Below are 72,089 nucleotides of genomic sequence, written 5' to 3' on the forward strand. Positions count from 1 at the left end.
TTTGAGTTAGGAGACCTTAGGAAGCCCTTTGATAGCCTTAGAGCATCTCCAGCAATATAGCTAAAAGGAAGATATTAGCTACATTTAGCAATTTTTGTCCTTTTTTTAGCTCCAACAGAATAGCTTCTATTAGTTATTATACCTTAACTGCTACAGTGAATAGCTTCATATTGCTATTCACTGTTGCACACTAAATTGTTGAATATAATATTATGAGTAGTGCTATGGACCATCTTTTTATCCTCTTTTCATCCTCACTAGATTGTTGAATATAATATTATAAGTAGTGCTATGGACCATCCTTTTATCCTCTTTTCATCCTCATAAAGCTAATGAGGCTTTCAAAATCACCATTTGATCAAAATTCAAGTATGATTCATCTAAAATTTAATGGTGATTTTAAAAGTCACTTCAACTTTAGGAGGATAAAAAGATGGCTCCTAGCATTATTCTAATATTATTTCCACATTATTTTCTCTCTCTTCTCTCTCTCCCTCAACGTTTCTCTCTATTCTCTCTTCTCTCCCTCCCTCAACGTTTCTCTCTCTTCTCTCTTCTCTGTTCATGAATTTATGATACAAATTCAAGTCTTTTGAATCACTAAAAACTCTCCCAAAAAAATTGAATAACATGCGTATAATTGACAAACTAAAAATGGAAAAATAAAAATAACACACAGGTATGCTGCGTGAATCAATTCTATTGCAATTTACAAGATGATGCAAAAGCAGTCGTGGATAAAAAAAAAAAAAGATTTAAAAATAATATTTAATAAAATAAAGAATGAAATAAAGAATCTGTTGGAGTTGGTATTTAAAAATGAGTAGTTAAAATAGAGAATTGTGCTTTTTGACTAGGTAGAATACCTATTACTGCTGGAGATGCTCTTAGAATTTGGTTCTGGAGAATAGGAGGACAAGTGGACAAAATGGGGTTCTCCCGAAAAACCTCAAAGCGAACGTATGGTCCCGATCCTGAACGTACGGCCAGGAGTGTGACAGGGGACTTTATTTTAACCAGCCGTCTGATAGCTCCTATTTTCTTGTTTTAGAGTTATTTTGATAGAAATATGACTAATAGAAGGATTTTCACAGATTTGGAGAATCCAGATCATTTGGAATACTTGGAGACGTTATACGACCTAGGTGAATTTTAACTCACATAATGCTCATTGTTATTTTTCATGCACTGCACGACTATTTTGTGTACCAAAAACATGCATATTTACAACTCTCACAATTTATACTTGTTATACATGAACTCTAGCATTTTGAGAAAAACGTTGTGCTGAATATGTTAAGAAAGTGAGATTTGTAAAAGCATGCATGTAAAATACAGACAAGATAATTCGTATCGTATGACATGGTGTACCTGTACATGCGGTATAATGGCCATGGGCTTACTATACATGTTAGCTTTATGGTCAAATGTATGCGTGTTATGTGGGCTTTGGATCCAATGGTTTTGTGACTTGGTGCAGCCATTCCCAAATGGCTAGGTTACTACAGGACGGACATCATTAGTGGTGTGGGCCACCTGAGGTCGGACTCGGTCGTGTCGCTAGTGTTATGTACAGTAGCGTACAATGGCTGAGGCACCAGTATTATATTATAGGTTCCTCGGGACAGCATCAACCCTGCTGAGAAGGGGTAATATCTCGGGTAGACCATACTGTTGAATTATGATTGTCACTCTATATCATATGCATGTATCATATATCTATACCACATTCGTGATAAAAACTGTCATATGGAACTGTTTCTTGTTTTATGAAAATGGAGTTCATTAATAAACTAGCATGGACATTATTTGCGTTAACATTCACTAAGTCTTAGACTTATTCCCCTTTTTGTTTATGTTTTCCACTATTATTACAAATATCTGTGCGATTTAGCTATTCTAGAAGAAGATGCTATCGGAGTTGACTTGGGTCATTTTTGAGGACTTGAACCCGGTTTGGTTGAAGTCTATGTGGAAGGATGGAGGAACTGCCCATGATGATATGATCGAGATTTTAATCTCGTTAGCCCTGCTTAAGCTTAGATCTAAGATTTGATCTGTTGATCTTTTGTTTGAACAATGTTATGACTTTATGTTATGGTTTGTAATCCTATTTTGATGATGGTCTGATGACTGATACCGTTGATGGTTATCTTTATATTATGAGGATTTATATTTACTCTGGTGCATGTTGTGTGGATGTTAAATTTACTGCTCTCTATTTCCTATAGTTTTCGAAAGTCTTCCACTGAGATTTTCTCGTTTAGACGAGAAAAGTTGAAATCCCTGAGTCTTGTTCTGCAAGGGATAGGGTTGCGAGACGAACCATGGGATCAATTACTAGTTAATTGATTTGCCCATCGGGGTCATTTCACGAGGGCCCTTATTGTAGATCCAGTTATTGCAGAGGGTGTGGGTGCGTGGCAGTCCGTCGAGCTGTGCCACCAAATGGGTTTCCATTGTATTGTGCTGGAAGGGGACTTTCTCGAAATTGTTTAAGCCTTGTGTAAAGAAGGGAAGTGTCGGAGTTCGTCTGGACAGTCAAAATCTAGGGCGATAAATGGTTGGACTATCCAGTCCGACCGAGATGCTATTCAAACCCCGGTCCGAGGCCTTGATCGAGATGCGACTGTGAGTGCCCTGATTGATGAAGACACAAACTGGTGGAATAGAAGCCTTGTTGAAGAAATTTTCGTGGCAAATGAAGCGGAAAGAATATGCGGGATGGCAATCAACCCTAATAAACAAGCAGACCAAGTGACCAACTAGTGTGGGTGGGGAATAAGAACGGGGAATTCTCGATGAAGAATATGTATCATCTAGCAAGGGGCAGGCTGGAGATGGAAAGTGGCACTACAAAAAAATTGTTTTTTCTTCACCAACATTTCTTGATATAAAATCTGAACGAATTAGTCACATTAAGAACTTTTTATTTTTGGATGCATTAATTAAAAGTTTTAAGTTTAAGGGAATAATTAATGCAAAAGTACTGAAAATTTAGAGAGATTAAGTTAAATTTCTCCTCATTATTATTATATGCTTGTCAACACTCATAATATTGCAAATATTCATGATCTTTCCAACCATCTTATTTTTCCAACGCTAACAGTTATATTTTCGAAATGGTCATATTTTTCCAATGCGGGTGTTGAAAAGAGAAACATTAAAATAACCAAAAGTCTTCTTGAGATTTTATAAAATGAAGTAACATTTTGCTATATATAGTAATTATTAGTTACAAGTCTAGAATCGAAGTCCCCAAAGATAACTTTGTACAAAAATTTACGACATTTGCCCTAAAAATTCAATTTAATCTCTCGATCTATATACAATAAGTTATTTAATTAATTCTAACCCTAAACGACAATGATATATATAGTTATATACACATATATAGGGTATACCAATTATTCTTAATTACCTAATATCCTTTTTTCAAACACATAATAAATACAAGGAGAAACTTCACTAAGGACCCCCAAACTTCCACCCGTTTTGAAATACCCCCCTTAAACTTCAAAATCTCTCAATTTAGTTACCTGAACTTTCAATTGCTCTCAATTTGGACCCTTCTGTTAATTTTAGCCGTTAAAAATTCAAAAAAAGACCAAAATATCCCTGATTTTTGTTTTTAAATAAAAAAACGTTTTAGAAGTTGAAATTTTATACAAAAGTCAGGGGTATAAACGTTATGTGGCGTTTAAAATCTGACGGAAGGATCCAAATTGAAAGCAATTGAAAGTTTAGGGGACTAAATTGAGAGATTTTGAAGTTCAGGGGGGATATTTCAAAATGGGTGGAAGTTTGGGGGTCCTTAGTGAAGTTTCCCCTAAATATAAATTAACAAGATTATAATTAATCCCTCTTAATTAATAATTATAATTTACAATATTGTAAATTGTATAGGTATAATCACTGACGTGTAAAAATAGCATGTTAATAAATATTGACGTATTAAAATGTCATGTCAATATTTATTGACCTACCATTATGGCACGTCAATAATTAACACATCAATAAATATTGACGTGTTAAAATGACATGTCAATATTTATTGACCTACCATTATGGCACGTCAATAATTATTGACGTGTCATAACTCGCAACGTAAGTAATTTAATATAATTTTTTAAAAAAAAATGAATCTAAATTTAGTAACATTTTAAAATTGGACACGTCAGTAATTACTAACATTTGTACTTTGCCACATTAATAATTATTGACCTTGCAACTTTAACGCGTCAATAAATTATATACTGACGTGTGGATTTTGACAGTTCAGTATTTACTGACATGTCAAAAATTCTACTATTGTAGCCACATGAAAAAAACACTATTTTTTTGTAGTGTGGGTGGAGCTCTAAGCCACCAGGGGATGCTTCCCTCTAGAAGGCAATCTGAAAACTAAAAGCAACTAGGGCTGTGATCGTTTTTATTTGGAAAGCTTGCAATAATATCTTACCCACAAAAGAGAATTTGTTCAAAATAGGTATCACTAAAGACTCCAAGTGCCCAATCTGTGGACATGCACCAGAAACTGTGGGACATGCCCTGTGGACATGCCCAGTTGTGAAGGATGTGTGGACAAACCATGTGAGGGGGATTCAAAAGTGCCCAAGCTACGATGATGCATTCATCAAGGTTTTTGAGATGCTACTGGGGCGCTTGAGTGAAGAAGAAATCCAACGCGTAGTCTTTGTTGCGCGACAGGTGTGGTTCAGACGTAACAAGTTGGTCTTTGGCGAAGAACTGTATTCTCCTGCAATTGTCAATCGCATTGCTTCGGAACAGGTAGAACTCTTTACTTCAACTAAGCAACGTCCAACCAGAAGTGGCACAATTCATGGGGTTCCCGAGGTTTCAAGGTGGGAGAAACCACCCACAGGCCGGATCAAAATTAATTGGGACGCGTCCCTTGATAAGCGTGGGAGGAGGATGGGGGTGGGGATCTTGGTGCGTGACCATGAAGGAGTAGTGAGGATGGCGAAGTGCAGGACGAGGTGTAGTGACTCAAATAATTAACTAAACTTAGATAGCTTAGTTAGGGGGTTAAATTGGGCTTTGGGTCACTAAATACACTAGAAGGGTAATTTAGACTTTCGGACCCGATGTACGCTTCTATTTGTAGTTCGGACGTATGTGGGAGGACCACTGTATGTAAGCTTTGCAAATAATACACGGACATACGCAGGACCACACAGACATACGCTACATTTTGGAATACCCTTTGGATAATACCTGGATGCACGAGGCAGCCTTTGGACTGCTGTGGAAATAGTACTAGATGTACGCTAGGATTGGCGAATGTCTACTACTTTTCTAGAGAGTTGGTAGAGCCCCACATCTATAAATACCCCCTACCCCCTTCAGTTTTTCAAACCTCTCTCTCGACCTTAGGTTCCCAGAGTTTTGTGAGTGTTTTGTGAGATTGTGAGCGTTTGATGCTAACGGAAGGGAAGTTCTTGAAGTTTCGCTTCAAGGAGGTAACACTCTTAAGCTTAGCTCGTTTTTACATCGTTATGCTGCTTAAACATTGTCTCAGTTGTTGTTGGAGTTGTTAGTTTAGCTTTAGTTATGCTTTAAATCTTGTTAGAATAGCGTTGTCTTGATTTAACATGATTTCGTTTGCTTGAAGACGTTGTTTTGAGTTAAGAAACCTTAGGAAGCCCTTTGATAGCCTTAGAATTTGGTTCTAGAGAATAGGAGGACGAGTGGACAAAATGAGGTTCTCCCTGAAAACCTCGAAGCGGACGTACGGTCCGAGATATCACAGAGGACGTACAACCCGGAGTGTGACAGGGGACTTTATTTTAATCAGCTGTTCGATAGCTCATATTTTCTTGTTTTAAAGTTGTTTTGATAGAAATATAACTAATAGAAGGATTTCCATAGATTTGGAGAACCTGGATCATTTGGAATACTCGGAGACGTTATAGGACCTAGGTGAGTTTTAACTCACATAATGCTCATTGTTATTTTTCATGCACTGCACGACTATTTTGTGTACAAAAAACATGCATATTTGCAACTCTCACGATTTATACTTGTTGTACATGAACTCTAGCATTTTGAGAAAACATTGTACTGAATATGTTAAGAAAGTTAAGAAAGTGAGACTTGTAAAAGCATGCATGTAAAATACAAACAAGATAATTCGCATTGTATGACATGGTACACCAGTACGTGCACCATGTCACCCCCATGGCATCAAGGGGTGGCCGAGCCACCCCCAAGGGCCTTGGGGGTGGTTTTGGCCACCCCATTTTTGACCCTTGGGAGTGGTTCGGCCACCACCATAGAATTTTCAATTTTTTTTTTTAGGTTTATTATTTTATTATTATTTTTAGGACACGTGTCGTGATATAAGAGCAGATGACATGGATTGTCGTTAATTGGGATGGATGAAAATTAACGGAGGTGGTGATTCGCTCTTTTCCAAAATTTGAGGTACTAGATTTGTCATGTTTTAAAACCTAGGGGGAGAAAATAAAAACATTAAAACCAAGGTGCCAAAAAAGTTATTAACCCTAAAATTTATGATTTTTGGTTTTTGTTTTATTTTCTTAAAATAAAAATATTAACAAACTATCCAAACACAAAATATTCATAAAATTACAAAAAACAATTTTTTACTTTTGTTAATATATAATGAAGAAGAGAGAAAGGAAGAGAGAAGAGAAGAGAGCAGAAGCATGGAGACGCAATGGATTACATATTGTATATTGAATTGTCATAAATAATATTACAATAGTCTCTATAAATAGAGAACTTAGGAGTGGTGACCAAGAAATCCTATAAGGGTAATAAACCTAAAACTGAAACATAATAACATAAAATATAAAATATTCTAACATCACCCCTCAAAGTCAAGGTTTAAGCTATTCATTTCCTTGTTCCGCTTCTGTGAGTGCCATTATAGATACTTTATTTCTTCTTGGCTCCTCTCCTGTGAGTGTCGTTCCTCTGTTGTGAGTGCGCTAAATTAAAACAAGCAGTCAAGTAAATAAGAAAGTCTAACTACGTTAAATTACATCAACTTGGTGAGGGACTTGAAGGAAAAAATAAAACTAGCTCCAAGTAGTCCTGACTTTCTCATGTCATTATTCAATTACAATTGATTCAACTAAAGAATTGTAATTGCACTCTAGTTTATATTTTTTTTATTAAAACACTTAATCTCTTTGACTTATTTAATATTGACTTTTGATTCCTCCATAAAATCTTCCATACCAAAATTAAGGTCAAATACATTGTTACTTAATTCTCTACCTCTTTATCCTTGAGTCATTGATTTTATTATTATTATTCTTGTACTTGTGAAAGCCTTATCACATGTGCATTATGTCGGTATGCCAATAAAAATGCTTGGGCTAGAAACAGAGAATAATTTAATCTATGAAATCTAACTTAGGGGAAAATTTCTTATTCATTTTTAAGATAATGACTTGGATTCATTCTTATGAAATGCTTTCTCACAATGTAAAATGTAATTACTCAACACACCAAGAATGTTGACCATAGTAGACATGGCTTTGTGTCATAGGCTACGAGTATATGGGCAAGACCCTATGGTCTAATTTAGTTATGACTTGTCATTGTATCCAAGAGGCTAGCTAAGTGACCATGTGCAACCATGTACACATGGTGGTCACAACATACAACATTGTTAGTTGTGTGGGCCACCCAGGGTCAAACCCGGTTCGGCTATGTGATGATGACCACTAGTTTGTGCATACCGGGGCATTGATGTTGTACTAGAGGCTTTTTCGAGAACACACAAATTCTATTGAGAAGGGGTAAGGGCCCGAATAGACCATATATAGTTGAATTATGATGGTATGATCATAATTATTATGTATTTATATATCAATATTGCATTGCATACTCTCTTACTGATATCAACTGCCTTACACGATGATATATTTTAATGTGAAAGAAACATTTTCACTAAACTATGAGTTCACAAATTATATAATTGTTTTCATGTGATTTTATTTCGCTAAGTTGTGGACTTACACTTGACCTTTTTCCACTCATGGAACACAATTATGTTTCAGAGATAGTCAACAGCTAGATGACGATGTCGTTGAGACAATTTGTAGTTGTGGAGGATATAGTTCGGATCCTTTTTGGGGTTCTAGATGCCTAGTGCCTACATGATATGTGGGAGTGTAGTGACGAGGATGCTCGATGTGAGTTGATCTATGTTATTTATCTGTATATTGTTAAGATCGGATATTGATAGTGATGTTTTTGAGACTATATCCATGATTGAAGTTTTCTTTCAGTTTTAATGCTTTGAGGATATTTGAGACTGTACCATTTTGACTTTAAGTTAATTCGTTTGGAAGATTTAGTTCTTGCTCTGGATAATTATTGAATAATTGATTTATTTAAATGTGCTATCTTAATTTAAGTTGAGAAGTCTTCTGTTGTGATTGTTAGTTAGATCCCTTAGGACTTATTTATTTAGTGAATGAGTCTTGAAAGGCGCTCTGAGTTGACTACAATTAGTTAATTGAGCAGGGGCATTATAACAGCTGCTGGAAGTTTGCAAGATGACTAGTAATGGCCGGAATAAGGTCATATGAGGTGGCAGACAGCTGCCAAAAGTGGTGTTGGTTCTGTTGTTGATCTACAATGACGAAGCAAGTTCAGAGTCTTGCTCTCAAACCAGACGAGCAATTTTTTTTTTTTTTTTTTTTTTTTTTTTTTTTTTCTGGTCTTAACAAACATAAAATCAACAAGAACAAAAACAAATGGGGTTTTGTGACTGTAATTGAAAAAAAAAAAAAAAGTGAAATAAAAGATAAGGAACAAAACAAACACTGCAATCCATGATAAATAAAAATAATAAAAAATAAAAATAAAATAAAAAAGACAAGAGATTTTACTTAGTTCGGTGTATGATGCCCTAATGATAAAGCCCTAATGCTACATTTTACTTTTATTCACTTTATACTTTTACAATGCAAAACACTCATATTTATAAAAAATTAGTATAGCTAAGTATGATAATCAAATCAATCAGATTTAATTACCATCAAATGTGAGTACAAGCAATCCTATAAAAGATAAGTATCCTACGATATCATATATTCTCCTGCCATTCTAACATTCAATCACACAATGAATGTAGAATAATTTTAATGTTGGAAATATATTCTAACAATAACCACGCTATATTCATTAAGTAGTTCTTCAAATCCTCAAATATGTGGAGACACTTTTTCATGGCACTCACTTACCCTCTCATCCTGATTGGATTTATGGGTTTATTCTAATACAGATTGAACATCCCATCTACTATCGTTCTACCATTGACAACTATTTCTTGATTTCTAGCACAACAAGAAATAGTTCGAGGTTGATAGATCAAACACTGATATCGAATATTGTGCTCTTGGTTGACACCACGTCTGAACTTGTTTGGCTACATTGGCTCTTACAAGACATGGGCGTCACTCAAGCCATTAGTCCACTCATCTACTATGACAATCGGAATGCTAAACAGATAACCCACAATGATGTCTTTCATGAGCGTACTAACATATTGAGATTGATTACCATTTCGTATGACATCATCTACAATAGGGCACTCTTCACCTATGTCTAGTTGCTTCAACAAATAATTTGCCCACATATTCACTAAAACACACCCTTGTGGTCACTTCTGTGCTCTTATTTCCAAACTCAAGATGTTCTTTGCATTATCACCTTGAGTTTACCGAGCATGTCAAAATCCTTAGGATATATCGTGTAACACTATGGGTGTCAACCCGGTTCCAGTTCCCGATTATTGGCCAAAACTAGGAATTGAAACCAGAGTACCCAGGTTATTAATTTTGGAAAACCGGAACTGGGTAACCGATTCCTGGTTAACCGGTTATACAATAACCGGCCAGTTCCGGTTGGTATCCAGTTATCTGGACTGAGTAACCAATTTTTAAAAAAATTTGTATTTTGGGCTTATTTTAGGGCGTAAGCCGGAGGATACCCCTGCTGAGGATATCCCTGCTTGAGAGGGTATCCCGTCGGTAGATATCTCTGCGTGGGATATCCCGATGGCGGATATGCGTCCTTGGGATATCCGTCTGGCAAATAACCTTTTCGCATAAAACCCACAAAGAAGCAAAGATCCCAATCAGAGTCAGATCCAACAAACAAAATCAAAAACACACAAAACCCACCAATCCATATCGACACAAATGCAGAATTTACAAAGATTTGATCGGAGGGGTGACCTTGCGGGGGAGGAACACCGACATGGAGCTGTTGCTGGTTGTAGTAACTCATTCTTTTTCTTCTTGAAAGCCTGCAATCCGAGATCTGGTTCTGATATTAATAAAGGAGGATAAAAAGTGGGGTTTCTTGTTTTTATAAGGTGCAAAAAAACAAGAAGAAGATTGGGTAGTGGACTCTAGAAGACGAGTGAAAGAAAGAGAGAGAGAGGCGGAAGTGAAGAGTGAAGAAGATGTGAACCCTAAACCTAAAGTAAAAATAAAAGCAAAAAAACATAATAATATATATATATATATATATATATATATATGAACCCGGTTACCCGGTTATAACCGGGTGCCAAAAACCGGAACCGGAACTAAGGTACCAGGTTACCGACTTTTTCCAACCGGTTTCAAAACCGTTTCCCCGGTTTTCCGGTATTTTTTGACACCCCTATGTAACACCCGAGTCTCATATTGGAAAGAGATGAGTAACCCACATAAGAGTGAGTAATTTATAAGAGATGGTCATGAATGATAAGTCCCACATTGCCTAGTTACTAAGTGAAACTGAAAAATATATTGAATTTTAGGAAAGATCCAAATTAACTAGTCTTTTTGGGGTGATAGCACAAATATGACTAGCGTTTTTTCCTAGATCATTACAACTGTAACACCCGCTCCATGTAATATGATATTTTTCGCTTTGGGCCTGAGCCTACACAATTTTATTATTGGGTTTGTCCCAAAAGATCTCATACCATTTAAGACCATTTAAAGAGAGTGTATTCCATATAAACACATCATCTTTTTCATACCCAGGCAATGTGGGATTATAACTCCCTAAAACGAGCATTGGCCAGCCTAGTAGGGTTACTAGCAATTACCCCAGCTTAACCAACTGGTGGGTAAATGGGAAATCGCCCTTCTAAGCCATTTCTAGAGTAAATGCATAGGAATGTGAAATACATCTGAAAAATCTATAAATCATTACAGGGCAAGTACAATCCTCAAGATTTAAGACATGGAGCAACTAATAATAATAACAATAAGCAAACCTAATAACATCGTGGAGGTCTTATAGCAAAGTTTATAGTGATAGCCGTACCACTCTTGGGTTCTAGAAACAAGTTTCCTATAAGAGTAATAACTGCGTAAGTCTAATGACTTAGTAAATAAACATCACAAATTGGTATGACATGAGCTCATTATTATTAAGCGAAAATAAATGTGCAGTTTTGATAAACATTGAAAAGAGGTGTTGTCTCTATTACTACATCTTGAAAATATCTTTTGGTTTGATAAACGCTCGTGTACACCTAGCGGCAATTGCTTAAGTGTTTTAATGCAGAAAACTAATGCTTTATAGGTCGTAACTATCATATATGGTTTACCCGAGATATTACATCTTCTCAGCAGGGTTGGCGTTGTCCCGAAGGACTTGTAATACAATGCTGGTGCCCCGACCATTGTACGCTACCATCCATTACACTAGCAACCCGACTGAGTTCAACCTCGGGTGGCCCACGCTACTAATGATATATGTCTTGTAGTGACCACCCATTAAGGCATCGCCGGACATGAAACAACCATTGGATTTAGGCCCATATAACAACGCACACCTTTGACCATAAAATCAAGTTTATATAGTAAGCCCATGGTCATTATACCCCATATACGTGTACCATGTCATATAATGCATCTTATCAACAAGTTATTAATGCAGTTACCAAGTTATTACAAAAAGTAGACAGCTGACATATCACACATTTTTAAGAAAAGTGTTCGTAAGTATTTACTTAACTCGTTCACTTGCTCGATTTCTCCGACATCACAAAACCCTAATATAATGAAATATGACACATCATTATATGCGGTACTAGAGGACTTCTACAAGTATGGTACTAAGTCCTACCTTTGACCATAAAATCAAGTTTATATAGTAAGCCCATGGTCATTATACCCCATATACGTGTACCATGTCATATAATGCATCTTATCAACAAGTTATTAATGCAGTTACCAAGTTATTACAAAAAGTAGACAGCTGACATATCACACATTTTTAAGAAAAGTGTTCGTAAGTATTTACTTAACTCGTTCACTTGCTCGATTTCTCCGACATCACAAAACCCTAATATAATGAAATATGACACATCATTATATGCGGTACTAGAGGACTTCTACAAGTATGGTACTAAGTCCTATCTAACAAAAAGGATTGCTGGACCTAATATTTCACAAGTGGAACTAAGGGCAAACGCCTGGCTCCCTGGTCGTGTGTACGGTCTCGAGAGCGTACGTTCAGCCAGTTAGTTAGGTATTTTGGCCAACAACTCCAAACTGTGTTTTGAGGCTTCTATGAAATCTATCAGCTACTATATCTCTTTCTAACCTATTAAGCATACACATGCACGGTAAACATCATGCCATCATACAACTCAAAGCAATAAAAGAAGGTAAACTCTTTCAAAATATACTTGGCTCTTGTAAAGAAATGGGTGTGAGGGCTTTACCAAAACATCTTTTTAAACATGCAACATCATAGTGACAATAAAAGACCATGGAATGGTAAGAAGATTACTTTAGAAGGTGGCAAGAACACCAAACTTTCTTCCTCCTTCTTCTCTAATCACCTCTCACACTAGGGTTAGGGTTTTCTGGGTTTAGGGTTGGCTGAGGGTCGAAGGGAGGGGTTCTTATAGGGGTGGAGGCATGCCATGCTCTGAAAATGTGGAGAATGGGTTAAAATTGCTTTTCAGGGTGTCAGCATACGTACGAGTACTATTGGGTGTACGTACGGGTATTATTACACGTTGAGTAAAAAGGTTCAAGCATACGTTATGGGGTATTGCCCACTGGGTCAAAGACTGGTCAATGTACGCACGGGTGGTCCCTTGGGCGTACGTCCTCACTGAAGACAGGTGTGTACGTACGGGTGGTCCCCTGGGTGTACATCCTCACTGAAGACAGGTGCGTATGTACGGGCGGCCCTTTTGTTTTAAAACTATGTTTTAGGAAATCATTAACCGTTTTCGTAATGAGTCATTAATCTTTTAATAAAAATGGTTGTTTTTATCTGGATATTACAAGGACATCAAAGAAATAGTCATGAGTGCTAACACTACAAAAAAATATGAGTTTTTTGACGTGGCAAACAGTAAATTATGTTTGCCACGTCAAAAACTTTTGACGTGTCTATGTAAGCACGTCAAAAAAAATTTTGTTGACGTGTCTTTTTCTACACGTCAAAAGTTTTTTGACGTGTGAAATCGACACGTCAAAAACTTTTGACGTGTCAATTTGACACGTCAAAAACTTTTGACGTGTCAATTCCACACGTCAAAAACTTTTGACGTGTCAATTCCACACGTCAAAAAACTTTTTTTAATATAAAAAAAATTAACAATAATTTTGATATAAACAAATATGCATTAACAAACTATTAATGTTAATTGGCATAAAAAATTAATATTTATTGTCATTAGTATAAATTATAGTTCATTATCATTAGTATATATGTATGCATGCGTAAATTGATCAGTCTATTAATATTAATATGATAGCTACACATATTATTTTTCTAAAAATATATAAAACATACTCGAAGCATTTATTTTATAAGACCTGCAAAACTCATATGAACTCGACAAACACAATATATGCGGCCGGTTAGTTGATACATTTAATTATATATCTGTACATCTAGAATATATGGGTTTTTTTTTTTATATTCTCTAATTAATTTTAATTGGAGAGAATATATATATATATATATATATATATATATATATATATATATATATATATATGATAGAGTAAATACTATTTTAATAACATTTAAATAAATAAAATTTTATGAAAATAGCTTAAATAAGATAATATATAAAAACTTATATAAATATATATATATATATATATATATTTTATATAAGTTTTTGACGTGCCATGTTTGGCACGTCAAAAACCTTTTGACGTGTCATGCATGGCACGTCAAAAACTATTGACGTGTCAAGCATGACACGTCAAAAAATTATATTAATAATTTTAATTATATAATTAATAATTTTAATTATATCAAACATAATTTTAATTATGATATAAAAAAATATGTAATAAACAACACTTAATGTTAATTGGCATAGAAAATTAATTTTGATTGGATAGGAAAATTATATATAGTTTATCATATTAGTATAAATGAAGTTGGTATATATATATATTGTATGCTTAAATTGATCAGTCTATTAATATTAATATGATATATATATATATTGTATGCTTAAATTGATCAGTCTATTAATATTAATATGATAGCTACACATATTATTTTTCTAAAAATATATAAAACATACTCGATGCATTTATTTTATAAGACCCGCAAACCTCACATGAACTCGATCGGCCAACGCAACATATGTTGTCGGTCAGTTCATACGTCTAATTATCTATACGTCTAGAATACTAATTTATTTTTTCTCTAATTATTTGTAATTGGATAGAGTAAATATATGATAGAGTTAATATAATTTTAATATAATTAAATTGTGAATATCATTTATAATGATTTAAATAAGATAATATATATAATTATTAATTGTAGGTTTTTGACGTGTCATGTGTGGCACGTCAAAAACTTTTGACGTGCCATGCATGGCACGTCAAAAAGTTTTGACGTGTCATGCATGACACGTCAAAAAACTATAAATTTCAATTTAAATTTTATATTTTATATATATATATATATATATATATATATATATATATACCAAAACTCTATTTTTTATTTTGATATTAAAAAATATGTATTAAAAAATAAATTAATGTTAATTGGCCAAAAAAATTAAATTTTGATTCGATAGGCAAATTATAGTTTATCATATTGGTATAAATTACTTAGTATATATGTATGCTTATATATTACTTAGTATATATGTATGCTTATATATATATATATATATATATATATGTATCATGTATGCATAAATCGATCAGTCTAGTAATATTAATATGATAGCTACCCATATTATTTATAAACAATAATATATAAAAAATACTCGATACATTTATTTTATAAGACCCGCAAACCTCACATGAACTCGATCGGCCAACGCAACATATGTTGTCGGTCAGTTCATACGTCTAGAATACTAATTTATTTTTTCTCTAATTATTTGTAATTGGATAGAGTAAATATATGATAGAGTTAATATAATTTTAATATAATTAAATTGTGAATATCATTTATAATGATTTAAATAAGATAATATATATAATTATTAATTATAGGTTTTTGACGTGTCATGTGTGACACGTCAAAAACTTTTGACGTGCCATGCATGGCACGTCAAAAAGTTTTGACGTGTCATGCATGACACGTCAAAAACCTATAAATTTCAATTTAAATTTTATATTTTATATATATATATATATATATATATATATATATACCAAAACTCTATTTTTTATTTTGATATTAAAAAATATGTATTAAAAAATAAATTAATGTTAATTGGCCAAAAAAATTAAATTTTGATTCGATAGGCAAATTATAGTTTATCATATTGGTATAAATTACTTAGTATATATGTATGCTTATATATATATATATATATATATATATATATATATATATATGTATCATGCATGCATAAATCGATCAGTCTAGTAAGATTAATATGATAGCTACCCATATTATTTATAAACAATAATATATAAAAAAATACTCGATACATTTATTTTATAAGACCCGCAAACCTCACATGAACTCGATCGGCCAACGCAACATATGTTGTCGGTCAGTTCATACGTCTAATTATCTATACGTCTAGAATACTAATTTATTTTTTCTCTAATTATTTGTAATTGGATAGAGTAAATATATGATAGAGTTAATATAATTTTAATATAATTAAATTGTGAATATCATTTATAATGATTTAAATAAGATAATATATATAATTATTAATTATAGGTTTTTGACGTGTCATGTGTGACACGTCAAAAACTTTTGACGTTCCATGCATGGCACGTCAAAAAGTTTTGACGTGTCATGCATGACATGTCAAAAACCTATAAATTTCAATTTAAATTTTATATTTTATATATATATATATATATATATATATACCAAAACTCTATTTTTTATTTTGATATTAAAAAATATGTATTAAAAAATAAATTAATGTTAATTGGCCAAAAAAATTAAATTTTGATTCGATAGGCAAATTATAGTTTATCATATTGGTATATATTACTTAGTATATATGTATGCTTATATATATATATATATATATATATATGTATCATGCATGCATAAATCGATCAGTCTAGTAATATTAATATGATAGCTACCCATATTATTTATAAACAATAATATATAAAAAAATACTCGATACATTTATTTTATAAGACCCGCAAACCTCACATGAACTCGATCGGCCAACGCAACATATGTTGTCGGTCAGTTCATACGTCTAATTATCTATATGTCTAATTATCTATACGTCTAATTATCCCATACGTCATTTGATAGAAGTTATATGATATAGTACAAATAATTTTAATAAAATTAAAATAAATATAATTGTAAATTTTGTGTCTAATTAACAAAAAAAAAAAAACTTTATTGCATATAGTTCTGACGTGCCATGTGGCACGTCAAAAAGGTTCTTGACGTGCCACATGGCACGTCAAAAACCTTCTTGATGTGGCACGTCAAGAACCTTTTTGACGTGCCACATGGCACGTCAAGAGTTGCCCTCGGGAAGGCGCGAGCGCAGCTGGCTGCGCCTTCCCCTACCTGCAGCCTATTTTTTTTTTTTTTTTTCTTTTCTTTTTCTTTCTGCTTTTTCCTTCCCTGCACGTTTCTTCCCTCCCATTTCTTTCTCTCCCCCGCCCAAACGCTTCCTTGGACCTGCAACATCTTCCGCCATTTTTGTTTTCTCCATCAACCGGGCGTCACCTTCGCAGCATTTCTCTCACCCGCGCCCTCTCAGCTAGCCCGGTGGTTCTCTCTGTCGGTGGTTCTCTCTCTCGGTGGTTCTCTCTCTCGCCGGCGCACGTCACCGCCGTTGCTCCCTCCGGCGACCACGACTTCAAGCTCCGAAGGCTCTCTCACGCTCTAACTCGTTCTCCGACTCGAAAATCAGGTATATATATATATATATTCCTGATTTAATCTATATATATATATATATATATATATATATATATATATATATATATATTACGAAATTTATGTAATCTGTATATATATATATATATATATAGATGTATATATATTGCATGTATGTGAGTAATTTATTCATTTATTTATTTATTATATAATTAAATAAATGATATAAAAATGTAATATACAATGTATATTATTAAATATTTTTGATGTAATTATATTAGCAATTTAATTTTATAGGTTAAGTAACTAATTTATTTGCTTATGATATATGTTTTGTAATATATTTGAATAGTTTGACATGCTTGGTTTGTATATGGTGAGAATATTGTTTAATGTATTTGCATGCATGCATGTACAATTACGTACCCTGGTAGTTTGAACTATAATGTTTTTGTGGAGAATTTTGCATTTGGATGTAAACCCATATTTTGTGTAGGTTTTGATTAATGACGGCATATCTATTTTTACCGATTCGTATGTGAATGTTTACATTTTCAAAATTTAGAATAATTAAGACACGTAGATCCTAATATGCCTACGTATAAAGTACAAAACAACTAACATTGGGATTCAAGCTGGATATTGGAATTTATCTACACTTTCCATACAAATGCATAAATGGTATAGTAAACGGAAAAAAGAAAACCAACATTTAACCTAACTAGCTATATGTACTTTATTTAGGGTGCCCATATGTAATTTACTTAGGTTTTGCATATTAAGATTATGTATATGTTTCTTAATTAAAAGTCAATGTATGTGTTTGTTTATTAAAAGTGAAAATAAAAAATTTGAAACGATGTAGTTAAAGAACCACAAAAAATAAAAGAACATCTAAGTAACTAACTTAGATTTATTTTATTCAGTTAGGGTCCAAGTAGCTAAAGCAATGGACAAGAGTTGGATGACACAGTCTAGGGGTACGAGGGAATACAGAGACGGGTGTAGATCATTCGTGGACTTTGCAGTTAGGAACTGCACAATCCCTGATGGAAAAATTCACTGCCCCTGTAAGGTGTGTCGTAATAAGCAGCGCCACCCGCCGGATTTGGTATTTGACCATTTGACAAGGGGTAAGGGAATAATGATTGCATACAGAACCTGGTATTATCACGGGGAGAGGCCTGTTCGGGATCCTGTTGCAGTCTCTACGTCGTCTACCACGAACACGGATCAGGGTTTAGGCGCAGCACAGGGTGAAAACATGCGGTCAATGTTGCGTGATCTATTCGGCATGCACGATGTCATGGAAGACAATTGTGAGCCTGAAGTTGCGGTGCAGGGGAATGAAAAAATTGTGAATGAAGAAGCCGACGACAGTGACAGAGTAAAGTACAGTAACTTGCTTAAGAAGGCAGAGAAGCCACTTCATGATGGGACCAAACATAGCAAGCTTAGTGCTACTGTACATTTGTACAATTTAAAGTGTGTTGGCGGACTTAGTAACACAATATTTTCATCTTTTCTTGAGTTCATCAATCAGTTGTTGCCTCCTAGTGATGAAGCTTTGCCGGTTAATACATATGAGGCAAAAAAGTTTCTAAGGGACATGGGCCTCGGGTATGAGAAGATACCGGCGTGTCCTAATAATTGTATGATATTTTGGAAGAACAATAAGGATTTGGATACATGTGCTGTTTGTGGAGTATCTAAGTGGAAGGATGAAATTCAGTTGGATGAGGATGGGCAACCCATATCATCGAGTAAGAAACGCCCGGTGAAGGTGTTGCGGTGGTTTCCACTTATACCATGACTACAGAGATTGTTTATGTCAGAGCACACTGCTCCTTACATGAGGTGGCATGCAGAAGGCCGGACTAAGGACGGTGTATTGAGGCATCCGGCCGATGGTGAAGCGTGGAGGGCGTTTGATAATTTGCATCCAGACTTCTCGGCGGACAGCAGGAACGTCAGGCTCGGACTAACCTCGGATGGATTTAATCCATTCGGAAACATGAGCACATCCCACAGCACTTGGCCTGTAATGCTTGTACCGTACAACTTGCCTCCTTGGACGTGCATGAAACAAACTTCATTTATACTATCGCTGATAATCCCGGGCCCAAAGTCACCTGGAATGGATCTAGATGTCTACCTACAACCCTTAATTGAGGAGTTATAAGAATTATGGACTGTAGGTATACGCACATTTGACGTGTCCAAAAAAAAGAATTTTGTGCTACGAGCCCAGTTGATGTGGACAATTAATGACTTCCCGGCATACGCAGATTTGTCTGGGTGGCCTAACAGGGGTGAGAAGGCATGTCCCTGCTGTATGTACTCGACGAGATCCAGGCGGTTAAAACACGGCAGGAAATTTTGTTATATGGGGCACAGGCGATACTTGCCTATTGATCATCCGTGGAGGAGAAATAGAACAACATTTGACGGCAAACAAGAATTTGAATGTGCCCCAGATGTGCCAAGTGGAGATGAAATTCTTAGCCAATTGCAAGATATGGCATATGGAGATGAGAATGCCGGTAAGGCAAGGGCGGATAAGAAGAAAAAAGACAAGAAACGGAAGAAGAGTGGGGCGACAGAAAGAGAAGGCGATACTCCTAACGTGTTGTGGAAGAAGAAAAGTGTTTTCTTTAGGTTGCCGTATTGGAAAGATAATCTATTACGGCACAATCTTGATGTCATGCACATTGAGAAAAATGTGATGGACAACATTCTTGGTACAATACTAGACATTCCAAAGAAAACAAAGGACAACATCCAAGCCCGCACAGACTTGCAAGAAATGGGGTTGAGACATACACTTCATCCGTACACAGGCGAGGATGGTAAAACATATATGCCCGCAGCTTGTCACACGATGTCTAAGGAAGAGAAAACTTAGTTTTTGAAAGTGCTTCGAAATGTAAGGGTGCCGGACGGATATGCCTCTAATATTTGTCGATGTGTACGACTTAGTGATTGTACGATATTCGGGTTGAAAAGCCATGATAGTCACGTAATTATGCAACAACTTCTCCCTATTGCATTGCGTGGATCATTGCCAGGAAACGTGGTAAGACCACTTGTCGGAATTTCTGCATTCTTCAGGGGCATATGTTCAACGTCATTGACACGAGATGATATGGACCGATTAGAGGGTGACATTTATATTACTTTGTGCCAGATGGAAAGGGTCTTTCCCCCAAGCTTTTTTACTGTGATGGTTCACTTGGTCGTGCATCTTGTCCGTGAATGTCGACTAGGTGGACCGGTACAATATAGGTGGATGTATCCGGCAGAGAGGTAAAATAGCTTTACTAATATTCATATTTATGAATTTTTATTTTATATTAAATCGTCACTAATTATAATGAATGAATTATGATCATATGTAGAAGTCTTGGGGTGTTCAAATCTAATGTCCGCAATAAAGCGGCTCCTGAGGGATGCATTGCGGAGGGCTACATAGCAACGGAGTTGGTTGCGTTCTGCTCAAGGTATCTAGACCACGCACCAACATTTCACAATAGGACTGTAAGAAACCCAGATGGTTCAAAGGGGGCGGGAACACGAGTTATCCTCGACCGTGTCACATTGACACAAATTCACCGATACATTATTTTTAACTCGGATGAGTTCCTTCAACTACGGACGTAAGTCGTGTTAGTAGTGTATACAAGTTCAATATGACCTTGAACCCTTAGTTGTGAATTATAATATAATTGAAACGTTGTATTGTAGGGTGCACATGGATACACTTAGGCGTTCATGCAGTAGGGGGCGAACGACGGAGGATCAGTTTGAAACCCAACATCATGCGTTATTCTCCGATTGGTACCGTGACTACGTAAGAATACCGTGACGTTTAACTGTTACCTGCTCCTTATATTTACTTATTGATTCATAACAACTAAAAAAAATTTCTTATGGTCAAATTTTACGTATGTGCTTACAGGTCGATCGATTGGACGATCGACAAAGGAAGGAATTAGGTGACAAACTGGTAATGCATTGTAGAGGGCCGAAGGCCACAGCGACTAGATATAACAGATATGTGATTAATGGAAAGCTGTTTCGCACTATTGCATGCGATGCTGGAAAAAGGACCCAGAATAGCGGGGTGTGCGTGCCAATAGTTGATGGTGAAATGTACTATGGGAAGTTGACGGAAATAATTGAGGTGGAGTACTTCGACAGGACTAGGTATGTTTTGTTCAAGTGCGATTGGGCGGATAACACGAGGGATAGGGGGTACAAAGTTGACGAGTATGGCATACTGCTTGTCAGCTTCAAAAACCTTGTCCACCGGGGCCAGGAAATTACTGATGAGCCGTATGTGCTAACGTCACAAGTTGACCAAGTCTTTTACGTCCAAGATGAAAGGGACCCTGATTGGGCTTGTGTTGTAAGAACTAAACCTAGGAACGTATACGACGTTGGACAAGGTGAAGGTTCTGATGATGAAAGTGTCAGCTACCACGAGTGTGAGCCGCTCCTATTGACCAGCGGTAATGAAGTGGATCCCCAGGATGACATTGACTACATCCGACAAGACTTAGATCCGTATGTGATTTAAAAAAATTTAAAACTTTAATAATATTATATCGTTCACATTTATTTTGACGTATTTAATGTTATTTCTTTCTACATTGATTGGTTATATTGGTGACTTTTTTATCTATTATATACATAATTAATTGAGTATAATATTATGTGTTTTGCAGGTTGACATGAGTACGCGGGGGAAGGGTAGACGACGACGGTCCCCACAGATAGACGACCAGGGGTATAGACCATTACTCCCTGAGCATGGGGAAGGGTCTCAGCCGGTTCCATATGATCTTGGTACTCCATATCCCACCATGAGCGAGCTGGGTGTATGTGCACATGGTGAGGTACAGAGGATGTTTCCCCCCGAGTTGAACACGGGCATCCCATACAGTGAGCCATTGCAGCCAGATGACAGTGAGACACAATATTATGGGGAGCATGCGGATGATGGCTCAGGTGACTTGGAGGACGATGATCCTCCAGAAGTGTTGAGCGTTCGACAACTCCGGACAATAAGTAAGTATATATGTTTAAAAAACTCATTTTGAATATGTATAAAATTTATGTAGTTAGTATTAAATTTCAAATAAATATAATTGGCAATTATTAATGTGTTAGGTACCAGGGGAGACGGGAGCACCCAATTTCAGGTGGTGGACATCCCACCATCGAACAAGAAGTGGGCGGTCCCCCTTGGCCAAAAAATCGTCTGCGAGTACAATAAAGCATGGCAGCCCGTAGGATTTAGCGGGATGAAATTCAGAAGGGAGGCCGGGAACATCATAAGGGCAGGGACTTATGTTAAGCTCCGGGATGAATGGGAGCATGTACATCCTCGTGCGAAGGAAGATATATGGGACACCCTTATGGTATGGTTACATTTTTCTTCATATTTTAGCATATGTATTTCAATATTTTAAACATTAAAGTGTGCAATTATACGCCTAATTTGTTCGATTTATATATGCAGACTCAGTTCTACATGCCGCCTGAGTACAATATTGAGGCGATTAAAAGGGACGCCTTCAAAGATATGGGCACAAAGCTGAAGAGTTGGAGACACTCTGTAAAAAAATCATTAAAAATTCAAGCGGGCGATACTCCAGACTCAGTGAAGGCGAGAATGGGTGAAGATGCCGTTAGGAGATACGACCCAGTGGACTTGAATGTCTTGTTGGCGAGATGGTGCGACCCGAAAAATCAGGTACGTCAGGAGTGTTTTAAGACTTAGTGGAATTAATTGTAGATGTTTAGTTTCATTAATTCTAATTGGGTTAGACCTGACATTTTTTGACTTATATACATGTAGGAGTATGCTGCCAAGATGAAAGAATTGCAAGCAAAAAACAACACGCCTCACTGCACTGGGTCGATGAGCTATGCTAGAGTGGCACATCAAGAGGTACTTATATATATATATATATATATATATATATATATATATATATATATATATATATATATATATAATCGGTTGTTTAAGTCAAAAACACGTCTTATTTTTTTTTTGTATGCAGACCGTAGACGCGGGGGGCACTCCTCCAACTCGAGCGGAAAGTTACATCAAGACTCACACATACAAGGAAGGTGGCTATCCGAATGACGTGGTCAGAGAAAGATGTGTAAGTACTCAAGCATATATATTTTGATAAATTATTTATGATTAACGTTCCTTATACGAGATACTAACTTGTTTTTTAATGTACAGGAGAGGATGCAGGAATTGGCGGCCACTGACCCGGCAAATACTGATACCGTGACGGAAGGGACGGTATGGTGGACACCTAATGACGCGTATGCTCAGGCGCATGGAAATAAGCCGGAGTATGCTGGTAGGGTCCACCAGCTGGGTCCGAATGTGCTGCCGGTGCGGGGCAGCATACATTCATACTATACACCGTCCTAGACACGGTCTCAAAATTCTTGGAGCTCCTCGTTCTCACAGATGACAGATAGAATCAGAGAACTTGAAGAGGAGCGGGCAGCACAAAAAAGTGCAATGGATGAGATGGCGAGGCAGATTGAAGCACAAAAAGCCCAGATAGCAGAGAAAGATGACATTTTTTAGGCTCGTTTCCGCCAGCTCGAGGCAATGTTCGGGTCGACGTCTGGGTCTGCGCCCCCGAGAGGTAATTCTATATTTTATTTTGTTTTTCTAACAATTGTTCACTGTTAGAATAACTGTTACAAACCCCTAGTTACAGCGGTCCATTTTAAAACTTACGTATATTTGCATCGTATTATATAATAATTTCTAATTTTTGTATTGATTATTATTGGTTCACAATTAATTCGCAAGCAATGCAAATTAAGAGTTGGAGGATGATTGTGTTGAGTAGAGCGCCATAGGGCTGGTCAACACTGTTTGTTGTTTTGTATATTGTTAGATCTCACTATATGCTTGTTGAGACTAATTGAAACTAATTTCTAGTAGATACTCCAGAAATGTTTTATTGTATATTTGTTTTGCCTTGTGTTAGAACGTTTTTTCATTTATATATATGTTTTGTTATGTGTTGTGTTGAAATGTAGTATGTGTGTTGAAATTTTGTTTGTTGGATATTGGATACATATTATTAATGAAGTTGTGTTGTGTTGGATATATATATTGGATATAGAATTTTGTTTAATGAAGTTGTGTTGTCTTGGATATATATATTGGATATTGAATTTTGTTTAATGAAGTTGTGTTGTGTTGGATATATATATATTGGAAATAGAATTTTGTTTAATTAAGTTGTGTTGTGTTGGATATATATATTGGAAATAGAATTTGGTTTAATGAAGTTGTGTTGTATTGTGTTGGATATATATATTGGAAATTGAATTTTGTCTAATGAGGTTGTGTTGTGTTGGATATATATATTGGATATATTATCTTGTTTAATGAAGTTGTGTTGGATATATATATTATTGGAAATTGATTATGGATTGGATTAGATTGGATTATAGATGGTAGATTATATATGTCGATTATATATATGGTAGATTATGGATTATGTAGATGGATTGTGGATTATGGATTATGTAGGTGGATTGTATTATGAATGTGTATTATGTATTGGATTGTGGATTATGTAGGTGGATTATATTATGGATGTGTATTATAGATTGGATTGTGGATTATGTAAGTGGATTGGATATTGAATTTTGTTTAATGATATATATATTGGATGTTGGATATATATTGGTTGTGTTGTGTTGGATATATATTGGTTGTGTTGTGTTGGATATATATTGGTTGTGTTGTGTTGTGTTGTGTTGGATATATATTGGTTGTGTTGTGTTGGATATATATTGGTTGTGTTGGATATATATTGGTTGTGTTGTGTTTGATATATATTGGTTGTGTTGTGTTGTGTTGGATATATATTGGTTGTGTTGTGTTGGATACATATTGGTTGTGTTGTGTTGTGTTGGATATATATTGGTTGTGTTGTGTTGGATATATATTGGTTGTGTTGTGTTGGATATTGGACGTTGGATATATATTGGTTGTGTTGTGTTGGATATTGGACGTTGGATATATATTGGATGTTGGATATATATTGGATGTTGGATATTGGTTATATATTGGTTGTGTTGTGTTGGATATATATTGGATGTTGGATATATGTTGGATGTTGGATATTGAATATTGGATACGGATTATATAAGTGGATTATTGGATACGGATATTGGATGTAGATTATATATCGGATTACAAATATTTGAATATTGTAATTGGAATTGAAATATCAGGAAATATCAGGAATTGAAATATCAGGAATTATCAAGAATTGAAATATCAGGAATTGTAATTGGATTATTGGAATTATTTTAAAAAAAAAAAAAAAAAAAAATTTGACGTGTCAAACTGTCTGACACGTCAAAAACCTCACGTACAATTTTTTGACGTGTCATATTGACACGTCAAAAAGTTTTTGACGTGTCAAAATGGCACGTCAAAAATATTTTTGACGTGTCAAAATGACACGTCACAAATATTTGTGACGTGTAAAAATGACACGCACAAATATTTTTGACACGTCAAAAATATTTTTGACGTGTCATTTTGACACGTCAAAAACGTTTCTGACGTGTCATTTTGACACGTCAAAAACTTTTCTGACGTGTGATTTTGACACGTCAAAAAAGTTTTGACGTGTCATTTCGGCACGTCAAAAATATTTTTTTGACGTGCCATTTTCGACGCGTCAAAATTTTTTTGACGTGTCACTGTAGACACGTCAAAAACCCCAGTTTTTTGACACCTACCCTTTTCACGGTCGATGAACGTCAAAAACGACGCGTCAAGAGAGGTTTTTGACGTGTCAATACCATTGACACGTCAAAAACCCCCAGTCAAAAAAAAAATTAATTTTTGTAGTGTAAGTCTCACATTGCATAATTATTAGATGAAACTGAGCTTTATAATAAATATTAAAAAAACTCAAAATTAACTAGTCTTTTTGGAGTGATAGCGCAAATGTAACTAGCATTTTTTTCTGAGTCGTTACATGTTGCCTTATTGAGTCCTATTATTTACTGATATCATGAGAATCTCTTACATTACATGCACTGATCGATATATGACTGTATTAGACTATGATATTTTACCTTGCACATGATAAATAGATATAGAATAATATACAAACAAATAAGCTTGTTCACTTTTTTTTTTTATTTTTTTTTTTATATATATATATTTCCACTTCTTTCTTTACTGGGATGTGGGGATGGATCGGTCTATGGATAGATTTGGGATGGGAATGGTGGTACGTGATTCGGATGGTAAGTTTGTTGCGGCTTGCACAGTCGCACGAAGTGGATGTATTGATCAACTCCATGTGAAGCTTTAGCTTCTTTGTATGCAGTGAAGTTTTGCAAGGAATTGGGTCTGTCGTATATTATCTTAGGAGGAGATGCGCAGGCTATTGTGCAAGGAGTAAATTCATCTGAGAGGAATTAGAGTAACTTTGGACACATAATTGAGGATATAAGGATGGTGTTACAGACTATACCAAGCCGGAGGTGTCAACATGTGAAGCGTACAACGAACATGCCAACTCATACGTTGGCAAAATTGGCAGCTAACGCTTTCATAGATAGGACTTGGGTGGGTGATACTCGCAGCTATATATGTGATATTATTGAGAGGGACTACAAATCCCCTCACTTTGATTTTTCTGGAATGAGAATTTAGTAAGTTTATTTCAAAAAAAAAAAAAAAAAAGATAACTATTATTCCTTTCCGTTTTGGAAATAATTAACAAATATATATAAAACTACAAAAGCATCAACTATGGTATAGACAAAAATTTTCTACAAACTGGTTTGTAGCCAAGTCATATAAACTCATCTAATAAAGTGACATGTGTCCCTTAACATGTGAGAAGTACATGTTTCTTTAATAGTAATATGACACATGTCAGTTTATTAGATGAGTTTGTATGAATTAGTTACAAACCAGTTTGTAGCAAATTTTTGTCTAGTACAATCCCTTGGAGTCGTGTCCTTGTTTTTAGAACCTCTGTAGCGGGTTTGCCGTTCAAAGTTACCCAAACAATCTTCTATGCTGGGATTTATCTAAGCGCTGAGGTTGTAGTTAAATTTCATTGATCTTAATAGTAATACTTCAACTAAACTGGTAATTTGTGGTGTTTAAATCGTGTCGAGATATAGATATAAGATAATATAGGTAAACCATAATTCGACCCATTTAATTAAACCAGTTAAACATTTTAACTCTAACATGCTAATTTTGTGTTAAGTTCTTGTTGGGTTTAGATCGTATCGAAATATGAGTATAAGAATATATAATTTTACCATTAAATTTGTCTCGAGTTTGTGTATCGCCTCAACAATTAGAAGCCTTAACATGGACGTGTTCAGCCTTTAGAGTGTTACTGGCCGGTCCCACAACAGTGCAATTTTGCAATGGTTTTAATCATGCAGGGGTACCTGAAATGGGAGCCACGTAGGAGCCAGGTGGCACCAATTAAAGCCTGTACAACCTTATCCAAGATCAAAAATCCAATCTTCTCATCATCCACTTCCCCAATCCAATATCCATAAGCAGCCATTTTCATTCACACATCACAAACCGACATTGATCTAATCCATTTCCCCAGCTAGCTCATCACATCACCCACCACACAACCCTACATTCTATACTACTGCTAATTCACCAAGAATTTGCAAGAGTGAGCGAGGGAAAAATGGCCTCCACTGCATGTTTCTTGCACCACCATGCACTCACCACAGCCACTAGATCCTCATCACAGCGCCAGGTGGCCAACATCAAGACCGCCCAACTAGTCTGCCGGGCACAGAAGCAGGAAGTCCATGAAGATGGTGCCAACGCCGTCTCTCGCCGGTTGGCTCTGACTGTGCTCATTGGTGCTGCAGCCATTGGCTCCAAGGTTTCACCTGCTGATGCAGCCTACGGTGAAGCTGGTAATTTTTCTTTCTTTCTTTAATCTATGCTTTCTGTCTACCCATAAAGCATATATATATATATATATATATATATATATATCAAAAAGCAATTTATTGCCAATGGTATTTATTTTCTTCCCCCCTTGCTTTTCTCCCCCACCCCAAATGATAGAAGCTGCTAGGAGGAGTGTTTGAAATAAGAAATTAAATTTGAGACCATGATTATTGAATTTTGATTTACCGGTAATTTTAAAAACAATATCACATTTTGGAGGACTCAAGAAGAACTCTAATTATTCTTGTAATATTGTTAAAGTAATGATTAAGTAATTAAATTTAGTAGTATAATCCGAGCCAAAAAGGTCCTGGATCGAACCTTGATTTTTTCAATTCATCCCATTTAAATTAAATATTTCACGTATTAAGCCTTAATTATTAAAAAGAAATTTTGAGCCCACATGTGAGGAGAATGTTAAAGCAATGATTAAGTAATTAAATTTATTTCTTCTTATAACCTTAAGCTTTTAGGATAACCGATAGTTTAACATGTATTACTCCTCAAACTTTTCTACACTAAATTTGGTTTAACACGTAAAATATTTAATTGAAATGAGAAATAAATTGTGAGAATCAGGATTCGATCCCAAAAGTTTAAGCGGATAGAAAAGAGAATAAATTCAATCATTGAATTACTAATTTCATTTTTTGAAGAATGAAAGAGATCAAACTGTCTGCAACAACTAACATATATTCATGGTTAATTGCAGCCAATGTATTCGGAAAGCCAAAATCAAACACAGACTTCTTGCCATATGATGGAGATGGATTCAAGCTGTCGATCCCGGCAAAGTGGAACCCCAGCAAAGAAAGAGAATTCCCAGGGCAGGTTCTCAGGTATGAAGACAACTTCGACTCCAACAGCAACGTCTCAGTCATAATCATCCCCACTGACAAGAAATCAATCACCGATTATGGTTCTCCTGAGGAGTTCCTCTCCCAGGTACAACTTTTCTTTCCTTTAAACTTCAGCATTTTTGCAGAGATGTTGGCAAGAAATGTTACCTAACAAATAAGCTCTTCTCTGGAGCCTTGTAGGTGGACTTTTTGCTCGGGAAACAAACCTACGCTGGCAAAACTGCTTCTGAGGTACTGCCATAACTAAGCATTTTACGCTTGCTTGTTTAACACAGCTATTTAGTAGACTTTTATATGCTTTCATACAACTGGAATAACGTAACACTAAAAATTAGTACTTCATTTTTATTTTTTTTATAAGTACTAATTCCAGAGCTGATTTTTGGCAGTTGTACGTATGGTAGTCGCACAATAGTCTACTAAATAGCTAACAATTCTTATATTTTTTTTAGTAATGTTATGTAGTAGACTGCTATACCAATATCATACAACTGAGATGACATGACAATGAAAATCTGTATTTGGATCAATAAGGGTTTGTAAAAGGAAAAAAATCAATGGTTGATTTTCACTAGCACGTCATCTTACTCGTATAACAGTGGTATAACAGACTACTAAGAGCCTCTTTAGAATTGTATTTGAAAAATAGAGCTTTTAAGTCAAAAGACGTTTTTTTGGCAAAAACTTCAAAATAAAGCTTTTGTCAAAATTTTTGACAATTTTTTAGATTTTTAAACCCTTAAAAGCGGTTTTAAATTTTTTTACCAAATAGATACTTTTTTCTTCAAACGGATTTTTTGAGTGTTAAACGTACTTTTAAACCCTTTAAACACACATCAAAACATTTTCTCATATTTAGATATCTTCCCCAAGTAACTTTTTCTTCTTTTTTTTTTCCTTACAAAAACCATTATCCTAACGAAATGTGAAATGGGATTGGTCAGGGTGGGTTTGACCCTGACGCAGTGGCAACTGCAAACATATTGGAGAGTGGAAAGCCTGTGGTGGGTGGGAAACAGTATTACTTCGTGTCTGTGCTGACAAGGACTGCTGATGGAGATGAAGGTGGCAAGCACCAACTAATTACAGCCTCTGTTAAAGATGGCAAGCTTTATATTTGCAAAGCCCAAGCAGGAGACAAGAGGTGGTTTAAGGGAGCAAGAAAGTTTGTGGAGAGCGCTGCTAGTTCTTTCAGTGTTGCCTAAGCCAACTTTAAATGAGGGTTTGTATATGTATATCACCTTAAGATTATGGTGTTTGTTTTAAGTTTTCTAGCCCTTTTTTTTTTCCAAAGATTCAGAGCAGGTTATTTGAGGGAGTTGGTTGGAGAAAGCTTGTGGATATATATTTCAATATTTGACTGCAGATCAAGAACCATCTTTTAATGAATTTCAAACCATCTCCCTCTCTCTCTCGCTGACTTTTCTTCTGTTTTTTTTTTTTCAAACATAAACCCCTTCGATTGTGTTGAGCGTAGACTCGTAAATGTAGAAAGGTTCATGGCAAGGGCACAAATGAGAGTCTTTGGAGTAGAAACAAAAGTGCATGGCGTGAAAAAACTTACATAGCACATAAGTGATAAAAAGCTTCTGTTCGAGGAGGAATGTAGCAATGTGGATAGACACACGTGAGGGGAAGACTATTGAAATGTAGCAATGTGAATGGACACACGTGAGGGGAAGACTATTGAGTATACACTTGTGAGTGTAAAAAAGGCTTGAATTCCACATTAAAAAGATGTGATAAGTGTGAGTGATTAATTCCCTTTTATTAACTATTGTAGCATTTCTTCATCTTCATGGTCTTGAGCTGAAGATGGTAATTAACTGCAACTTTGGTACCAAACACTCTTTTGCCACCTGCAACTATAATTATGGGGAAGAGTTTCATACTTCTCTAGCTATTATCTGATAGATTAATTAGACTTAGCACTAACTTAAGGCTCGTTTGAGAGTATAGTTTTTTTTTATACTAAATATAACTTCTTCTTCTTTTTTGATTGTGAATATCGAGGTGAAAAAAAAAAATTGAGATTATGTTTAGATGGTGATTGAGAAAATTAATGAAAAAGTAGAAAAAAAATATAATTAAAAAACAAAAAAAATATATATATTACAAACAAAATTAGGGGTAATTCTAAGGGTGACTGAGCCACCACCGATCCATCCCCAAAATTGATAGCCACCCCTAACAATAATTTTGATCAAATGTTAATTTTAGAAATTAGTTTATTTTTAAAGTGACACAAGAGAAATTACTCATAACATATCATATATTCGATGAATGCAACCCAAGCCAAGCCAACCTTTGCTTGTCTCTTTGCTTCGATTTATTAATTACAACAATATATATATATATATATATATATATATATATATATATATCTTTCTTTTCTTTCTTCGGTGTGTGTGGGTCCAACTTTTTTCAATTTCATTGCCTCCTCCTACACCTTTTACCAATTTATTATTCATCAATCAATCTCACTAAATTGTCTCCTGAAAATAGAATAATACCAAACAGCTCGGACCCACTAGGGTTGTAGCAAATATAATAAATAAATATTAATGCCTAACGGTAGGTACCCCCTTTCATCTTCATCGCAGTTATCTCAATTCTCATCACTTAATTACCTCTTTCTCTCCCTTTCCATCGGTTATGTGCTTTAAGTACTTGTAAGAGATACAGAGTGTGTGTGAGAGAGAGATCTCCTCATATATAATCACTTCCTCAACCTCCTATATTCTCTTCATGAAATCAATAAGAACGACGACATGTTCTGTGGAATCTGCAGTAACAAAGTCAATAAAGATTATGCAACTTACTGTTGTCAACAATGTAGATATATTTTTCACGCAAAATGCCTAACAGATTTGATGGGTATTTACAAGAATTTGCTTACAACTAGTGAGTCGGTGTCTGCAACTCATTTGAGTAAGGCCTTCAATCAAATAGAGGCACGCTAGGGAGATCAAACATTTTAGCCATCAACATGAGTTAATCCTTTATGATGATGAGGTCAAGGAAGGTAAGCTTTGTGAGGGGTGTATGGAATTAATAATTTCAGCCCCTTTCTACAGTTGTGTGCAATGCAACTTCTTTATCCACACTCAATGTACTAAACTTCCCACAAGGATTGAGCAACACCCACTTAGTGACTTTTACATGCTCACACTCCTCCGACGGGCACTTACCAAGAGTGGTGTGTTCTTTTGTGATATTTGTTCTCGTCATCATTGTGGCTTCACCTACAATTGTCCTAAATTTAGCTTGCTTTGCATTCTTTGACATTCAATGCGGTACAATTCCGAAAACGCTCAAACATGAAGGTCATAAGCATCTCTTTTACCTTTCTCTAGATTCAAAGATGAGAAAATGCAAAGCTTGTCCAGAGGACAACGAGAAGTATGTATTCCTATGCATCAGTTGCGATTTCATATTAGGAATTAGATGTGCAAATCTTCTACTAGTAGTGAAGCATAAATATGATATACATCTTGTCAAGCTCACCTATGCTGTTAAAGACGATTCTAGAGAACAATATTGTTTAATTTGCGAAGAAGAAAGAGACCAAAAGCATTTGATCTATTATTGTGTAGAATGCAACTTTCCCACTCATCCCGAATGTGTTCTTGGGAATTATCCATGCATCACAATTGGAAGCACTTACAAAAGTGAATATCATGAGCAATCTCTCACTTTTGTCCATAAGACTAAAGACTCGCCCAAATGTGATGGTTGTAACGGTGATTTTGATGATGTGGCCCTAGAATGTACTCAATGCAAATTTAATGTCCATCAAAAAATGACGGACATTATGACGGTCTCCCTCTTTGTACTACTTGTCCATCCAAAAATGAAAAAACTAAAGTCTGCAGAATAATTTTATTTATGTAATGAAAGCATTACCCCTTTTTTTTTCTTTTGAAATGCATGATTGGTTATTAATTTACAACCAAAGCATATTGTTTTTTCTGCTCGACTGAGGACTCAAAAGCTGAGTATGAGAAAATTGCAACCCCGAAGAGGAAAGAAAAAGGGCACCGTACGTGCAAATTAATTAAGTACAGAACCATTTTTTGTTAAATCGCAATTATAACAAAAAATTAAGTTAATAGGAGATGATAAATTTAATTATTTAATTAATATTATATATAACACTCTTTTTTACATGTGAGTTAAAAATTTTCTTCAATAAACAATGCCCAAAGAAAGTAAATTACAAAAGATAGAGATCGAACTCGTGATTTTTTTTTTTTTTTTTATAATACCATGTTAAAGTACTGGTTAACCCAAAAATTTAAGTTAATTAGAAAATATGGTATGGACTATATAGAGAGAAAGGGAAAACTATAAGTTCATAATTTCAGTTCCACATAGCAATAGAAGCTCCACAAAACCTGCAATGAACATCTGCAACATATTTTCCTCTTGGAATTAACTTGGATAAATTATACAATTAAAGAACAATCAATTACATGATAAATGTTAAATTATATAATAGGAGTAATGTTATACACCACATTTTTTATCTCATAGCTATCTCACAAATGCTCTTATGACGGTCCTAACTAATCCTTTGAATTTTTTAACAAGAGTTGATTCAACAGTTGGTTGAAACTCTGCCAGATCAGCATTTTGGAATAATAATCAGTGGCTTCTAGCCTTACTGAGGTAGCGTTTGTTAAACAACACTACACTCTCACTCATTATTCACTTCATTTTTTTTCAAAAAAATTAACATCAAAACATTCTCACTTTTATATCACATCATTAATTTTTTATATTACATCATTTGCTTTTTACTACTATTCAAATAAAAAAATCACTACAAAACAAAATTTTTTCACTTTTCAATACTATGTTTTTACTTTTCTATACCAATCATTATTTTCTTTTTTATTATAAACAGTGCCTTATAAAGTTGATGTTGTTTAACAAACAAGGCCTCAGTAATTAAAGAGCAATGTCATCCACTACACTTTTATCCCACTTTATTAATATGACACTGTCAATTAACCGTTAAATCTTAACAGAGGTTGATTCTGATTTTTATCAGTAAAATGTCTTGTTTTTAATAAGTGGCTTTTTCTAAGCCGTTCAATGCAAGGAACGGCTTGAATTCAAATTAGAAAAACAATTAATTAATGAATTAAAGCTTTTTACTAATTGAATATATAACTAATAACAGGATTAGAAATTAAGCACTAGAAATAATATAAATAAAACCCCATCTCTTCCGAAATCAATACCACATGAGTAATGATCATACGAAAGGGTAAACACCAATGAAAATTAGCCAACTTTGTTTATTGTGAGGGAAGAAAATATGACTTTCTGTCTATAACGATTAACACATATCAAACAAAGAAAATTAAAGTAAAGGGAAAGAAACATATATATTTTTCATGGACCATGTCAAATATTGATCTGAAATAAAATATTGTTCATTAATCTAGGATTCGATTCTTTGTGTAGAATGATAAGTCTAAGCTTGCTTTTGCTTTCTCCTCAGATTTACTTCTCTCTTTTTTTTCTGCCCTCCAACAAAAGGAAAAAAGTAAGTTTAGAAGAAGAATATCATTATAATAACAACATTAAGAGAAATATAAAGAATCATACTATGAGTCCAAGCCAAGTCAACTTTTATCAGCATGTCAGTATTCGTTGACTGCATGCCAAGTGCACCTTTGGTTTGATTTATAAGATATATTTTTATTTGATTTGCAAGTATCTTTATTCGGGCTTTCATTCATATTTTGTGTGGTAAGTTTGGCTCATATTAGGATGATCATTTTTCGTGTCAAAATTGCCCTCTAATTTTTTTGAAGCCCATAACCAGTGATGTAGTCCTCAACCTACGATCCATATATGAAACCCAAATATGCATTTTACAATCAACAACAACACACACACGCATATATATATATATATATATATATATATATATATATATATGCGTGTGTGTGTGTGTGTGTGTGTGTGTGATATTCTAAAAGCTTGTATTGTATTGTATTCTAAACATGTATATGTTGTATTGGGGTGGTATGTATTCCCTCCATTAGGGTTTGGTTTAGAGTTAAATCAGACCCAAAAAAAAAAAAAAAAAAAAAAAAAAAAAAAAAAAAGGGCTAAACTGCTGAAAATTTTATAAAATTTTAAATTTATCTTTTTTTTTTATATAAATTTTTATTTTTATTTTTTTTAAAGAAAGTGACCCATGACAAGCCATTCTTTTTCTTTTTCTTTTTTTTTTTTTTTTTTAAATGAGGATATTTTGGAAATTATACACCCTTATGTTAGCATTTAACAAAATATCCTAACAGAATCGTGACATTGGAAAAAATTAAAATTTTGGTAACACTATATTGAGAGTTTTTTAACTATTGAAAATGATATTACAAAAGTGACCGAAGTTCAAAAAAATATTAAAAATGAAAAGTTAACATGATTTGCACGTTAAGGTTCTGGGAAGTATCTCAAAACCCTGCAAGTCGCATGCTGCATTTGCTTTGCATAATTTGTCATGCTTTTAATTACATGCCGCATTACTCCACTTAACACTCAAACTAAAATTTAATATTCTTTTTTTTTTTTTTTTTTTTTTTTTTTTGATATGTCCACACAATAGAAGAGGGACGGGAGATTCGAACTAGTGACTTCCTCTTCTTGAGGCGTGGTATATAACCGATTAAGCTATCTCTTGGGAACAAAATTTACTATTCTCATCTGTATAAAAGAAATAAAAAATAAAAAAATATCAATATTCTTTGTATAAGCTTTCTTTTGCTTTTTCTATTCTACCCTAATACCTTACGAATTTAAATAACCTAATGCAAGATGGACCTCCCTCTCCACTTGGACCTAGAATCTTCTCACTTGTCTTTTCATTTTAGGTTTTAATTTTTAAGTAGTTAACGGGAAAGCTATATATATATATATATATATATATATATATATATATATATATATTGGCTTCATGACTTTCTCTTCATGAGGCGTGGTATACAACTGATTGAGCTATCTCTTGGAAACAAAATTTAATATTCTCATCTATATAAAAGAAATAAAAAATAAAAAATATCGATATTATTTGTGTAAGCTTGCTTTTGCTTTTCCTGTTCTACCCTAAGATCCTACGAATTTAAATAACCTAATGAAAGATGGACCTCCCTCTCCACTTGAACCTAGAATCTTCTCACTTGTCTTTTCATTTTAGGTTTTAATTTTTAAGTGGTTAACGGGGGAAGCCAAATATATATATATATATATATATATATTTGGCTTCATGACCTCCTCTTCATGAGACATGGTACACAACTGATTGAACTATTCCTTGGAGAAAAAATTTAATATTCTCATCTATATAAAAGAAATAAAAAATAAAAAATATCGATATTCTTTGTGTAAGCTTGCTTTTGCTTTTCCTATTCTACCCTAAGATCCTACGAATTTAAATAACCTAATGAAAGATGGACCTCCCTCTCCACTTGAACCTAGAATCTTCTCACTTGTCTTTTCATTTTAGGTTTTAATTTTTAAGTGGTTAACGGGGGAAGCCAAATATATATATATATATATATATATATATATATATATATATATATATATATTTGGTTTCATGACCTCCTCTTCATGAGGCGTGGTACACAACTGATTGAACTATTCCTTGGAGAAAAAATTTAATATTCTCATCTATATAAAAGAAATAAAAAATAAAAAATATCGATATTCTTCGTGTAAGCTTGCTTTTGCTTTTCCTATTCTACCCTAAGATCCTACGAATTTAAATAACCTAACGAAAGATGGACCCTCCCTATCCACTTGAACCTAGAATCTTCTCACTCGTCTTCTCATTTTAGGTTTTAAATTTTAAGTGGTTAACGGGGGAAGCCAAAACAATTTAAACTGTGACATGGTTATGCCATTAAAACTTGACACATTCCATTTTAATGCAAGTAAAAGCAGCATAGCTTTGTCTAATCTACAGTCTTATTATTCTTAAATAAATTGAACCTTACCCTATTGCTTATTAGCAAGTAGCTCCAAAACCCTCTATCCATAAACAAGTAATCAATTTAATGAAATGCTAAAAATGCAATGGTAGATTTATTATAAGGAACTTGTTGCACAATCCACATGCTTGTTTGATATAAATGTCTGCTTGCAACAGTGATAAAAGTATTTACACAAAAGCAATGATTTGAGAGGGAAGAAATTACAACCAATTGACTTTCTTTGGGTCTCTTTCTCATGTTCCCCCATTGCAATAGTGGATGCCATTGATATGTGGATCCTTGCGCTTCATACTTAGTTCATTTAGGCCCCATATCCGGATCGTACGGTCATCACTAGCTGATGCCAACATGTGGGGATTCACCGGATTCCAGCTCACACTATTAACAGCACCAGAATGTCCTGCCAATGCCTCTATCAGCTCACCTGAGCCTCTGTGCCAGACATAAACCTGTAATAGCAATTCTATTAGCTTAAGCTTTTTGGACAACTAGTAATTTAAAATAGTATCAGAGTAAAGGTCCTAAGTTTGAATCCTCATTCCACAATTTACCTCTGTTCTAATTAAATATTACATGTGTGTGGAGTTTGAGTCCACACATGAAGAGATAAGAATATTAATTAAATGGTTAAATCAATATTTCCTATTAATTTACACTTTTAAGACAAAAGATAATTTAACAAATGTTTGGAGGGTGTATTCACACTTCAGTTCCAATTTTGTACTATGTAAATTCTCCACAAACAGAAGTTATTTTTTGACTTCTTGCAAGTGGATCCTGGGTTCTTTTCACCAACCATTATGGTTATAGAACTGCCGAGCTTATGACATATACCAAAGTGCCTAAAATTACCAGGAAATATATATAATTTTTATAATAGGGAATCTCTACAAGGTAGGGCCCTTCGAACCCATCCCTGCAAAGTAAACCTCGGACCCGTGGGAACTCTCACTCAATATTTTAGAAAAGTTTATAGTAAACATATTCAACCCTATATCTAAAATTCACTTTCTAAATTTGCCCTAATTTATACATCTCATGCGATAAAAGATGAACTATCTAGCAATGTAGAAAGTAGTTAGAACTAAAACAAGGGGTGGTATCGGAAAGTTCAGTACAAATTGCTTTTTGAAAGAGAAACCCTTGCTCTTACAATGTGTATCTAAGACTTCCCCCCAAAGGTCCATGTAATTCAGGTCCTGATGAAACCTATTGCATATAGAGTTCAAGACAGCCCCTATCACCAACAAAAACAAATCTATGCGTGACATTACAAATTGTATATAAAATTTTCAAACATGATATCACAAAGTGTATATAAGATTTGCAAGCACATACATGATACATGCAAAATATTCTATCCTCAATCAAAATAGACCCAATGAACTTTCAATAGAACCAAATTATTCCTTATAAACCAAGAACAAGCTTCCACCAAGAAACCTGAGAGGATAAAATTAAAAGCCATACCTGTGAGTCCTCACTACCACTGGCAACAAAAGCTTCTGCAAGTCCACCAAAGCAAGATCTAATCACAAACCGGGTGCGTTTGTGACCTTTGTACTTGGCAACAAGCTTGAGGTCACCTTCGATGTTCCAGAGGTGGATTTCTTGGTTTACAAGATTAACCAGCAAAAACTTATTATCCCTCGATAAAGAAAAAGTGGTTATTGTTTGATCCTCTTCAATCAATCTTTCAACTTTTGCTTCCCTGTCAAGTAATAGTATAGCAGTTTCTCTACATATACTTATAATCTGTTTTCCATCATTCGTTATTTCCAAATCAGATATCCTTAGAGTTTTTTGCTTCCAACACTCCAGCTCTGTCCCATCTAGTTGCCACATGCTAATACTCTTGTCATTGACACCAGAGAAAATCCGTTTGCCATCTGGAAACCATCCACAGGACACCAGGCCAAGACCAACCTTCTCATAAATCTGGAGGCACTCACCAGAAGAAACATCCCAGCGCCTGACATTCTCCTCCAGTCCACAGGTAAGTAGCTCATGGTCATCAGGACACCATGAAACAGTCGAGACAGGTTTCAGATGACCACATAGTCTATGCTTTAAAGACACTCCACCATTCACATCAACCTACAGTTACAGCACAAAAATAAAATGGAATATGTGAAATTAGAGTTTTGATACGAGACCATAAGAGTGGATGTCTCCGACACAAGCATAAAGCCTCAACATGCTTAACAATTGATCTCTAACTACAAGAAGTCATATACAAGAAGTCCAAGTAATAGGAAGCCCAATTAGAAGAAGTCCCAACCAGAGATCTAAATAACAAGAAATTTGGCCAAAAATTAATGCATTAGTAAATGGCTCTTATTGTAAGATTAGATTTAAAGCTCAGGCCCCAAAATATCTCTATCTGACCCCATATACAAGTGTAATCATACACTAGAAGACATACCTCACTATTACCAATATTTAAGTAATAAAAACCCTAAAAGTACTTTTAAGGCTCAAAGTTAATAACTAAAAGCTGGGCAGAAGAAAAAGATGTTCCTAGCTAGCACCCAATGTTTGGTGCAATCCGATGAAGCACCGGAGGGACTAGTTTTTTAATTGCATGCTCAATTTGTAATGACTTCATCATCACAACTAGTAGCAGTTGTGGAAGTGAGAATAACAATAAATGAGAGAGCTTCTTGAATTGATTTCCTCAACCAACAATGTGGAAACAACATTGCATAAAAAGGGCATCATCTTGGTTCTTTCTTGCTTTCTAAAATATGCCTCCTTTCATCACGCATGTCTGAAGTGGTAGAAAGTGAAAAGTTAAATGTCAAACAATCATTCCTTCAGTACAACCAATAGTCTTATTGTTTTGGGACCATTCATTTGTAGCATAGCTAATTAGGACCACAAAATATATTCATGGATCTTTCTTCTTCACCCACTTCGTAACCCTCCAAATCTCACAAGGTTTTGCCCCATCACTCTAACTCTCTCTCGCTCAGAAACCCTAATTGCTCCACTGCTCTTTGCGATAATCTCGAGTTAATTGCAGGTTCACATTTCTCTCTAGAAGAATATTACTTTGCTGCAGATTTTTTTTTTTTATAAGTTACTTTGCTGCAGATATTATGGCTACAGCTTTGGATATGTCACTTGATAATCTTATAAAGAATAGAGGTTCCCATGAGAGAGGTAGAGGACAAGGTAGGGCCCGCTGCGGCCGTGGACCAGGCAGGGCATCTAGCGGTGGAAGATTGCCCAGGGCAGTTCCTAGAGGTCCTCTTGCAGTACAGGTATCTTATACCATTGCCAAGTCTATCTGCAGAACCCAGAGTTTCCTATGGAAGAATGATTTGTTTGGAGAGAGCCTTAGAGCTGCAGGGATATCAGGGATAGAAAGTGGCACGAGGTTATATGTTTCCAATTTGGATTATAAAGTGACTAATGAAAATACAACGGAACTTTTTTCGGAGATTGGGGAACTGAAACGATATGCAGTTCATTATGACAAAAATGGTCGCCCAACTGAGTATTTATGCTTAGGATTTGGAAAACATATTGTGATATTTTAAATTTAATAAAACTAGAATTAGTCTTACTTGCTACTAGGATCTCCAACATAGAATGGCAAAGGATGTTCTCTTTGCATTTGGTTTTGTCTATTTTGCTGATTGCATTAGACATCGAACCATAAGTTGGACCCATATTGTCTAATATTGGCAACTCCTTTTACTTGTCAAACCCAAAAAAAAAAAAAAAACATTACCTAAAAAACATATCGCTGTAGTACAAATGGATATGGGAATTTGCTATGCCTCTAATTCTAAAACGTAGGGACTAGACACCTACGCATGTGTACAGCTACAGTAAAAGTTAAAATATGATTAGATTGTCTTAAACTAGATAATCTATATATTGCCTCTTGACTGGGAGAATAAGCAATTGAATTGCTAAATTCATTACAATGGGGAAAAGAGTCTATCATGTTTCTGGCAGAGCAATTCCTGATCAAAATTTGCTAGGTTTGTAGTAGATTGTATCTAAAACCAGTTATAAGCGAATGTGGTTACATTTTACGTTGCAGACACAAAGAAAAGCAGCTCATTATTCAAAGCATCTCCAGTGAGAAAGAAAAGAGGCATTCGTCCCAACCAATCCCTCTCCTTTCTCTCTGAAATGCAGGTTAGTATGCTACAAGATAGCATAAAACATCCCATGATAAAACTGACCTAATATATTGAGAAAAGTTGGGACAAGAGGATATTTATCTTCACTCTCAAAGGCTGCCCCATCGAAAACGAGGTACTGGATTCCACACAACTTGAGAAAGAAGAGCCACTTTCAACTTACGCAATGAACATATTTACTTGGGCGTGACAATTGGTTCAGTATTTCAGCACTTTCTCTGCAATGCAATTGTCTCCTTTTTAAGAATAAAATATTCATCAAATGCTTGCAGCTTCTAAAAGGGTTGAAAACCATGACTACGTGCATATCAGAATATTGCTACACCGAACTGAGAATGTGATATTTTGTGCAGAAGATAACAAAAGAGCAAGGAAAAATAATAGAACAGTCATGTAGCTCCAGGGCAGATATAAAACTATCATAGAAGGGAAAAAATAGAGAGAAATATTTTTCATAAATAGAAAAAGAAAGCTATAAAAATCATATAGCTTGTTAAACCCATTGAATAAATGGAGGAGAAAGATGACAGCAAAGAAGGAATAATTCACATATGAGAACTAATAGTCCCAAGTCATGACAACCATACTTAGAGGCCGATCAAATATCAATCTTACCTCCCATATGATTGCTGAATGATCATTTGATGATGAAGCCAAGTATTTCCCATTGTGTGAAAATTGCAAGAACCAGACTTCATCACTGTGCTCTTGTAATATCTATTCAAATAGGAATAAAGAGAAAGACTTAAAACAAAGATCCCAATGACATGTAGAAATCAAATATACAACAGAAAACCCTAAATGAAGAAAATGTGTAGTCCACTTGCATTAAAAAGATTCTCCAGAATAGAATAAAACAGAGAAGTTGGAAAAGTAACCAGTGAAGCATTCTAAATGAATCAATTTAGAAATTACCCAAAAACAAGGGTCACCAGAGATGTAGGCTTAACCTGAACCAAGGATTTTATTCCCTTCCCTTCCTCAAGAGACATTACTACTACAAGAAACATTCATAGTCTTTTCTCATAATAACCAAGTGCACTTACCACCTCAAATAATGAATAATACCTCTTAAGGAATTATACAAATAATCTATTTAACCCTACCCCAATTCGCAACTATGAGGTAAATGTATGTACTCAGAGTGAAACAGATTATGGTCAAATTAATGTAAGCTGAACACCAATTCAAAATATCCTTAAGTATAGCACAGGATCTTTGAACTCTTATTTATATGCTTTTTAGCTGCCTTTTACGGACCTTTTAACGACAAGGTAGTAAGGACAATTTAATTTTTAAAGACAAGTATTGCAAATGCTATTCTTTCTTATTTCTCTGGATATAAAAGAGGCCTACACTGATCGCCCTATTATTTACTTAGTAAAGTTGTAGAACAATTGAATCAATTTTTTAATGTTAATCAGGGCTTATGACAAGTTTAGGTATCTTAAGCTCACGGGGTGTCTCAGAATGTGATAGTGGAGGGTGATGCTCAATAGAGTTTATGACAGAGTCTGAGTGTAAAAGTCATAGGGATTCCAGAAACCACATGGTTGATACCTACTTTCGGGTTTGAGGTGTTATGGTACTGGCTGAACAGTCAATAGACATTCTAGGTTTATGGAAGTAGAGTTGTAGATTTAGGAATAAAGAACATTGGCTGCTCATGAATTAAAACACAGGAATATAGGGAGTTGAAAAGAAGAGGATGAGATGAAAGCAAAAGTCAGAATCTAGAAACTCATGCCTTCAACAATTTAACAAAAACCCCTCCTATTTTTTTTTTCTATCCTACAAATTTCATCCAAATTACAGAGACTGAAGAGAGCTGAGCAGTAGTTAGGTGAGGCAAATGGCTCTAAAATTGTTTTTGATACCATAAACGCAATTTATTAAAGAGTAATACTAGAAACTACATTTTTATCTCACAACTATCCCACAATCCAGACATAACAGTCTTAACTAAGTTTTGGATTTGTCATTGTTAAAAAGAAATCCAAGGGTTAATTGGGACTACCACGCCAGCATAATAGGATAAAAATGTGGTATATAGCATTACTCTTTATCAAAAAGTGTAAAAAGGCACAATTCAAATACATACAAAAGAAACACCTAGCTAGCAAAAGAAAAAAGATCAACAAATGGCTCAAGATTAATCATACAAAGGCTCAAAAATCACACATTCAATATGCCTTGGCTTGACTAGAGCTTTTGCCTAATGTTGTAAGCCTTGAGAAATGTTTTAATTGCCTCACCTTACAGAAAGGCGGATGCCATTCTCAACATAAACCTCCAACTTGAAAGCAAAAACAACACATGCATGCTAGTCCTTTTTTATATTTAAAGCGTAATTATTTTATTCTGGTTAACAGAGGTGGTAAGCACTCACTAAAGCTACCATCACAGCTTAATATGTTAGAAAGTCTCCCAAGTTAAACCAACACTAAAGATAGTTTGCCCAAAAGCAAGGAAATTGCTACTCTTATAAGTGATATTTTGTCCACTTAAGGTATCGAGTAAATAAATTTGGTTCAACGCAACAGTGGGTAAACTGGTAACCACCTTAAGCCAAACCATGCTCAACAAACTATGACTAGTTTCAAACATACTAATTATTGATGCCCACATCAAAGTCAACGAGCTGATCCTTAGCAGCCTAGAGCTGCCCCCTTCCTCTTTCCTCTCCAAGGAAACAAAGTAAAACCAAGAAAAACAAAATGATAAAAAGCCATTGTTAAAGTATCAAAACCTAGGGTTCTCACTCATGAGGAATTCTAGAAGTTCATCTTGTGTCCTTGCGTCCTTCCACAATGAGGTAGCTTTTAAAGTCACAATTTGATCAAAATTCAATAGTGATCAATCACAAGCGCAATTGTGATTTTAAAAGCCACATCATTCTCAAAGGGACATATGAGGGACAGAAGAGGAAGTTCTAGCATTACTCCTCACTCCTACATATCAAACTAACAACAAGCATATTGTACTTAAATAAATGTCTATCTTTGGATCCATCATCACTTTAAATAGGAAACAATAGACTTGGTCAATGACTCAATTAATACTAGGCTCCACAAACATACAATAAAACATCACCAACACTATTCTCCAGAAGAGTATCCCCTTCACCACCACCTCATATATATTAATCTACCAAAAATTCGCAATCTGGTCAATGAATGACCCAATTCGGCACATGTTGACCTTTTCTCCTTCAATGTCTGTTCCTTGGGGCTGGCGTGGTTGTTAATTTTGGCTTTGGCTGTTGACAATGGGCTTCTTGAGTTGGTTCTATGCAGAGGCTAAAGTTTTTGAGCGAAGCTCTCAATGGCTGAAGGGGGGGGTTAGTTTTTCACTTGGTCTAAAGGACACGAGGGTTTTCCCGAGCTATGTTATTGAGTAAGATGAGTGTTGCTTGGCTAGCAACCATGGTGGAGATGCTGGTTCGAAAGACGAAGGTGACCGAATTTATCAAATCGTCAAGGGATGGGAACAAGGCCTTCATAGTTAAGAGCGCTTTTAATTGGTGCGGTCATTATCTGGAGTGGCAAAGTATGCAGTGGATGGTCATAGAGGTCTTATCGTAATCTCAGAGGGGCAAGAAGGATGGGGATGGAGAAGCTTTTCCGCTGTGTTGAGAAAGGTAGTGGCTTTCCTTGATTTCTCTCTCGGCACGGGGAGAAGCATTTTGGAGGTGTTGGGTAGGACGAGGCAGTTGCAGGGGTGCCCTTCGGTGCCAGTAGTGAAGGTAGAGTGAGCGCATCATTTCTCTGTACCTCAAGGTTATGCAAGGACCACTACCTCTGTATCTCTAGGTCAGAAGAATGCAGCTCGAGGTTGTTAAATCATCACTTTTCCTAAAAGCTTAAGCTGATAGGAATAAATAAATTTAATCACTTAATCATTACTTTGACACTTCTCTTTACGTGTCAGCTTAAACTCCTTTTTAATAAGTGAGGCCCAACATGTGAAATATTATTTAAATGGGGGTAAACAACGGAGTCAGGGTTCGAACTCAAAACCTCTGGATCTGATACCATGTTAAATTACCATTTTTCTTAAAAGATTGAGCTGATAGAAAGAGGTAAATTTAATCACTTAATTATTACTTTGACAGAGGTACATTTGTAGACATGTCCATTTCATTTTTTTCATGCTGCATCTGGAGAAGAGGTTGTGTGAAGGAGTTTCCATATGCTTTTCTCTCATGCCTTTCTTCACTAATGGTTCCATATTCTAGTGTCCTAGTAGAGGAACCACACCGATCCATCCCGAACTTGGTGGTTAAACAAACTCTACTGTGGTGACAATACTGTAGGGGAGATTTAAGATTCTATGGGGCTTTGGTGCAAGGGTTTTGAGAGGAGCTTTTGGCCTTGTTTGCAAGCATTGAAGCGAGCCACTCTAAGCAGGTGTCGGCCTCTTGCTTGAACTTGGGAAAAAAAGGTAATAGAGAATTAAGAAGGTTAACTTGTTTCATTAACTATGATGTGAACAATAGCAACACTAGCCGGAGGGCTGCAGGTGGTTATCTTTGAATGTGAAAGGCTTGAATGAGGGTGTGTTGTGCAAAGTTTGTGGGGGTGTAAACATGTGGATTGGTGCTACTCAGCATCTAGAGCGGCCTCCGATTGAATCTTGCTTATGCGGGATAGGAAGGTCAAGGAAAAGATCAAAGAGTGTGGGGGAGAGTTTATTGTTGTTTGCTCCTTTAGAAATGTCGAAGATGGTTTCTCTTGGGCTTCTGTGGGGGATTATGGGGCTAGCTCCAATTGTGATAGAAGGTATTTATGAGAGGAATTGGCTGGCTTGCTTAGTTGGTGGAATTTGTCGTAGTGCATTAGGGGAGACTTCAACGTCACCCGTTTTCCTGGTGAAAAATTGGGTGAAGCTCCTTTTTGTCCTACTATGATGGAGTTTTCTAATTTTATTTTGAGCAAGGTCTTGTGGATTTTCTCCCCTAGTAGGAGGGCCTTTTACGTGGTCAAATACTCAGGATTCCCCTTCTTGGTAAAGAATTGATACGTTTCTTGCTTCTCCATAATGAGAAGCCAAGTTCCCCAATTTATTTCAAAAAATGTTGTATAGATTGTGCTCAAGCCATTTCCCCATTCTCCTTCATTATGGTGGTATTCAGTGGGCAAAGGATATTTTAAGTTTGAGAATATCTGGCTAAAAGCTAAAGGCTATGTGGACAGGGTGAGGCAGTAGTGGTCTTCTTATCGCTTTCAAAGCTCTTCTAGCTTCATTTTGGCTCATAAACTTAAGGCCTTGAAAACTGATTTAAAAATCTAGAATGAGCAGGTGTTTCGTAACGTGGAGCCATAAAAAAAATCTCTTTTGGAGGAGTTGTGTGTTCTTGATGGGTTGGAGGAAGAGAGAACTTTAGTTGCTGGAGTGAAGTTGAGGAAAATCATGGTTATTAGTGTGTAAGAAAAAGCTACTTCAATGGGGGAGATAAGTTGGAGGCAAAAGTCAAGGACTCTAGGATTAAAACAGGATGATAAATGCACAGTTTTTCCACAAGGCGGCCAACTTGAATAGGAGAAACAACTCCATTGAGTCATTGTCAAAAAATGGCTCAGTTTCTTCTGATCAACCTGCTATTATCAAGGAACACATTGTGCAATTCCAATAGATTGTTTTCAAAACAGTTTAGCTGGTGGCCCAAGTTGGATGGCCTTGCTTTCGACTCCATAGATGTGGAGGAGGCGTCTTGGTTAGAGAGACTACTTGAGGAAAGTGAGGTCCTTGAAGCGGTGAAAGGTATGATCAGCGATAAGGACAAGTCCTAATGGTTTTACAATGGCCTTTTTCCAAGCTTGCTAGGATGTGATCAAGGCAGATATTACGGGGGTGATCCATGATTTTCATGCTAGTAAATTTGAAAAAAATTCTTAATGTCACTTTCATTGCTCTCATTCTAAAGAAATCCACGCTAAGGACTTTCGTCCTATTAGTCTTGTGAATGGAGTTTACACGATTATTGCCAAAGTTCTTGCCAATAGGTTGAGAAGGGTTGTCGAAACTATTATTTCGAAGCCCCATAATGCATTTGTTAGAGATAGGAAAATCCTTGACTCCGTGCCTATAGAAAATGAATGTTTAGATAGTAGGATCAGATCTTGTGAGCCACTAAGTGCTTTACAAATGAGATATTGAGAAGGCCTATGATCATGTCAATTGAGAGTTCTTACTTTAATTGTTGAAGAGGTGCAGTTTCAAGGAGAAATGGTGCTCTAGATATCATATTGTATTTCTTCGATGCGGTTTTCCGTTTTGGTGAATGGCAATTTGTTCAGTTTCTTCAGTAGCTGCCGTGGTTTGAGATAAGAAGATTCTTTATCACCTTTTCTGTTTGTTATCGTTATGGAGTCCATAATAAAATGCTTTCTGCAACTGTTAATGGGAGGTTTCTTTCAGGCTTTTCTATAAGGTCTAGACACTCAAGTGTGGTTAACATATCACACTTGTTTGCGAATGACACTTTGGTTCCTGTGGGGCTAATCTTGACCATCTACGTTTACCTGCATGCCTTAGTTTTACGTTTCAAAGATATTTCTAATTTGAAGATTAATCTAGCTAAGTCAAAACTGATTCATGTGGGTAATGTTGATAATGTGGATGGGTTGGCTAGCATTTTGGGCTGCAAGGTCTCGTTTTTTCCTTTTCAGTATCTTGTTCTTCCAATGGGGGCCTCTTATAACGCCAAGTCTACTTGGAACGGTGTTATTAAGAAGATAAAGCATCGGTTGGCTAGTTGGAAAAGAATGTACTTGTCTAAGGATAGTAGGTTTACCATTATCAGGAGCACCCATACCAATTTGCCTACAAATTTCATGTCTCTTTTTCCTCTCTCAGCTGGTTTTGCAAACCGCATAGATAAGCTTCATCAAGATTTCTTATGGGATGAGCTAGGTCAAGAGTTCAAATTTCACTTGATAAGTTGGTCCAAGGTTTATTCTCCAATTTTCTAAAGGATAATTGAGGGTTCAGAACTTGCTGATGTTCAATCGTGCTCTTTTAGGAAAATGGCTATGGCGCTAGGTGCATGAGAGAAAAGCTTGGTGGAGACATGTTTTCTAAATTTGACAATTCGTGTGGTGGGTGGTGTTCTAATGAGACTCTTGAGTTGTATGGAGCGAGGTTATGGAAGAATATCAGGAGGAGTTGCAAGATGTCGTTGCCAATATCAAAACTAAATTCTGACATGATATGTGATGTGGGAATTAGACTCTTATAGAAGCATTTTCGGATTTATATAGTGCTTGCGTAAAAGATGCTTTCATAGCAGTTCATTTGGAGCTTTCTAATGGCTTCCTTTAGTGGAGTGTAAGTTTTATTAAAGAGGCTCATGATTGGGAGGTGGATGTCTTTCCTTCGTTTTTCAATTTTTTTTTTTTTTTTATAAGTAATGTAAAACTTTATAAATATCTTAGTTATAAGCCCACAACCCCAAAACCCACAAGACAACAAAAACCCAAACCCTCAAACGCTAACAAGCAACAATTTGTTATACTCCCTTATAGTGAGACAAAAAGGTGAAGACAAGCTTTAGTGGGCCCCCTCCAAAATAGGGTTGTTCAATGTTGGATCTTTATGCATTGTCCTTGTTCGTAATGATGGCACTCCCTTCCCTTGGAAGAGTATTTGGCAGATTAAGATTCCTTTGAGAATGATTTTCTTTGCTTGTTTAGCCTCACTAGGGAAAATCTTTACCATGGATAACCTTAATAAGTGGCATGTCATTGTGGTTGATTGGTATTGTATCTACAAGAGGAACGGGAAGTTTGTGGATAATCTTCTTCTCCATTGCAAGGTTGCTTGTTCCTTATGGAATGCCATCTTCAGTCATGTTGGCCTGTCTTGTAGTAGACTTGTTTTCTTCTTGGAGGGGAATTTTTGGTAGAACTCCGAGCGCAACTATGTGAAAGATGTTGTCTTCATGCCTTTTATGGTGTCTTTGGAGAGAAAGAAACAATAGAAATTTTGAAAACCGTGAAAAGACAGTGGTGAAGCTTATGTCTTTTTTCTTCAATACTCTTTACCTTCAGATAACTGCGTTTGTCTTTCCTAATTTGCTTAGTTTTCATAATTTTCTTGTTCTTTTTCTCCTTCTGGCTAGGTGTTTCTCTTGTATATTTCTTGTGTACCTAAGTTGTGTTTTGCACTTTTTAATGATATTTCAATATGCATTTCCACTACCTACCTCAGTCATAAAATTCTTGACTTTTATGTCAAATTAACCATCCTTGGAGTCATAATTTGTTTAGAGACTCCCTTTATATGAAATCCTCATATATGTTGTAAGGTATATATGACTACCCTCTTCAATCATTACAGACTTCAAATATTCATTAATGCTTTTGTCAGATCTAACCTTTGAATGCTTATATATTCAATATGATCTCTTCATTTGGCTCTCTAATTCCTAACTAAATACAGTAACCTCTCAAGGATTGGGCATTCCACCATCCTCAATTTTAATAAGGAAATCAGCTTCCAACTACATGTTCCAGATCCTAACTGGCCAGACAGAACACACATGTACTTAAAATGGCAGTGTTGCAGAGAACATTATGTCTCACAATCTGTATGTTCAATGCAAAGATAGTCAGGCTCCTTATTTGTCATCCAATGTGCTTCATGTGGCGGCCCACTTACTTTTCCTCTCCACCTCCAAAAAAAAAAGGCTTTTTGTGCAACTACTACAAGGAAAAGCAGCCTTTCCAAGAGCCATCCAATTGTGTTTAAGAAAAGCTCCTCAAACTCATTATGCAGAACTCCACTGAACCTGGTCAAGACTCAAAACTTCTCTTCTAACTTATGAGTAGAATGCCCCTTTCAACATATATCCATAAGCTTATATTCTCACAATTCGTGTAAAGAAAGAAAATCTCTCAACCACCTCCAATAGGATGGAAGATCAGTAAAACCACTGTACTAACGAAACTCAATCTAAATGAACACAAACAGTAGCTCTACTCCTTTACCATGTGGTCCATAAAATCATAACTGACAAAATAAACCAAAAATCCCACAATCATAAATGTTAGTAACCTAGAAGAGTTTCAAACGAGAAAACAGATATGCCACAACGCTTAGATTCCAGGTCATTATCTTGCCTCCCACACCGCCTTCCACTTGGAAAGGTTCCCATGCTTCGAATGATATACCCAACCCACCTTAGCATACTCAATTTTCAACTTCTTCAGATTGGTCAATTTGTGTACAACTCTGGCCAGCCACTATTGTGAGAATGAGTCAACTACTTATCATAGGAACGGTGGACAAAGAACCCTCACATTCTTCTAGTCTTCATTCATATTAATTTATTTGAACTCCTTTCCTTATATTCCAATCCAAATCAATTCCTAACCCTAATTGGACCATAGGCCTCCCCTAAATCTTTCATCCCAAAACTTTATTCCAGAGGCCATAGCAATTTACTTTTGATTGGCCACAACAAAATAAAATAAAATAAAATATCCTCCATGCAGGCTTCAAGAATTAAACCCAACCTTTGGAAAACTCCATAAAGTAAATAGTCAATCAATAACCAATTATTTGCAATTTATTGTATGTAGTGTAAATGACTTGTGATTTTTACAAATCATGAGAAATTATACTCCTTGTCGCAAAGAGATTAATGGTAGATAAATGCGGAAACATATGTTTTCTAATGCCCATGAAATATGCCTTAAGAAGATGATAACGACCCCTAACATACCACTGATATGGGTCACCAGTAATAACTAAATCAAAACCACAGAGAAGTTTCCAGTGCATTATGTTACATAAACTGAGAATAAAAGTGAACATGTGTAGAAACTATTAGGAAGTTAACAACCATTAACTGAAAATATTTTCTCTAACCTGTAAAGTTCGAGAAGGAATCTGATCTCGACCACACTGATGATCAGCGTACAATGACATTTCCTTATCCAAAGAGTTGTGAAAAATACAAGCATCTCGTTGTAAAAGAAGTGCCTGTTCAACTAAATGTTCCAACCTTCTTTCAGGTATCATAACTGTTGGGGGAAGCAGTTTCTGCAATTCCTCCAGTAGCTTTGACCGAGACTTTGACCTCACAGTGTCTTGACTGCGAGACCCAACTAGATTACACTGTGAAGGGGCAACCATGTAGGAAGAAAGTTCATGAACTCTACTATTATTAATGCATAGAGGTGCAATCTCAGTCCTCAGTGTCTTCAATGCATCCATGACCCTTTCTGCATCCAAAAGCTCAAAAAACTTCTGTTCCAGAATAAGAAAAGAGGCTGATTTAACAATATGTTCATCCAGTAGTCCAATTTTACACAATGTGGCAACACTTTCATCCCAATTGCCATCATGTATTTGTTGCGTAAACAGACCTACCACAGAGGAGTGTAAGGATATCCCAGACTCTGCCTCTAGATGAGCACAACTTTTTGTATAACCAAGAGAGCGTAATGCTTTGGCTATTATGCGGACAAATTCCACCTTTTTAATAACTCCTTTTGTACCAACAACTTCTTCGTCCCCTTCAGATGATAGGGGCCGAGCCATCAAGTCACTTGAAGAGCCAGATATGGGCTCTATAAAAGATGAACCGTTGGAAAGACCTCTCAATTGTTCAGATGACAATTTCATGCGTTTCGTGGCTGGTTCTTCATCCTCTACACCTCCCATGAAATGTGCACCTCAGCCCATATATTATTATGACGTAGAAAAACGATAAGGAGAGATAACTTGAAACTGCCTCCAATAAATCACAAGAAATAACTTCCTGTATAAGATAGTCAATGGATCGCTTATGAATTACTAAGTCGAATGTAAAAAATAGGACAAGCAACCACAAAGACTCTCATCACTATAAACAAAAACAAAACAAAAAAACACAATATCTCTAAATATAATGCGTACATTAGCAACTTAGGCAAATGTATTATCATACTTTGTAGATGTTTCTACGATGAAATAATTGAAAATCCATTATATACTTACACCAGTTCCATTGTCGGTTGCACATGTCGTTTTGCGGTTTTGGTATCATTCTACTAGCTAATAATGACAAAACACTTCCCAATAACTGCATCATATCCAGATAATTCCGTATAGTTCCAGTTTATGTAAAATATAGGGTTTACTTTTGTTGGCTAGAGGTCAACAAAAAGGATTTCTAAGCAAAATTCTGAAAGTAGTGCTATAAATTTCGAAAATTGTAAGTGTCTATAAGGTTAAGGTGAAACGCTAAACATAGGTCGTGACTCAAAAAAAAACATATTCATAATAGAATGCCTTTCTACCTTCAACTGTAACTGGAAATTAATACATCCTATATTATATTTCCTAACTGTTGAGAATTATGTAAAAAATAAACACATATGTCTGATTCTTTTTAATCCATTCTTGGTGCGGATTTAAGATCGTCAAAGCCTTCAAACAAATATCGCTTCAGTATTTCCGTACATTCATTTGAGTGCCATTCAGGGTTTTTTCCTGGTGTTCTGTGTGAAGATTGTTAAATCCTAGTTTGAAGGCAGAAAACAGTTTTTGAAAAATTATGGAATGTCTTTCAACTGATAACAATGAGAATATAACACAAATTCAGATCTTCCACACTGAAAGTGTGAACTTTTATGATTGCTCCATTAAAAAAAAATTCACAATGCCTAATAGCACGCGGTATCATTTCACCAAATCATACAAACATATGGCCAAAGACCCTATTCATCGAATGATGGCTGTATTAAGGCACCTTTTCTGTTTTCATAATTCTTGTTCAGTGGTTCCAAGGTAACAAAAAAAAAAAAAAAAGTAGATCATTTACCAGTAATTCAAAACTTTGCGTCAAACTACAACTTAATGACACCTATCCTATTTCTTTTCTAACAAATCCATTCAATTACAACAAATGAGTGCACAAGAAATTCCATATAACTTAAAAGTTTGCAGATTTAATTACATTATGAAGATAAACAATTTTCGTTTCCATATTGAAAAAGTCTAAAGATCAGGAGATAGTTACATACCATAACTACATATAATTCATACTATATCAACACATTCAAAGCTGGATTTTTTTAACTTGGTTTGCTGGAACTTCCACCCTTCTAAACTCCTTAGCATTCCAAAAACTAATTCCAGTTTAAGGTGGAAACAATTCCAAACTGTGTCTGGGTTTGCAACCTTCATTTTCCCTGAGGCAAACATGATGGAAGGAAGCCTATATCTCCAGCAACATTTACTTTCCGTATGAGAAGTCTGATCCAATTATGAAAGTTATATACAAAAGTCAACCAATCGTTCCAAAATCCAATTTAAGCCTAAGCCATATCTCATAAACTGCATTCGATTAATGAAATATCATTATACAGACTCAATTACAATAGCCTTGCACAATAAAAAATCCAAAAGCAGTATAAGTGATTTACATTGCATGACATAAAGAATACAGTTTTTAGAAGTGATTTCAGGGGCAAGAAACTCAAATTCTCCGTAAATAAAAATGTTCAAACGGAACAATCCAATGGCCCATTAATTGGATGATCCACATTATAAAAAAGAAAAAAAGAAAACTTGAATTATTTACACGTGAAGCCGAAATAGTTTAAAAACAAACACATTGCATTAAAGTATATGAACTTGAAGAAGACAAACATAAACCCAAAGGGTCCTCTGGAGAAGCAAACGTGTATCAAGAAATGAAAATAACTTAATTACAATCGCAATATGCATATTTCTAAGCAATAATTAATTAAAACACACACCAGAAACATCAATAAAATGGAAAATCCTGTCATACAAGGCAATCAAAACCAATAAGAACAAGAAATCTGACGCAGATATGCCTCAGAAAGAAATGTTTACAGGAAAACTGCAGTAAATTAAGCACTAAACCAAAATCCCAAAATAAAAACATGTAGCAAGAAATGAGAACAAACCAAGAACGTTTAGAATAGTAAAAATTAGGCCAACATTAGAGATAATTAATTATGCAGTAAGAGAGCAAAATCTTGGATACCCAGAAAGCGATTTCGCTTTGGGAGCCGATTCGGATCAAAAGCAAATGAACCCAACGCAAGAAAACAGATGGAGAATCCAATCATCAACAACGCGTGGAAGTAGAACCAAAGGAGCAAAGCACCCAGAACAAGGACTTTCTTTTTCTTATTTGTCGGTACATTAACAGTAGAAATTACGGTGGGCAAGCCCCGGATTGTATTGGAGGCAATCAAGAGAACAAATAAATAAATTGTAATTACGTAAAGCGAAAGGAAAATTTAGAATCAGGAAAGAGGGTTGAATTGAAGGAAAGTGTTTGGTACCTTCGAGGGTAGGAAGAACACAGTGAGTTCTCTTTGCGTGGAGGAAACCAACTCAATGCGAGGGGTAATGGGGGAGAGCGAGACGCATATGGGTTCGTGAGTCCTACTTGTAGGAGTGGGGCTCTCGCATTGGGCGTGGCATATCCTTCAGACTTGGTGCCTCTAGCTGCTTCTGTTGGTCCACATTTCGGTCAGGGGAGCCTAACCTGCACTCAAATGGGCTTGGGCTTAGGCGAGGTCTAAGGCCTAGCTATGTTCAAACTCATTCTCACATCTCCTTACAAAGTCCACCCAATACCACGTAGCGTTATACCATTTGGAACGATTTAGGAAAAACGTTAGCTATATCTGCGTTATTATCTAAAGAAAATTAGTCAATTTGAAGTTTTCTTAAAATAATGTATAAAAGTTAGTTTCACCTAATAAATAAGCATTTAAAAACTTAGCAGTCATGAGTATCTTTATAAACTACTTACTTTACGTGCATTACTCATCTTTCCAATATAAAACTAGGTTGCTATAATAACACTAATTTTAGATCACGGAATTCATTTTGTTTTTATTTTTGAGGTTTATGTGTGTAGTAGCACTATAAGCATATTAGGCAAAGAAAACTCCTTAGAGCATCTAAATGACTCTTTATAGTTAAATATAGTTATTATTGACTATTTTTCTCATTCAAAATAAAAGTTTTGCTAAAATTTGATAATGTAAACTTTCATATTTGAAAGTTCACCATAGCACCTTGTAAGCTTTTTTTATTCTTTTTTTTTTTTTCCTCTCATCTCTCTCTCTCTCTCTCAAAGTAAGAGTAAAAGAAAATAAAAACAATATTTGAAGAAAGTAAAGAGTTGAATAGATGTTTCCATCAGAGATTGTAATAAAAAATTAGTAGCTAAAATAACTATTATTGCCGGAGATGTAAGCAAAATAGCTATTGAAAAAAGTATAAAATTTTATTTTAACTATCCATTTTTTTATACACACTCTAAGAGACTATCTATTTTACTCTTTATTTTCTTTAAATATTATTTTGCGTGTGAGAAATTGTGAAAGAAAGAGTAAAGAAAGAAAGTGAGAGACAAAAAATAATAAACAAAGTTTATAGTATGAATAGTAAATAAGCTAATCAGCCTATTTTGCTGTTCACACTAGATGAAAAAAGTTAAATTGTCTATTCTACTGGAGATGAAAAAGCACCCATAATAGTTAGATTTGACTATTCTTTTGAAGATGCTTTACTATATAGCTTTTAGAGGCAAAATGGAATTGAAAGGCAGGGATGAACAATAAAGCTGACCAATTTGGGATGCCTTGCCTTCTAACAAGACACTTGTATTAGTATATACTTGCATATATTACCTTTCTTTAACTATAAGATTAGTGCATAAGTGCAATATGTATTGCCCTAATATAGTGAAACACATAGTAGCCTCTCTGGCCTCTACCGTAAATCAGCCAAGAGTCTCTCTCTCTCTCTCTCTCTCTCTCTCAGTTAATTCTTAGGCAAAGCCCAAATAGATGGGTGCAGGCTCATTAGTAAGGCATACATTAGTTAAATTAAGCGGATTGCAAGCCCACCAAACACGTGTCACCAAAATTATTTTTCATTTTATTCTCAACAAAGATAAATGGCTTAGTGTTTGTGTAGATAAAAATTTGCTACAAACTGGTTTGTAACTAATTTATACAAATTCATCTAATAAAGTAATACATGTGTCTCTTAACATATTAAAAGCACATGTTTTTTTAATAGTTTTGGCATACATGTCATTTTATTAAATGGGTTTATATAAATTAACTACAAACTAGTTTGTAGCAAATTTATGTCTTCTTTAATATGGTATAATTTTATAAAATGGATCATGGGTTTTTTTTTTTTTTGAAAAGATCATGGGTTTGAATTTTAATAGAAGCAAAATAGTGTCATTAACGTAAATTAAAAAATTTTAAAAAAAATAAAATAATAATAATTAAAAAAATAAATAAAATAAAAGAAAAGAAAAGAAAAACCTATGAAGCCGGGCCAGCCGGCCATGTAGCGTTCTCTAAGAAAATTTTGAATTCACTTGAATAACTGTAATTAAAGTGGGATGAACTAAAAAGGGAAAATTTCTAGAACATGCCATGTTGAATAGGTTTAAATGAAATTATTGTTTGGCAAAAAAATGTTTTGCTTTGGGTGAAGGCGTGAACTGTTGGGTTCTTTCTTCTATGCAGTTTTTTAGTTGCTGGTTGTGTTCTTTTATGCCTTGAGTGAAGTCGGGTAAGCTGGTTGAGCTGCTGTATGCTTGATTTTTAGGGGTGTCAATACCATTATGGTTAGTGGTTATTGGTAATAACCGCTAACCATAACTGCCTTAGTGGTTAGTAAATTTTACTAACTGCAACCGCTAATCACCTACTAACCGCCGATTAGTGGTTAGTGAAATAGGTAACTGCCCTCTAATCGTTTTTTCAAAATTTGGTTTTTTTTTTTTTGCTTTTTTATTTATGTAGCATTTTTTACCCCTTTTTTTTTTTTTTTTTTGGTATTTTTAATGTCTTCTTAGACCCAATTGCTATAAATAGAGCCCATATTAAAAAATCAAAAATATTTGACCCCAAATTTCCATTTACTTGTACTTTTTTTTTTTAAAAAAAAAAATCCTTAAATATTAAATCATAGCCGGTTAACTTTTTAAAAAAAACACACACACACAACATGTAAAAAATTAAAAATTAAAAAAAAAAAAAATCAACATAACATATAAAAAAAGTTCAACACAACATATAAAAAAAGTTCAACACAATATATAAAAGAAGTTCAAATAAAACATATGATATATATATTATATGTTATAGTATATATGATATGATTTAATGATCAATTTATCATGTGATATAATCATATCAATTATAGTGATAATATTACTAAAATTATAATGATAATACATTAATACTTTAATTGTATTTATAAGTAATACATTGTTTAATCCAATGTCAATTATTTGATATTATACGAATCACATTATCATTGTATATTAATAATATGATTAACTTAAATAAAGTATTTGAATTGTCATTGAATCATATGATTAAGTATTGACCTTATACATTTATATTATTCATATGCATATATGCATAATTATAATTTATAACATATATAGACTTATAAGTTTATAATATACATTAGAACTAAGTCTCTAGATACTTAATTGTTGTATTAAGTATGAATTTGTATACTTATGAGTTATGTCATATTATATATGTATAATTTGTTATTATATAATCAAATGATTTAATGATCAACTGATCATGTGATATAATAGTATAAATTATAGTGATAATATATTAATATTCAAATTGTGATTTAATTATCTAAAAAAAAAAAAAGGGGAAACTTCACTTACCCCCTATACTTTTGCGGTTTTTGCAAACACCCCCCCCCCATTATTCAAAAACTCTCACTTTGATGTATCAAACTTTCGTTTCCTTCCACTTTGCCCCTTCCGTTAGGATTTTGTAGTTAAATCAAACGGTCAAATGAGTAAAAATCCTTTATACCCCTAATTTTTTTTTAAAATTTCAAATTTACCCTTATTTATAAATAAAAAATTATTATTATAATTATTATATTAAAAAATAATAATAATAAAGAAAATAAAGTGACCCACCAGCGGGTCACAAGTGACCCACCCGAGTGACCCCCAGTGGGTCATTTTTGACCCACCGGGGGTCACTTGTGACCCACGGTGGGTCAAACATCGTCACTTTTTTCTTTTTCTTTTTTAATATATAATAATAATAATATGACCCGTGGGTTAGATCCACCGGTAAACCCACTGGTCAGGATTTTTTTTATAAAAATTATTTTTAATAAAAAATAAGGGTAAGATTGAAATTTCACACCCCTCCGTTAGGATTTCACAGAAAATCCTAACGGAATGAGTAAAGTGGAAAGAAACAAAAGTTGGATACATGAAAGTGAGAGTTTTTGAATAATGCGGGGGTGTCTGCAAAAACCGCAAAAGTATAGGGGGATAAGTGAAGTTTCCAAAAAAAAAAAAAAAGTAATTTAATGATCAAGTGATTATGTTATATGTATAAATATTATTATAATTATAATTATAAAAATATATTATATAAAAAGGCGGTTAGCGATTACGGTTAGTAAACCCAATAACCTCTAACCGCTAACCGCTAGGCGGTTATAGCGGTTAAGCGGTTAACGGGTAACACGGTTAAGCGGTTAGCGATTATAGTGGTTAATGGTTAGACACCCCTATTGATTTTTGGTTCAATGAAATTCTCTTATTCATAAAAAAAAATAAAATAAATAAATAATAAAAAGTGAAGATACTTGGCCGAATCACAAGATGTTCATATCATATTGGTCTTCAAAAGTTTAGTGCATATTCCTTGTCGAAATTTTATTGCATATTCCTTGTCTATATGATATAGAGACATCTCCAAGAGATAGCTTAATCGCTTGGGAATCACGCCTTACGAAGTGAAGGTTACTAGTTTGAAGGTCCCAAGTTTCGTTCGAATGGAAGACTTCCAACATTGACCTAGCCAGAGTAAAACGATAATAACTTTTGATTTTGAAATCCAATGAAGTCAAAACTGGTGTCGTTCGAAAGATAATTCAAAATGATACAATTTTGTATTTCATGACAATTTTCCAATTACAACTTTTAAGGGGTCCAAACGGGCTATGAAAAGAAGACTGAAAAGCTGAATCGTTCGAACTTGCTCCAGTTCGAACAAGCTACTTACTCGTTTGAACGGGAGTCATAAAATTCAATTTTTGGACTACCAGAGCACAAGTTTTGTAAGGATTTGAGACAATATTTTTCAATGAAAAAATAATTTTTCCTCCATGTACTAAGAGAGAAAGTTTAGGTTTTTGTGCTTTTAATTGCTCATCTCTTAGAGTATTTATTGTAAACCACAACCTTTCATCAACAACAATAGAAGCCTATCAAGGTTTTATCTTTAGCAGAGAGTGCTGTTGGAGGGGAAGAATAGGGTTCTCCCCCCTCATCCCTCTCATCCTCTTCTCCCCCCACCCTAGAGTTAACCTATTTACTTGATGTTCCTTGCTCTTTGGGCGTCTCCCTCTCCGCCCATTTTTTGACAACCACTCGTCGCCTAGTCCACCCCGATGCGTGCTCCACCACCTTGCTACCCGGATCCACCAGTGCCCATCACAACTTTTACACTAGATCCGTCTCTTTGGATGTGGTTTGATTTTGATTCTCTTTGGCTATTTTTTTTATTTCGTTTATGTTTGTCTTATTTCCTTTCCTTTATGTCTATCTTTTGCCATCTATTTGGGTGTGTCGTTTTTGTTGCCTTACCTGTTTGTCACACTTTGTGGGTGATGCTCTAGGGGATTCACTCAAACTCCCCTCTTAAGTTTGTTTTGTGTGTGTCGCCGCTGTCCTTTGCGCCCGCTTTGCCACCCACGGTCCGCTGTCGGGTCTTTCCTCGTGTCCCCCCGTGATGAGCTCCAACACCACCTTCCGCATCGATTTCCGGCCAGCACACGATCGGCTTCCTTCCAACTCTCGTTTCCCATTTAATGTGATTCTCTGATTTTTTTCCCTGTTCTATTGGTTTTCATTTGTTGTTTGTCCCTTGTTTTCTATTCTGTTTGTATTTCGGATTTAGCCCCTTTAATAAGGCTATATCCCCTCTCAATCTGCATGTGTGATGCCCTCTGGGTTATTTGGTATGGTCCAGACCTTTGGTTTATTGATGTGAACGTTATCCTGGTTTTCGGGTCGAGGAGGAAGAGTTTCGATTGGGGGTTTGTCTACCCTCAATTCCGAGAAATAAGCACTACCTATACATTAGTTTGAGTTTGTTTGGCACATATCTGTTTTAATATGAAGATTAGTCATGGGTTAGTAGATTGGTTTTGGGTCTGGAATGTAATACGTCATTTGTGACGTTTGTAACCTCGTAGTTTTGGCTATAGTTGCTTGTAAGAGCTTTATGCTCATGATTTCTATGAACGAGACTGATATGGAATCCCTCTAAAAAAAACAATAGAAGCCTATTGAAGTTCTTGTGAAGGAGATCAAATTGAATAATTGTCTAGAAGTTTTGGGATAACTATTGCAATAGCGAGCAAGCGAGTCATTTGTCTAGTATTAGGGTGTGTCAACTACAAATGTTTTGTAAGTGTGAATAACTTGTAATTTCTCATTCTTTTATAGTGGATTTATTTTATGGATTTGGCTATCTCAGAGTGGTTTTACTTCTAAAGAATTCTACAAAATGTTTTCATATCATCACCAAAACCCTTGTGTTGATGTGTAGTTATTGATATTTTTTTATTAGTCTTTATTTCACAACTGAAATTTTTTTATTCTCTATTGTGATGCATAGTTGAGTGTTGGTTATGGTTAATAATTTTAAAATTCTGCATTATATTGAGAACACATATTCTACTCCCCTTCTAGATGTTGTTTGGAGTGTTGGACTATTATTTGAAAAAAAATCTTATCAAGCTAGTTTAAAAATTACATATTTTGTGGATAAAATTTAAGAGATTTGGAGATATAGGTTCATAAAATTTTGATTAGAATATGCATTGATCCATCTATTTTTCGGTTTTGAAAAGTATTATAGGTGAATTCAACCCAATTGTAGTTAGAAGGGTTTATATATATATTGTCCCATTTAGTGTGTTTTCAGCATGTCAACACAATTTTATGGGGGTGTTGTGCATATGATGGCACTGGATTATCAATGTCCCTTAATAACAAAAATACCACATGATTGTTAATGTCCCCCAATAACAAAAATACAGTTATTAAAAAAATAATAATAATAACTCCACAAATTCTACAAATTCTGAGGGTGGTGATTGGACCACCTCTAGGTGGTTTGGGGTTGTCGAGCTGCCCCAAGAGTTTTTTTCAGCCGGCTCTGCAATCCTTAACGGTGATTTTCGAACCATTCCAAGCTTATCGTGCTAGCAGCACAACCATCCCTCTCATCCACTAAGGGTTGCCAGCATAATATTACTATAATTTTTGGAAAAATTACACTTTACCCCCCAAAAGTTTCAAGTCATTTTCAATTTAACCTCTAATGTTTCAAAAATTGTAATGTACCTCATCAAAGTTTTAAAATTTTTCAATGTGGCCCATCCATTAACCATTTCCGTCCAATTTGACTGAAAATTGGTCCCGTGTCAAGTACATGTATTTTTTTGTCTTAAAATTTTCAAAATTGACCTCATATATTTTAACAAATTTTGAAAATACCCCCATGTAAAACCAAAATCATAAGAAAAAAATAATAATAACCACCCCCATTGGCCAAATGGGAGTGGCGGGCTACCCCTTTGGGCATGGGGGTGGCTTGCCCAAGCCCAACCCGGCCATTTGGAGGTGGGTGAACCACCCCCTTTGGCCACATGGGTTTGGCCAAGCCACCCCCATTTAGGCCCTTAGGGGTGGTCGGCCACCCCCCGTGGGTCGTCGGGGTGGCTAGCCGCCCCTAAACGGGCCGTTTAGGGGCGGCTAGCCACCCCCTTGGCCATTTGGGGGTGATCGAAACCACCGCCATTTGGCCCCTTGGGGTGGTCAGCCACCCCCCATGGGCCATGGGGGTGGCACGCTACCCCCAATCTAGCCAGATGGTGGGGGCCCCATGGCCAAAGGCGGGTGGCTAGCACCCCCAAATGGCCATCCCATTTTTTTTCCTCTATTTTTTGAGTTTTTTTTTAAATAAAAAATAAAATTGTAAGGGCAATTTAGTATTTTATATTATTTTCGTTAGAGAAAGCGGAAATGGTTAACAGATGGGCCACATTGAAAAATTTTGAAACTTTGATGTGGTGCATTGTAATTTTTAAAACATTGGAGGTTAAATTGAAAATTGTCTGAAACTTTGGGGTGTAAAGTATAATTTCCCCTTAATTTTTTAAACAATTAGTTTGATCCTACCTGTGTAATAGTTAGGATCTACTTTGTTAAAATATTATTATAATAATGCGTGAAAAGTTTTATAATAAATAATCTTATTTTCCAAAAATTATTTTGAAGCGTAATTTGTATTGTGCATTGTTTATTAATATAATTGAGGAAAATGTGGTTTTCAAGCTGAAAATAAAAAAGTAGTTGGAGAATACTTAACAAATGTGAAGATTAGGGTTGGCCCGTCCCAACTTGCATGAAGCTCCTTATTGATCGTCAACGTTGCTAGAATGTAAGCATTGACGAGTGAAAATAGATTATGTTGAGCTAGTCCATTAACGATAACAATTATTTCCTTTTAAAAATAATAATAATAATAATGTAAATTATCATGGGAGTACATTAATGAGATTAAATAATAGTCTGATATCTCGAACCTCTTCTTTCATCGCAAGGGATCATGGGGTGTTGTGCATATGATGGAGTCATTTTATCCAATAAGAGAACCCACCTAAAACATTCCCTTTAGTTTACTTTGTTATTTTATAAAAATTTAACTATTCATCAATCCTCATGAAAGGTTAAAGAACTTTTCTTTTACTTGAAAATATTTGACAATTTTTTTTTTTTTTTTTTTTTTTTAAGCTAATTAGGAAAAGGTTACAAGGGGGTCAAAATGCTTCCGAACACTATCATAACAAATGATGTACGTGCACGATGGCTTATAATATTTACTCAAAATCCTGAGGAGTTCATGAGCTCAGATGTGAAGTGTAAATTACTTTGATTTATAAAAGAGTGAGACCTATCATCGATCGAAATAACCTCAATACATTGGGTAATCGTGTGTAAGATTGTGAGAACACTAGCTTCAAGAAGGAATCCAAATCGTTTGTCAAAGAACAAAGAGATAAGGAATATTCCCATTGTTTTAGATTTAATGGGAAAATTTATCCTAAAGCTCAAGCCCGAGTGTTTTCAGTAGGTACACTAAAAACTTATACATGTACAAGGTGAAATGCATTCTCACAAGGTGCATAGGAATAATCATTAATTTAAATTAGTGACTCAAGGAAAAGAGGTAGTGAATTAAGTGACAGTTCATAGACTTTGGCTCGACTACAAATTGATTCCATGGAGGGGTAACATGTAATAAATAAGTACGTCATAAGAATTAATTTATTTTAGGGGTAATTACCTTTTCCCCCATCAATTACAACGCATTGTCATTTTCCCCCCGTGAACTATCAATCGTACCACCCGACCCTATCAAACTACCATTTTGTACCCAAAAGCCCCATTCCGTCAATCAAAGGGATTAAAATTGACGGTCAACCCGTCATGTGAGGAGCACGTGCCATTTTAGCAATTTTTGTACAAATTTTACCCTCATTTTTTCCCCCTTTCTCGCTCTGTTTTCTCACGCAATAATCAAATACCCATTCTTTCTCATTTCTCATTCTTTCTCCAACATATCAGCCTATCGCTGCCCAGTTCACTGCCACCTAGCCCACTGCCCAGCTCACCGCTGAAAGCAATCCAATTTCAAAGCTTATGAGAGAGGTTGGATTAATAGAGAAATCGAGCCTTGCAACAGGAAACTATGAATGCTATGATGGTGAGCCATGCAAGAAACTCCTTTCAAAAGGTAATGAGTGATGGAATGAGGAGGCCAACACACTCAATTTTGGGTTTGCTTTCGATGGTGTAGTATGAGAATATACTGTCACCGCCCGGCCAGTGAGAGCCCCACCCACACCGCTCAGAAAAATCCACCATTTTTTGGATTGTTTTTGTTTTAGGGTTGCTTGTACATCAATTTGTGGCCCATCAGAGGAAGAAAACAAAGACAAGAAGAAAAATAAATGGCTAAGAAAGAAGAGAAGGAGTGGATGAAAGTGTTTTTTTTTTTAAAATACTAACAAGGGATTCTAATTAAGGCCCTTAAAAAAGCCCTCATATCTAAGGGTGTCTGGCAGTCTGCAGCTAAATCCTTGATGAAATACAAAATTCTCAATTTCACTTGCCTTTTTTTTTTCTTCTTCCAGAGCACTTGCAATTTAATAGTTGCAAAAGCACTCTAATATTTTCTTGCTGCTTGTAGAATAAATCTGCCATTTTGCTTTCATTGTTGCAAGTTGGAACAAAAAATATTGTTGATTTTCAATGAAGTTTACATTGAAGTGTACCATTTAAATTAATGATTTGATTTTTTTTTTTTTTTCAATGAATCATACATAAATGAATTTAGACACGTCACCCCATCGCTTGCGCCTCATGCATTCACTTTCATTCCCTCCTCTGTTTGCCTCTGTTCCCATGTTATAAAATAGAGTCCACTTTGTGTTAAAATATTACCTCCATATACAACAGGCTTCATACAAGTAACATGGTCGAATTTGTCCATCTTGCCAAGAAAGAGTTGCTACCGAAAATTTTCCAAGAACTGGTCATCAAAGTTGAAGAACTTCCAAATAACTATATTCATAACTCATAAGGATGGCGATGGTGAAAGAAAAAAGACGCAATAATAACATATGCTTTAAGAAAAATAAAATGAATTTATTTAGTAACCTATGAACCAAAAGAAACAAAATAATGGAAGTCTGCTTGAGGCTTGAGGGAAGATGAGGACGACGAGTGAGATCTTAAAGTGGTCTTGAATTTTGTTTTTTCAAATTGTTTTATCCTAACCGTGGTCCATTGTGGCCCATTATATTGAAGTAAGGGCAAAAGTGGAAGGAAAAAAATTAAAATTACACGTGACTTGCACATGACGGGTTGACCGTCAATTTTAACCCCTTTGACTGATGGAAGGGGGCTTTTGGGTACAAAATGGTAATTTGATAGGGTCGGGCGGTACAATTGGTAGTTCATGGGGAAAAGTGACAATGCATTGTAGTTGATGGGGAAAAAGATAATTACCCCTTTATTTTATTTTAAATAAAACATGAGTCAAAATATTTAAAGAGAATTGGGCTTGAGGATAAAACCCAAGCCCAAGTTCTAAACCAAGTGGGAGTGGGCTAGGGCTAAAAGTTCTAGCGTAGGCGCATGGGGAGAATTTGTGTGGTGCTAGGAGCAAGGGAGGTCATTTCGACCCCCTTGGCCGTGTACTACAAGGATTGGGATTAGAAATCCCAGTCCACATGGTTAATAAATCATTTCTCTCATGGGATCCCATTATTAAAAATAGAGGTCCAATTGAGAAGCAAAGTATTCAACAATATGTGATTTTGTGAAAACAAAACACACTCCACTCTCCATAGAGTAATAGACGGCCACTAGGGAAAAATTATCTCTGTAAGTTTTTCTTCTAGTTTTCTCTAGTGCCTGAGAAAACTTTGTGAGCCCACACTTACAGTCATATTCAATCATCAAAGAGAAGATCTAATTGTCTCCTCAATTGTTTGAAGATCTTTAAGTTCTTGATGAACATCAAAGTTATCAAGGAGTTCTTTATGAACACTTTGAAGAACATCAAGATGTAGCATACAACCAATATGTATGTAGCGAATGTTTGGTAGGTGGGTATACTAGAACACTATTTTAACTAGCCATATAAAGGAGTACCATTGTACCTGGACGATATGCACCTTTATCGGCCCAGGCGTGATGTTGGTCGTCACCATTTGTAGCATACATCCAAAATTTATGTGGAGATATTTTGTAGGTGGACATACTTGGACACTGTTTTAACTAACCACGTAAATGGGTACCGTTATACTTGGATTGGACGGTGGTATGTCGGCCATCACCATTTGTAGCATACATCCAAAATGTATGTGGAGATATTTGGTAGGTGAGCTTACCTGGACACTATTTTAACTAACCACGTAAATGAGTATCGTTATAATTGGACTGGATTTACCTTTATCGGCCCAAGCGGGATGTTGGTCATCACCATTTGTAGCATACATTCAAAATGTATATGGAGATATTTGGTAGGTGGGCATACCTGGACACTGTTTTACCTAATTGTGTAAAGGAGTACCGTTATACTTGGATGGGATGTACCTTTACCGGCCCAGGTGGGATACTAGCCGTCACCATTTATGGCGATTTTTCCTGCAAAGTGGTTCTGGTGGTACCGGGGATCCTCCGACGCTCACTTTGGATTGTGATCCCGAGGTTGGTAGTTCGTTAGCCAAATTTTAAAGAAGCAACGTTAGTAATCACATTTTAGAAAACATATAATGGCAAATAATTGGAAGCAAAACCTAAAGTAGATGTTAGGGAGAAGTAGGGATCTGAAATATGAAGCACAAAGAACATGTTGACGACGCCGCTGAATTTTGTAGGTGCCCGCCAGATATTTCCAAGTGTCCTCTGGACTCAACAGGTGTCTGACGGCCTTGTCGGTCCATCTGAGGGTAGGTGTCTAGTTCATGTAATGCTTTCTTTAGCGAATGACTAGTTAGCACCTTCATTGGATGTGCCTGGTAATACGGTTTGAGTCGTTTGGCAGAGGTGACAAGGGTGAATGCTTAACTTTTCGATTTTTGGGTATTTAGTGTGTGTTTGGCAAACAACATGGCTTTACCACGACCTTGTTCATGTTTGGTGAGGAAAAAAATGAGTGTAATAATTAGTAGAGAAAAGTGAAAAAGTAGTATAGAAAAGTTAAAAAAAATTGTTTTGTACTGATTTTTTTTTATTTAAATAGAAGTAAAAAGTAAATATGTGATATAAAAAATAAATGATGTGATATAAAAGTGAGAATGTTTTTATGTTGATTTTTTTGAAGAATGAAGTGAATAATGTTTGGGAAGGGGGTGTTGTGGGGTGTAGTTTAACAAACAACCCTATAATTTATGCTCCTTGCAATACACGGCTGGTTGTAGTGGCTGCACCTTTTGGTCTTCTCTAACAAGGACAGGGCTGATTGTAGTGCCTATAGTTTCTAGATATACATACAAAAATTTTCCTTTACATTTTAACGTTAAAATATTGGATGTGTTTCTCCCTCCAAATTAGGGCTGACAATTTTGACATGACCTGTGAACCTGACACGAACACGATACGAAGTTAATAGGTATTGGGTTTGGGCTTATCAGGTTCGGATTTTAATCGGGTCTACCCAATTAAGACACGATTAAATTCGAGTCTGACGGGTCCACAGGTTGACCCGCCAGACACGTTTAATAAATGGGTCTGGCGGGTCAATCGGGTCTAGCGGGTCAACCGGGTCTGGCAGATCAGCCGAGTCTCGGGCGACCCGCCAGACCCATTTGTTTATTTATTATTATTTTTTTTAAAAAAAAACCTATGTCTAAGTTCTAACTAAGTTAACCCTAACACTTACTGACTCATTCACGGCTTCACTTCGCTTTTCACTTCACGGCTTCACTTCACTGGCCTATTCCGTGTTTTTCTATTTTTTCTATGTGGGTCTATATAAAACATTATCTTTTAAATCATTATTTATATATTAAAACATTCTCTTTTAAAACTTTTTATTCTTTTTGGACGGTTATGATAAATTTGACTAGTCCTTTGGCCAGAGAGATCCCTTTATTAATTTTTTTTTTTTTTTTTTTTTTAAAGGTCGGGTCAGGTCTACCCAATATGACCCGATTATGCTAAACGGGTTAAGCGGGTCGTGTCGGGTTACCTGGATATTTTCCTTGTTATAATCGTGTCAGACCCGTTAACCCGTTTAGCTAAACGGGTCGTGTTCGTGTCTCGGGCGATCAGGTCGCGGGTTTTGACGGGTCCTAATCGTGTCTACCCGATTACTCGTTATGCCAGCCCTACTCCAAATACCGCGAATGTGAAAGCTTCCATGCCAAGTATTTGCAGGGTAGTATGTGAATTATGAATGAAATATGTGAGAGGTGGCTCGCATACCTTAGATACCTTTGGGATTTTTGTTGTTGTTCTGGATTAGGTTGGTTCCTGCAAGGCAGTCCTTGGCGGAACTGGGGATTCTCCAACACTCAAGTCAGCTATTGATGAGGCCGCCGAATTTTGTATGTGATCGCAGAATTTCATACATGTTCACCGAACTTTGTGGTTCGTCGAATTTTCCAATCCGTTAGACTTGGCAGGTGTCCGGCAGACTTTGCAGTCCGTCGAACTTGGCAAAGTCTAAAACGAGATGTTCATGCCTTTTTAGGTAGTATTGGAGCCTTAGAAATTGGGTGAGCCGAAGTTCTTCGATGGTGAGAGCAAATACTAGATGAAGCTCATTGGTACTTTTGGAGATCCGCTTTAGCACTTTAAGGTGGTCTTCAGAATTTGGAGTTGTCCTTCGAGAATTGTATGTGCCGACAAAAACTCAGGCGTCTTTTGAAAGTATAACCAAGAGGTCTTGTCTTGCCTTGGTGTACTTGCATTATTGAATGGCTGAGCATGGCCTTGGGATGACACATCCTTTACTTTATTGTCCCTTCATCTAATATATCATGTGTACTACAATCCAAGAGACTAAGAAGTGTTTTACTTCCAAAGCATTAACACAATCATAAAATATATTCAAGCATTAGAGATATTGCTGAAAGCTTTCCTCAATAAGCCATATAAAATAAAATAATAAATATGATAAATTAAAGGGGAAAATGTAGTTTTCCCTTGAAGTTTGACCACTTTTTCAATTTGAACCCCAATGTTTAAAAATTTGCAATATACCCTCCTGAAGTTTCAAAATTTTTTAATTCGAACCATCCTTTAGTCATTTTCATCTAAGAAGACGGAAAGTCCACCACGTGATATTTTTAGTCTTTTTCTCCCCTGTTTGCCTCCAACCCACTGTGTGGAATGTCCACATTGCGTAGTGCCATGGCTTTTCGTACTGTGACTTGAAGCCAGTAAACCTCCTTCTCGATGATAACGAGGACTTGAAAGTTTTCGATTTCGGCTTGTCAGTGCTGCCAAAGCAGCTTTGGAATGACGGGTTGCTCCACACGCAGTGCGGCACGCCGGCATATGTGGTGCTGGAGGTGTTGAGGAATAGAGGGTATGATGGAGCCAAGTCTGATATTTGGTCTTGTGGAGTAATTATCTTCGTTTTACTTGCTGGGTATCTTCAATTTCAAGCCGATAACCTCATGAAAATTTATAGGAAGGTTTTCAAGGCTGAATTTGAGTTTCCTCAATCGTTTTCCACCGATGCAAAGCAGTTGATATCCCAGCTCTTTGTTTCCGATCCGGCAAAGAGAATTTCAATCCCAGAGATAATGCAAAATCTCTAGTTTCAAAAGGGGTTTGTAAAGTCAATTCCGCTCTCAATCCAAGAACTGGTCAGAGATCAGAACAACGAGAAGGATGAAAAGTCCATGTCACTGAGTTTTTACAACGCTTACAAACTCATTTCCTCGATGCCGTTCAAGTTCGACTTGTCAAGCTTTTTCGAATGCAAGAGGAAATCCAAGTCTATGTTCACCTCCAAGTAGGGGTGTCAATGTGGGCGGTTAAAAACTGCCCGCTAACCGCTTAACCGCTATAACCGCCTAGCGGTTAACGGTTATTGGGTTTACTAACCGTAACCGCTAACCACCTTTTTATATAATATATTTTTATAATTATAATTATAAAAATATTTATACATATAACATAATCACTTGATCATTAATTCACAATTTTTTTTTAAAAATAATTAAATCACAATTTGAGTATTAATATATTATCACTATAATTTATATGATTATATCATATAATCACTTGATCATTAAATCACATTTTTAAAAAAAATAATTAAATCACAATTTGAGTATTAATATATTATCACTATAATTTATATGATTATATCACATGATCAATTGATCATTAAATCATTTGATTATATAATAACAAATTATACATATATAATATGACATAACTCATAAGTATACCAATTCATACTAATATAACAATTAAATATCTAGATACTTATTTCTAATGTATGTTATAAACTTATAAGTTTATATATGTTATAAGTCTATATAAGTCTACATATGCATATGAATAATATAAATGTATAATATCAATACTTAATCATATGATTTAATGACAATTCAAATACTTTATTCAAGACTTCAAGTGAATCATATTATTAATGTACAATGATGATATGATTCGTATAATATCAAATTAAGTAATTGACATTGGATTAAACAATGACCAATGTGTTACTTATAAACACAATTTAAGTATTAATATATTATCATTATAATTTTAGTAATTTATATATTATTACTATAATTGATATGATTATATCACATGCTGACTTGATCATTAAATAATATGATTATATAATAATAAATAATACATATATAATATGACATAACTCATAAGTCATAAGTCTACAAGTTAATCATATGATTCATCTACAATGATAATCACAATTGATTCAATTGAATTAAACAATATATTACCTATAACTACAATTTAATTAAAGCATTATTAGATACTTTAGGAATTTAGGATTTAGGAGTTTGAACATTACCATTTACCATTAGATATTAAGTTCAATTCAAGAAAAAAAGATTATAAGTAAATATGATAATAATTGAAATAATTAATCATATGATATAATGTAATGAGTTTATATAATTATATAATATCAAATTAAGTAATTGGCCTTAAATTCAACAATGTGTTACTTATAATCACAATTGAAGTATTATATAGAAGACAAAACTACACTGTTTTGCACTTCTATATATTCATCTCTTTCTTCCCAACCCTAAATCTCACGAAAATCATCTCAAAATCACTCAGCACAGCAGCCTCTCTCAAACTCTCACCGTGACACCGTCTCAACTCTCGTCTCTCAACTCTCTCACGCTCACGTGCTGCTCACGCTCGGCTCAACGAAAATACTGGGCAGTTTCTTTCTCAAATTAGATAGCCAAGGTCAGTGATTTCGGGTTCATTTTCTTTGAGTTTTTGAAGTGCTCTGTGTATTGTGTAGTTGCCCGAGCTACTTTAATTTTTGATTTCCTACTATTTTACAATTCTTTCCAATGATTTTGGGTCGTTTCTTGTGTATTTGTTGATTATTGGGGTATGATCAAAATGGGTTTTGGATTATATTGTGTATGGCAGTCGTATGGGGTATTGGGGGTTGATTTGGTTTATATATATATATATAGCACAGTTGTCTGAATTCTGATCTTTTTTTTATATGTTTTTTTTTTTTAAAAAAAAAAAAAAAAAAAGTTAACCGGTTATGATCTAATATTTAAGGAAATTTTTTTAAAGTACAAGTAAATGTAAATTTTGGGTCAAATATTTTTGATTTTTCAATATGGGCTCTTTTTATAGCAATTGGGCCCAAGAAGACACTAAAAATACCAAAAAAAAAAAAAAAATTGAGGGTAAAAAAAAGCCAAAAAATGAAGTCCAAAAAGCCCAATTTTGAAAATGCGGTTAGCGGGCGGTTATCTGTTTCACTAACCGCTAACCGGCGGTTAACCACTAACCACCTAGCGGTTAGCGATTGCGGTTAGTGAAATCTACTAACTGCCTTGACAC

At 35.3% G+C, this 72,089-nt stretch overlaps 3 protein-coding genes across 5 annotated transcripts; 2 read left to right on the top strand and 1 right to left on the bottom strand.

Moving 5' to 3' along the window:
- The first annotated feature begins 18,484 nt into the window (after positions 1 to 18,484).
- On the top strand, positions 18,485 to 22,887 carry LOC148585870 (uncharacterized). The gene is made up of 6 exons (XM_088516799.1): positions 18,485 to 18,609; positions 20,874 to 20,996; positions 21,085 to 21,190; positions 21,299 to 21,910; positions 22,068 to 22,410; positions 22,865 to 22,887. Exons 1-6 carry the CDS (start codon positions 18,485 to 18,487, stop codon positions 22,885 to 22,887), a joined length of 1,332 nt encoding a protein of 443 aa, XP_088372925.1.
- Positions 22,888 to 27,960: 5,073 nt separating this feature from the next.
- Positions 27,961 to 30,641, top strand: PSBP-1 (photosystem II subunit P-1). The gene is made up of 4 exons (XM_059593884.2): positions 27,961 to 28,332; positions 29,082 to 29,314; positions 29,410 to 29,460; positions 30,174 to 30,641. The coding sequence occupies exons 1-4, from the start codon at positions 28,095 to 28,097 to the stop codon at positions 30,432 to 30,434; spliced, it is 783 nt and encodes a 260-aa protein (XP_059449867.1). The 5' UTR covers positions 27,961 to 28,094; the 3' UTR covers positions 30,435 to 30,641.
- Positions 30,642 to 37,313: 6,672 nt separating this feature from the next.
- On the bottom strand, positions 37,314 to 54,821 carry LOC132181185 (WD repeat-containing protein 26 homolog). Of its 3 annotated transcripts, XM_059594291.2 has the most exons (6): positions 54,715 to 54,815; positions 53,419 to 53,650; positions 51,278 to 52,172; positions 42,020 to 42,121; positions 38,715 to 39,341; positions 37,314 to 37,693 (listed from the first exon to the last, which is right to left on the bottom strand). In XM_059594291.2, the coding sequence occupies exons 3-6, from the start codon at positions 52,073 to 52,075 to the stop codon at positions 37,478 to 37,480; spliced, it is 1,743 nt and encodes a 580-aa protein (XP_059450274.1). In that variant the 5' UTR covers positions 52,076 to 52,172; positions 53,419 to 53,650; positions 54,715 to 54,815; the 3' UTR covers positions 37,314 to 37,477. The 3 variants fall into 3 exon arrangements, with proteins under 3 accessions (XP_059450274.1, XP_059450273.1, XP_059450275.1); XM_059594290.1 differs by lacking the exon at positions 53,419 to 53,650 and having other exon boundaries at positions 54,715 to 54,821; XM_059594292.2 differs by lacking the exons at positions 53,419 to 53,650; positions 54,715 to 54,815 and adding an exon at positions 54,411 to 54,675.
- Positions 54,822 to 72,089: the final 17,268 nt, after the last annotated feature.

This window comes from Corylus avellana, chromosome 5 (genome assembly GCF_965113065.1).
Source record: "Corylus avellana chromosome 5, dhCorAvel1.hap1.2, whole genome shotgun sequence".
Classification (NCBI taxonomy): Eukaryota; Viridiplantae; Streptophyta; class Magnoliopsida; order Fagales; family Betulaceae; genus Corylus; species Corylus avellana.

Bases quoted from the DNA above. Each gene is read 5' to 3' on its own strand.
- LOC148585870 (XM_088516799.1), top strand. From the start codon at position 18,485: ATGATTGCATACAGAACCTGGTATTATCACGGGGAGAGGCCTGTTCGG. The intron at 18,610-20,873 runs GTCAATGTTGCG...ATTTCACAATAG, and splicing joins GCACAGGGTGAAAACATGCG to GACTGTAAGAAACCCAGATG. The intron at 22,411-22,864 runs GTAAGTATATAT...TTATATATGCAG, and splicing joins TCGACAACTCCGGACAATAA to ACTCAGTTCTACATGCCGCC.
- PSBP-1 (XM_059593884.2), top strand. From the start codon at position 28,095: ATGGCCTCCACTGCATGTTTCTTGCACCACCATGCACTCACCACAGCC. The intron at 28,333-29,081 runs GTAATTTTTCTT...GGTTAATTGCAG, and splicing joins TGCAGCCTACGGTGAAGCTG to CCAATGTATTCGGAAAGCCA. The intron at 29,315-29,409 runs GTACAACTTTTC...GGAGCCTTGTAG, and splicing joins CTGAGGAGTTCCTCTCCCAG to GTGGACTTTTTGCTCGGGAA.
- LOC132181185 (XM_059594290.1), bottom strand. From the start codon at position 52,075: ATGGGAGGTGTAGAGGATGAAGAACCAGCCACGAAACGCATGAAATTG. The intron at 39,342-42,019 runs GTAAGATTGATA...CTGTAACTGTAG, and splicing joins ATTCAGCAATCATATGGGAG to GTTGATGTGAATGGTGGAGT. The intron at 37,694-38,714 runs GTATGGCTTTTA...TTGCTATTACAG, and splicing joins GTGGTAGTGAGGACTCACAG to GTTTATGTCTGGCACAGAGG.